The sequence below is a fragment of the Eretmochelys imbricata genome, chromosome 12 (assembly GCF_965152235.1).
Source record: "Eretmochelys imbricata isolate rEreImb1 chromosome 12, rEreImb1.hap1, whole genome shotgun sequence".
Taxonomy (NCBI): Eukaryota; Metazoa; Chordata; order Testudines; family Cheloniidae; genus Eretmochelys; species Eretmochelys imbricata.
The window spans coordinates 35,889,252-35,961,050 of NC_135583.1; the positions used below are offsets into that span (position 1 = coordinate 35,889,252).

General features: G+C 43.8%; 1 protein-coding gene across 3 annotated transcripts; it reads left to right on the plus strand.

The window, feature by feature from the left end:
* The first annotated feature begins 1,135 nt into the window (after nucleotides 1-1,135).
* Nucleotides 1,136-53,094, plus strand: LOC144272697 (uncharacterized). Of its 3 annotated transcripts, XR_013347636.1 has the most exons (16): nucleotides 1,136-1,320; nucleotides 2,749-3,126; nucleotides 6,324-6,458; nucleotides 9,403-9,527; nucleotides 11,389-11,457; nucleotides 13,054-13,167; nucleotides 14,490-14,605; nucleotides 15,806-15,861; nucleotides 19,421-19,473; nucleotides 21,305-21,432; nucleotides 22,716-22,872; nucleotides 25,462-25,630; nucleotides 36,698-36,750; nucleotides 37,949-38,084; nucleotides 41,896-41,972; nucleotides 46,916-53,094. XR_013347636.1 is itself a non-coding variant. In XM_077830972.1 (13 exons), exons 2-12 carry the CDS (start codon nucleotides 2,839-2,841, stop codon nucleotides 25,604-25,606), a joined length of 1,386 nt encoding a protein of 461 aa, XP_077687098.1. In that variant the 5' UTR covers nucleotides 1,136-1,320; nucleotides 2,749-2,838; the 3' UTR covers nucleotides 25,607-25,630; nucleotides 30,154-33,105. The 3 variants fall into 3 exon arrangements, 2 of the variants coding, with proteins under 2 accessions (XP_077687098.1, XP_077687099.1); XM_077830972.1 differs by lacking the exons at nucleotides 36,698-36,750; nucleotides 37,949-38,084; nucleotides 41,896-41,972; nucleotides 46,916-53,094 and adding an exon at nucleotides 30,154-33,105; XM_077830973.1 differs by lacking the exons at nucleotides 11,389-11,457; nucleotides 36,698-36,750; nucleotides 37,949-38,084; nucleotides 41,896-41,972; nucleotides 46,916-53,094 and adding an exon at nucleotides 30,154-33,105.
* Nucleotides 53,095-71,799: the final 18,705 nt, after the last annotated feature.

Genomic DNA, 71,799 nt, shown 5'->3' on the forward strand with positions numbered 1-71,799 from the left:
ACATTGGGAAATCATGCCTGAGGTCCAGGCAGCCAGAGAAGCCTGGAATTCCCCTTCTAAATTCCTGCATATGCATGCATATTCTTTCTGGGAAGTGCACTGAGATCTGCAAGAATTCCCTCTGGAAAAATAGTTCTAACACTGACATCAAGCATCTGGGAACAAATAAAATAGCTAAACAGCCCCATAAGGGAGATGAGTAAAATAAACCACGAAATACCATTATTTCAACTCAGTACTGCCAGCCATGAGTCTGTCCCAAACCCTTGTGAGGGGCCTGAGCATCCACTAGGGGGTTTCCCTCCAGCTTCTCCTGCCCAATTCGCCCCACACCCAGGGCCCAACATAGCTGGTAACTCATTCACCTGCAGCAGGTGATGCCCTGCAAGGGCAGCTAATCGCTCTTGTCTCAGACCTTCGCTGTATTTTTCACTCCATGCATCAGATGAAGTCAGTTTTAGCCCACGAAAGCTTATGCTCAAATAAATGTGCTAGTCTCTAAGGTGCCACAAGGACTCCTCGTTGTCTTTGCTGATACAGACTAACACGGCTACTACTCTGAAACGTGAACTCTGTGCATCTGTTAGGTGCCCGCAAGGTGGAGCTAGAGTTCAGGAAAAGCTGCTGACCATGAATGGACTAGTGTTAGGATTGGGGCTGGTTGGTAGCCCCAGGCTAGGGTCTGGGGTGGATGATGGCCCCAACCTAAGGTTAGGCTTAGGGCCAGTTGGTGATATCAGGCTAGGGATGGAACCTATTAGTGGCCACAAGTTAGGTTTATGTGTGGGGCTGGTGGGTAGCCCTGGACTACAGTTCAGGCTGGATGGTGGCCCCAGGTTAGGGCTAAGGTTGGGGCCAGCTGGTAGTCCCAGGCTATGGCTGGAGACCAATGGTTATCCTAGGCTAGGGTTAATGTTGAGAGTAGACCCCCCCCAGTTCATACCAGCTCCTGCGAATTTGGAAGGGGAGAGAAGGGGGCATGAAGGAGAGAGAGAGTAGCTTTTCAAGCATTAAGGAAAGTAAAAAAGAAAGAGAAACCAGCAGGGAATTCAATCCAAATCCAAAAGCTGCCAAGAGTGGGCAGGGCTGGGTTTCAGGACTCCTTGGTGGTGGTGAGTAGCTGCAGAGGGACGTTGTGAGCTAGGATTTAGTATCGAGGGGTTGGAGGACTCTGCACAAGGAAAAGGGACAGGAGACTATAGTTGGGACCAAGTGTGTAACAAGAGGGTGAAGTGTAGCCAGTGGCTGAGGCCACTGCGAGTGTAGCCATGTGCATGCAGTGGTACTAGGGAATATCCAGGGGCTGGATCCTGCAGTGAAGTAAGTGTGTGTGTGTGTAGCCAGGGGCTGGATCGCGCAGCAGGGAGTGTGTGTGTGTGTGTAGCCAGGGGCTGGATCATGCAGCGGGCAGTGCATGTGTGTGTGTAGCCAGGGGCTGGATCATGCAGTGAAGTGTTGTGTGTTGGTGTGTGTAGCTGGATCATGCAGCGGGAAGTGTGTGTATAGCTAGGGGCTGGATCCTGCAGTGAGGCGGGTGTGTGTGTGTGTAGCTGGATCGTACAGCGAGGAGTGTGTGTGTGTAGCCAGGGGCTGGATCGTGCAGCGGGGAGTGTATGTGTGTGTATAGCCAAAGGCTGGATCCTAAAGTGAAGTGTGTGCCTGGGCGGGGGGGGGGGCGTGTAGCTGGATCGTGCAGCGAGGAGTGTGTGTGTGTAGCCAGGGACTGGACCCTGTGGTAAAGTGTGTGTGTGTGTGTGTTTGTGTAGCTGGATCGCGCAGCGGGGAGTGTGTGTGTGTAGCCAGGGGTTGGACCCTGCAGTAAAGTGTGTGTGTGTGTGTTTGTGTAGCTGGATCGTGCAGCGGGGAGTGTGTGTGTGTAGCCAGGGGCTGGACCCTGTGGTAAAGTGGTGTGTGTGTGTGTTTGTGTAGCTGGATCGCGCAGCGGGGAGTGTGTGTGTGTAGCCAGGGGTTGGACCCTGCAGTAAAGTGTGTGTGTGTGTTTGTGTAGCTGGATCGCGCAGCAGGGAGTGTGTGTGTGTAGCCAGGGGCTGGACCCTGTGGTAAAGTGTGTGTGTGTGTGTGTGTGTAGCTGATCGCGCAGCGGGGAGTGTGTGTGTGTAGCCAGGGGCTGGACCCTGTGGTAAAGTGGTGTGTGTGTGTGTTTGTGTAGCTGGATCGCGCAGCGGGGAGTGTGTGTGTGTAGCCAGGGGTTGGACCCTGCAGTAAAGTGTGTGTGTGTGTTTGTGTAGCTGGATCGTGCAGCGGGGAGTGTGTGTGTGTAGCCAGGGGCTGGACCCTGTGGTAAAGTGTGTGTGTGTGTGTGTGTGTGTAGCTGGATCGCGCAGCGGGGAGTGTGTGTGTGTAGCCAGGGGCTGGACCCTGTGGTAAAGTGGTGTGTGTGTGTGTGTGTGTGTAGCTGGATCGCGCAGCGGGGAGTGTGTGTGTGTAGCCAGGGGCTGGACCCTGTGGTAAAGTGGTGTGTGTGTGTGTTTGTGTAGCTGGATTGCGCAGCGGGGAGTGTGTGTGTGTAGCCAGGGGTTGGACCCTGCGGTAAAGTGTGTGTGTGTGTGTGTGTGTGTGTAGCTGGATCGCGCAGCGGGGAGTGTGTGTGTGTAGCCAGGGGCTGGACCCTGTGGTAAAGTGTGTGTGTGTGTGTGTGTGTGTAGCTGGATCGCGCAGCGGGGAGTGTGTGTGTGTAGCCAGGGGCTGGACCCTGTGGTAAAGTGGTGTGTGTGTGTGTGTGTGTAGCTGGATCGCGCAGCGGGGAGTGTGTGACACACACTCACAGGCTCAGAGGCTGCCCTCGGAGGAGGGACCCAGCGCTGGATCCCCGGGACAATGCCCGGTCTCCTCAGCCTGCTGCCGGCCGCGCTGTGCCTTTTCCTGGCCGGGTGGCTGCTGCGGCTCCAGCGCGGTCCCGCGGCCGGGCCGGGCGGCAGCCGCCGCCGCTACTCGGGGCCCGGGCGCGGCTTCCACCTGAAGAAATGGGCCATGTCGGGGATTCTCTTCCTCGCCTTCCGCCGGCGCCGGAGAGAGCGCGGCGGCGCCGCCCGGCGGGAGCCGATGGGCTCCGGAGCCGGCCAGGAGGCGCTGGAGCGGCTGCAGGGACTGGTCTGCCATGCCCATGTGAGTGCGACCCCGATATCCCCGCCTGCGAGGGGGTCCCCAGGCGGCTGGAGCTCGGCACCTCCCTGGGGATCGGGGGAGATGCGCAGGCCTGGGACCAGCGCCTCCTCCCGGCAGATTTGTGGCGATCTTAAGGGCAGATTCTTAGCTGGTGTGAGGCCCCATAGCTGCATTTATACACCTGGGATCCCCACTAGACGCTGGCCCGGTTCGGGCAAAGACGTTAACCATCCAGCTTTGGGTGTAGCCATTTTAGGCAAAACCATGTTGGTCATTACCTGAGTCCTGCTCCTCTGCTTCCCTCTGATTGTGTCACCCTCTTGTCCGCCCTGGGGTTGCAAGTTCCCCCTGGCAGGGATGCTTCTGTGTGTCTCTGCAGTGGGCAGCTGATCTCAGCTGGGGCTCCCCGGCGCTTCTGTAATACAGATAATAAATGTTATGAAACCACTGTTGCAGGAACTCGAACCAGAATAACATTGCAGGGCCAAGAAGCTAGAGGTGAGAAAGTGCAGGCAAGCAGGCAAGGCGGAAGATGCAAAATAGCTAAAGATATAGGGCCACATCTTCATCTGGTGTAAATGGGCATCGCTTCATTGAAGTCAAGATGATTTACACCAGCTGAGGAGTTGGCCACTGTCATTTTTTGGAGAAACTTCTACCAATTTGCGACATTTTCTAAAGGTTTTGAGGAATCCAGAATTTCCTCTCTTTTTTCAAGCTGATTATCATCACATTGGCATTGTGTGTGGTTTTGATGGGCAGGGATGGTGTCCCTAGCCTCTGTTTGCCAGAAGCTGGGAATGGGCGATTGGATGGATCACTTGATCCACCTGTTCTGTTCATTCCCTCTGGGGCACCTGGCATTGGCCACTGCTAGAAGACAGCATACTGAGCTAGATGGACCTCTGGTCTGACCCAGTATGGCAGTTCTTATGTTTTGTTTTATTTTATTTTTTAAATAAAAGGATATTTTTAAAGCTGGTGTTTGAGGCCCCGGGACACAAAGCAAGTCATAAAAATTGTAATAAGTGATATTGGATATGCGTCTTAAGGTAGGGCTGGAAGAACCCTTTGTGTTTTTTCCCATTCCAGTTCTGTGAAAGCCCTTTCTGTGGCAAGGACAGAGATCGCCTTCCAAAACTGTAGTCACTCTAACACTCCTACACCAGAGTGGTCCGAAAAGTGGTTCAAACTGTAAGCTTCACCTGTCACCCAGCTTTGCCCTTTTCCTCTCGGACTGAGAGCAATGGAACACCTCTTCTAGAATGCTTCCAGAAAATCCCAACAATGGTCCCGAAACTCTCTCTGCAAATATCTATTTTGACAGTCCAATGCACTCTGCTTTGCTCAATATAGGACCCAATTATCAAATTTGGCTACCTCAAGTCAGGCACATACATGCATATTTAGGTGCTTAGATGGGCATTTAGTCACCTGAAGTAAGTATTTTTGGGCATTAGTCTGAGTACATTTTTCAGAGGCAGGAGTTTATCCACACCCAAAATGCACACAGAAGTCAGGTTATGCATGTGCAAACCTGATTTTTGAAACTGCATCTGGTGAGGGGTTGCACAATTTGTGCATTTATACAGCTGAATTTGAAAATTTGGGTCTAAGCACATAATAGAAGCATTAACATTGATCATTTGGACCCTTAACTAGCTGATTGGATTTTACTGAAATTAAATTCTAGCTTCCCTGTAAAACTGAATATTTTGCATACAGTTTTGAGCTACTGTCTCAACTTGACTCTGGGATAACAAGTAAAGCACCTGGGTTTGGAACCACTTCACACTGGGGTTACTAGCAGTGCTATTTGCCAGCTGGGCCGATGTAAAGTTAGTCTGGGTTGTGACTCCAAATGCCTGGAGACATCAGGCATGCTAAAACACAGGAAGCACAAGAAGGCTTATGACGAGGCCTCCTTCGTGCTACAATAACACATATAATAAATAACCATTTGGACTTGAAATGTGTCAAAAATCATCAAAACAAAAAGTTTTGATGTTTCTAAAACAAAATTTCCCCAGCATTTTGGGCTGGATAAAAATTCTGAAAACTTGTCTTTTTTTGGTCTCAGTTTGGAACAAAGCAAAATGCCAAAATGTCAGTTTTTTTGGCGAGTCATAAATTCCATCTTCTGGCCAGCTCCAGGTGACCACTCCCCACTCACCAGGCTACATCAGAGGAAAGGCACAAATGCCAAGTTGCTAAGAAAAGGAGTACTTGTGGCACCTTAGAGACTAACAAATTTATTAGTCCTCCTTTTCTTTTTACGGATACAGACTAACACGGCTGCTACTCTGAAAAGTTGCTAAGAGGGAGGCTTGGTGTCCCAGATTGTGATATGGAAGTGATCAATGTTAAAAGGAATGCAAATGTGGTTGCCGATGCTCTGTACAGGAAATATGTCAATGGTCAAGCACCCTAGTTACACCCATTTCTTTTAGGGGGAGATCTGACAGTATTCATTGCAAAACTAGCAATCTGGTTGATTTAGGACAATATCAGGCTTGTTCCAACAGACCACAACGCCAGGGTTTTCAGTCATGTTTTCCTTCTCCTACAGTTTCCTCTCATTGTTTCTCAACTCCCAAGTCAGCAAAAAGGAAAAAAAATAATGATCAAGGTCTAATGAGCAAATAAATGGAACCATTGCACAATCAGTTGTTAAAGTAATTGCTGTGGAATGCAGAGATTATTTTTTGTCCATTTCTTAAAGAGACGTGTGGCCATACAAATATTAAAAGAGGAAGAAGTATTGACAGCTGATTAAAAATAGTGGACTGGGAGTGCACCCACTGACCAAGTATGACCTTTTGAAAATCTATTAACCTCTTGGCAGCCCTGTATAAATAGAAATGAGAATAGTTACTTATTTGCCTGAAGTATTGAGAGGCTTAATATAATACATTGCTATTTTTAAAACACTTTGAGATGCTTGGTTGGAAGGGACTTGGGGGCGGGGATTGCAGGTGTTGACTAAAAGCAGTCTCTGGATCAAGTCCACTAGTGTCATTCTACAAAGGACTCACATTAGGAAAAAAGAATATCCTACATCCTTTGAGTAGAGGGGAAACTTAGCTGGGCTGATGATTTTTGACATGCATAATCACTCTTCCCCACATACCCGCTTCCCGTTTTTTCTCGTTCTTTCTCTCAATGCTAAAGCATTTTTTCCCATTACCTTTCTGTAGGCCCTGGATTCGGTTTACTTCACTGGGTTTACAGAAACCGACAAGACTTTTGTGATCACTCGTCTTGGAAGACGTCCAAATGGGCTCTGTGAAATGTGGCTCTTCCTCCGAGTGGATGGAATTGGAGAGTTTGAAGTAAGTGGAGGGTGAGAGCAAAGTAAGAGGCTGGAGTTTTGGGGTAACATTCAAGGGTGATGTTCATTACCCATCTGGAATTTAATACTGAGGTATGACCCCAAGATTATTATTCTATTATCAGTGGTAATGCCTAATGACCAACCCAGAATGGGGTTCCATTGTACCAGGCACTGGACAAATGGAGAGTTGACAGTCCTTGCCCCCAAAAGTTGGCAATTTAAATAGACAAGACAGACAGGGTGAAAGGTGGGGTGTAACGTACATGCAGAGTGAATAATGTGATGGTCGATGTAGTGGCCACTGTGGATCCCTGAGAGACTGCTCAAAGAATGGACAAAAAGTAACTGAAGCAGAGGGGCTAAAGTTTTCTGCCTCTTCATAAACATCAACATCCGGAATTCTGTGCAAGACAGCAATGCTATGACTAAGGTCAATTACAGGTACCGTGTCTGTCCCTTTCTTCCCCCTCACCCTGTTCCAGTCTCTTTCCCCATCCTCTTTTTTCTCCATCATCCTTCAGCAGCAAAGGAGGTCTTACTAGCTCAGTTATGCCTCTACTCCACAGTAGCTTTTTTTCCAGTGGTTCTGGGAATAGCAGCGTGAAGCAAAATACAATCATGATCCTAGTTCATCCATTACTGGGTCATAAATGATTCACTCAGCTGTAGGGCACTACGGAGGAGGTCAAGGAAAATGCACTCTTTCCATGTTCCTGCATTGAATGTAGCTGTTGCCATGCCCCTGAAGTAGTGTGTGATTGTGGATTAGTGAGAGAGGTTTGAACTAATGTCTTTGGTGGAGTTGACCTTTTTACTGTTCACAAATTTCCCACAAACTGCTTGTGAATTTTAAAATTGTGCTTGTAAGATTCCTAGGAACATATTTGTGCAATGAGCTGCATGCTCCTATTTAATCTGAGAGGTTGCTGACCTAAGTCACATGGTAAGGTTACCGTTCTGTCATTGGGCAATTTGCATTTTATAAACAAGTGCTTGAAATACGTGAGGTGTTGAATATTTCAGCTAAATGACAAGGAACATTTTAGGGAGTCACATGTAGGGCTACTTATTTCTTGCTAAAAACCATTAAATCTATTCCTAGGTGTGTGTTTGGGTTGGTTTTTGGTTTTGTAAATGACTGGATTCTTTCCTGACTGTGGAATAGAGAAAAATATAACAGATTTTTTGACTGTCTAGTAGACTACATATTTTAGTTTCTTTTGAGTATTTCTGGAACAAATGCCTTTATGCATTCCACATAAAGAATTATATGCACATGAATAAAAGTTCTTCTCTAAACATTAACGGGACTAAAAAGCAACAGTCCAAATGTTTGCAGAAAACCAAACAAGTTAGGAGCTAAATACACTTACTATTTTCATTATAGTAACACTGAGAACCACCAAGAGCTAGAAGAGCTTACAGTCTAAATAGATGAGATGGACACAGGGTTAGAGCAAGGAAGTATTATCATCCCCATTTTGCAAACTTGGAACTGAGGCAGAGGGAGATTAAGTAGTTGAATTGAATTGAATCACAAGTGAGATTTAGCAAACAAGCCAATACATTTTCCCACTGTTTGCCGAGCTGCAGTTAGGGAGATGTATGTATAACCTGGACTCACTGCTCTGAGTTTAGCAGTTGCTAGGCCGTTAGGTTTCATTATCTGTTACCTGGCTAGTATTACCTGCAGTAAATACCTGGTGATTTGAACAGGATGGTATTTCAGATTCCGTTATGGGAGATGAAACTGAAGTCTTAAAACAGTGATTGAAAACTGCTGAGTGTTAGAATGAGTAGGTGCAATTGACTCGTGGCTGGGACCATGTGTGTGCAATTGACAGAAACCCCAGTCTTTTGTAAAGCCAAAATATTGCATATAAAGCTATTTTTACGTGAGAGAGTGACAAGGGGAGGGACTCACAACAGATACAAATCCCATTGACACCAAGAGGTGTTACTTATGTGCGGTAACTGCAGAATCAGGTCCCTGGGTTGGTAAGGATTCTCCTTGATGTGTTCTGCAGGAGTAACTTCAAATAATAACAATTTCTTTACCAGCTGCATGGTCCTCTACAGCTCCTGCCATCTGCAACATTCCCCTTCCTTTACCACTGCCGCAACATCACCTCTTTCCAAATTTCATGATAAAACTATTTTTTCTCCCTTTCCCATGCTATTTAATTTTTCTGTACCCCTCTATTATCAACTCCCATGAGTGCATGCCTTAGAGTGGATTCACCATCTATTGCTTTTTTACAGCACTACTCCCTCTAACTTATATGATATATGCTGTCATATATTTAACCCTGTAAAACCTTTCATAATGCAGTTTACCTTTAAAAAGTTCTGCAGAATAACTGCATAGGGTGAAATCATCTCTCCATTGACATCAATAGGAGGTTTTTGTAACATTCTTTGAGATCTAGTGGTGAAAAGCACTATACAAAAGTTAGGTATTATTATTTCACCATTGACTTCAATGGGGCCAGGATTTCCTCCATTAAGTTTACAACTGTGAGCAGTCCCATTGAAGTCTACATAGGGAAATTGACTGGCAGAATGATAGGAATAATGATGGATGGATGAGGGAATAAAAGTGGTTTTATCCTGGTATAATCACGCCGGTCAATTTTCCCATGTAGACAAACCCTAAGAGCAATGTGGTAGTAATGGTTACTGTTGACAGTGTTTGCATCATGAGGTCCTAGAATAGTAATTTACGATTTCATTCCATTTACCACTTGTGCTGTCTGCAGTAATTACTTGATATTCATCAACTCAGGTGTTTTGCATGCAGTTTTCTCCTCTGTGAAATATGTGGAATCAAAAAGCTATCGCTGTCAATGTTCCTCCCACAACAGATGAATAAATTATGACCCCCACCTCTGCTTTATCCCCACATTTTAATTCAATGAATGTTTTATTGAATTGTCTCTTAGCACCCAGTACATCCGGACATGATGGTGCGCGATGAATCTGAAAAATGCTGGCGTGGCGGAGGGCTGATGATTGAGTGCTTAGAGCCACACAGACGCTGGAAAATAACATTCAATGGACGACTCAGGTATTATCATGTCACCTCTGGGGGGAGATGATTGCTAAGATACTGGATTCTGACTCAGGAAAACTGGGTCCGTTCTCACATCTGCCAGGGACTTTGCTGTGTCACTTGGAAAAGTCATTTAATCTCTTTCTGCTTCAGTTCCCATCTGTTAAATGGAGATGATGATAATGCATCTCTTTTACCACCTTTTATCTGTATTATCTATTTAGGTAAGTTACTTATGTGGTCAGAGAGTGCCCTTCACAATAGGACCTGGCTCTGTTCAGTTAGAATGGTTACATGGGATAAATCGTACAACTACAAAAGAGATTTCAGGACAAGTTGTGTACAGGTACTTACAATAGCCTTTTCCCTGAGCCTCAGCTAAACTCTGCGGAAGCACAGGCTAGAGTGCTGTCTGGTCAGGATAATTTAGAAAGCATAGCACAGAGTTCGAAACAGTGAATTCCATTTCTGATTATCACCTTCAAGTCCTATTCAAAGACAGCACCATACCACCCAATAGCTTACTGTACAAATGTTTACATTTAATACAAACAGCTCAAGCATTTTACCCAGTACTTGAAAATATATTTAAATAATTTTCTATTAGGTAATAATCCTAGCAGTGTATTCTTCTGATATCAACTTTAACAAACTCTGCTGTTGATATCATGCAAGTAGAGTTTGTAACATCTGCATCACAATGAAGGGTTTCAGCCTAACATTTACATTTTACTTTAGCACACATGCACTCATTCTTTCCCCTCTGATCTTCTTCAGAGACAACTTCTGGTGTGATCTAAAAAGTATAGTGTCAATGATAAAAATTTCAGGCAACAGCAAGAACTGAAGTGTCTCTTATCTTGTCCATATCCAAACACTTCTGCCTAGCCAGGAAACAGGAAAAAATGTGGTCTGGGGGAGAGCCTTCTGCTAGCGTACTCAGTCCTTTGGTGACAGATGACTTGCTCTCTTGAGATTGTGTTTCAGATGGGAAATCTGTACCTAAAATATGACAGGTTTTGAGGCTATGGTTGAAATGTTCAAAAGCGTGTAAGTGACTTAGGAGCCTAACTCTCATTTTTGACAGAGATTTAGGCTCTTGGAGCCAGATTTTCACCGGTGTTTAGGTGCCTCAAGGTGGAGATAGGCCCCAACTGGAATTCACAAAAGCACTTGAGCATGTTAGTTGCCTATTTGCATCTTTAGGCCCCCAAATAGCTGTGAGGATCTGGGCCTAGGTGTCTGACTTTCATGGACTACATGCGTAAGTCACTTTTGAAAATGGAGCTAAGGCTCCTAAGTCACTTGGGGGTTCTTGAAAATTTTACTCCAAGCCACAACACCAGACACATATTTTGGCTTTGCATTATCATTTAGCCAAGTCCCTGGAGAACATCTTGTAGCAATTATATAGAATAATTCTCCATCCTCCACAAGATCAGATTGGCTCAACTCTCACAATGAGGATATGACTTGCAGAAGTGCCAGCCTATAAAAGTTGGCTACCTATGTTGGCTTCACAAAAGCTGTCAAGCATGCTTAGTACCTATAACACTTCTCTTTAGATTTTTCTGGTTTGCCTGCCCTGCCCAGATACAGAAACAGGTGATTTTAACAAAGCCCTTCCTCCCTCTCCATTGCTACTTTCCCATTCGTTGGACTTAAACTAATTAAATGTTGCGATATAAAAGCATATGGGTTACACAACAGCTCAGTAAATGAAAAGGGAGAAGTGGAGGAGGTCAGACTAGATGATCATAATGGACCCTTCTGACCTAAATATCTATGAATCTATGAAAAAAAATGTAAGGAATGTTGGTAAATGATGCTGCTGATATAGAAACAAGGCAAGATAACAACACATTTCATCTTCCAGAAAGGGACCATATCGGCATCAGTGGAATGAAGAGGAGGGCGAACTTGTCCACATTAAATTCTCTTTCCAGTAAGAGCATGGCAGTTTGATGGATCCATTTATTTTGTCAGAGTATAAATAAGAAGTTGTGGGCCAGATCTTGACCCGTTATAATTCTGCTTAAGTTGGGCGTGGACCTTGTTTTGTCCTTCAACTCAGGGTGAATTTCTTCCTGTACATATAAAAAAATTTCCAGTTAAATTACTAAAATCATTTATTGAGGATTGGCCTGATAAATACAAATCTATTACCTAATCATTGCCCGAGTGTTCTGTTAAGTGATTTGTCATTTTATTAACTCACTACAGCAAAAACTTTACTTATATTTTGGAAATTTTAATTTAAAGGAAAGCTGCTATATGCTTAATTGTCAAAGTTAGGCCTTCTTTAAAAAGTTTTATAGTCCCATAGGGCATCTAGGTGCCACTATTTATATATTTTCTGTATTTGTGCAGAAGAGGTGGGTAAAAAAAAAAAGAGTAATGAACAACCATAGTTTATAGTAAGGCTGCTGTGGCTATAACCATCTAGTTAGGAAAGAGAATACAAGCTAACTAAAATGGAGCCACAGTCTGCTTTTGCCTATCTATGGACTTGGAATTTTGCATGCATATCCAAGGACGGGATTTGACGCATAGCGTCAATGATAGAAATATATACACAAGGCATTAAACTGAGCAGCTCCGTGATGGATTGTGTAAGAAACAGATCCAATGTCTGCATCATAGCAAGGGTCAAAACTGGAGGGGAAAGGAATGTTTTAGTCTAGAGTTAGAAGCACATTTTTATAGGTCCCTTAAACCCCCCCACAACTTTCCATCTCCCTTAAGCAATCTGTAAACTGGGAAGAATCAAGCTTATTAAAGATGATCTTGAGTAATATTCAGAATATTTTTTAGTTTATTAAGATTATATTTTCAGAACTATTTTTTTCTAAGGGCTGTAGTCTCCAGAGTACTTTGATTATACACACAGAGCCAACTCTTCATGTAACGGCCTGCAGCTTTGATATGCTGTTGTCACTTCCCAGCAGCATAGAAACTATAGGCAGATATAACTGTGTCTTCACTGTGGACTTTTGCCAGCACATACATGTCAGTCAGGGATAGTATGTCTTCATACCCCAGACCGTCATGGCTTTTTTGTAGTGTAGAGTTGGCCTGTGTTTGATTTGTGGTTCCCTATTCCTCCTGATCTATAGGGAGTGGCTACTCACTTTCCATCCAAATTAATAGTCTGCTGACAAAAGTACATGGCATTTGTGCTACAACATGGGCCATGTAAGTTACAATAGATCACGAGAGAAAACGAGGCAGCAGTATCGCAGATTAGAATCTTTTGCTATCCCCACTGCCAAGCCAACTTGATGAGTAATTAGCTGACATGTCCTGCGCTGCTACACAATAATTGCACCTTTGCATCATGGTTTCTCCACTGTTCCCTTGTTCATTTTCCTAGAGAACAGAAATATCTAGAAATATTGTAAAAATCAGAAGATTCCAAGCATGAGAAATACGAAGGCACAAATCCTGCCGATAAACTGAAGCTTTGTCTGAGTCATGATTGCAGGGTTTGACTCAATACAAACTGAAAACTGATGAGATTTTCCTTTCTCTTCTTTTGTAGCTGGACTTCCTTTTCAGATATATTTGACTTTAACCTTGACAGCCACCCTAAAGTGTTTGCACATGCCATTGCTTTGGAAAAGTGGAGTGCAGAATTCTTCCGAAGAGTCAAAAAGTGAGAGACAGTTTTAACTCTTCTGGGGTTGATGGTAACTTTTGCTTTCCTAGCCCAGCTAATATTACCAGCTAGTTTTGCTGCAGACCAATTCATAATAAAACTGATCAGATACAGTCAACTTCTGTGTAAGTTTCTGCCTTTGTTCTGAAGGTTGTGTGTATTTTTTATTATTTTATAAGAAAATAATTTCTTTTAAATCTGTATGTTAAAGAACTTTGCTCCTCACAGCTACCTCCAGGCCTAGATGAATACATAAGGTACATTTTTATTGTAATATGCGGTCGTCACCCGTAAGGAGTCAGCATTTGCCAACAGTTGCTACGCACATAATTTAGAGCCCGATCCTGGTATGCATTTTGTGCAGGTACCGGTACTCACATGGGATCCCATTGACTTTAGTGGGGCTTCATGTGAGTGCAGGGATCTGCCCTTTGTAAGAACAGGGCCTTAGGTGGCAAGTTCATTGGGGCAAGGACCATTTCATCCTTGGTGCTTTTTTGCAACATCTAGCACAGTGGGATTCTGATCCTGATTTGACCCTTTTTCTCCACTGCCTGGCATCTGGTGTAGGCAACTGTGTGTCTGTGAAATGAGTAAAAAATGCTACCGTCTCTTCCCACTTTGTGCAGGTGTAAATTACTACACAATTACACTGAGGCAATGTCTAGGGTGTGTGATTCGCCTGCTCATGGGCGCAAACACTCGCCCCAGCTCCCCAGAGTATAGATAGCAATGTAGCCGTGGGAACAGCAGTGGAGGCTTGGCTGAGCCCGGCCAAGTACAGACTTGCCTGCAATGGGTGCTCAGCTCAGCCGTGCCGCTGCGGTCCATGCTACTGTCCATTTATACTCAGGCGCGTACATGAGCAGGGGAATCACAACCCTCGCTCGCACCGTAGACACAGCTGATAAGGCAGAGAAGAACAGGCCTAAGAACATTGTCTCCCTGGTTCTAAAGACAGGGAAAAACAGTGAGATCGTTGTTGACGGATGCTGACTTTTAAGTGACAACTACTGGACTGTCGCTTTTGTAGGGAAAAAAGAGGGCACTTATTTTAGGAGGGGAAGAACTTCTTCTCGCCTCAGGGTCTTTTCGTGTGACCTATTTATAGGCTGAATGGTTCTTAGCAATATTGTTAAAACTCAAAAATATGTCTGACAACTTGCAGCTGGGATCCAGATGTTCTGAAATCTGTGTGTCTTTCATAACAGAATCAACCCTTTTCTGACTGGGGTTCGGGGAGTGTGTTTGAATAAGAAGCTTTGTTTCTTAGCTGCAGGATCTTTATCACCCTCCTCCTCCCCTTTTTTTTTTTCCAGAGATGGGGAACAACATTCTCGTTATGAACAATGGGGCCAGTCTATAGGAGAAATTGAAATTGAAGGTCATGAGAAGAAAGAGGTTTCTATGAGAGGTGTTCGGAGCCACTCTTATGGTAACAATATCCTGAACGATTCAATTATGTGGCAGCCTAGAGGTTATCGCTTTGGCTATTAAGTATTGCAGCATGACCCCTCTTAAGTGTGACTTGTAAAATGACCTGTTTCATGATTAGATCTAAAATTGTTTAACAAAAAACGTTTTGCAGCTGAATTTATGATATGCAATGATCAGAATCTTCCCACTGCAAGCTCATTCATGATTTCTCACTTTAAATACCAAACAAAGCTCGTGCTGGAAGAACACTCTGTCTTGTGACCTCCCAGCTGCATTCCTTTAGCAAAGGGTGTGCCTAAAACTTCATCCCTCTCCATGGCCCATATGACTGAGAGACAATCTGAGAGGCTGAAGACTCCTTCTTTGTCCAACCCCACAGTCGGAGCCAGCTGACAGCTCTGAAATGGTGCTAATGTCTGGCTAAGGGGCCCACTAGGGTCGAAGATTCCTTCCAGCCTTGCATGTAAGCAGTGTGTGCTCATGGGATGGAGGGGCCATGAGTGGGGTACATAAGGCCCTACAACCTCCCCCCACACAGGTGTTGTTTGTGGAGAACTCACTCTGAGCCTCCCTGATTCACAGGCCTCCCTACCTCCCTCCACTTCAGCAAGGGCGTCTGCTTCCTCTAGGCAGCATTAGCCCCTGTGGTTCCTGCACAATGGGGAAAGGGGTTTAGGATTCATGGAAACCCTTACCATAGCTGCAGGCCTGTCCCCAGGATTGGTTAGGTCAGTACAGAGTAAGGGGGCTACACTGGCCTATTGATACTAACACAGTTAAGTATTTGACTTAGTTCTAAAGAGCTTTCCTAGTTACAGCAAAGAAGAGTCTATCCTGTGGGGGTCATGCCACTACCTAGGGTTCTATCCTCTGAGCTGCACTGGGCAGGTAGATACCTACAGCCATATAGCCCTGCTTGCTAGCTTGGGGCCGTGAACAAGTTAAAGGGGAATGTTTGGCCACTAGTTATTATTGTAGCTAATTAACATTAGTCAGGTCTAAAATTAAATCCTTAATAGGAACAGTTTCATTGATATTTCTCCCTATAGGCATTTTTATAACCTTAGTACGTGATTGCCTGGTAGAGCATTTCTCTGGCTCAAGATAAGGAAGCCAGATACCTTTATATAAATGCTTGTACTTAAAGTGCTCAAGAAAGGTAAACTTTCAAGCACATATTCTCAATTTTTTCCCCCAGGCATCCGAAACTGGGCTGAGATTTACCGATATGTCATGATTTTGATGCATTGTGAGGTAGGTCTTATCGTGCCTTTCAGCGCTCTAGAGATCAAATGCAAACTTCACTCGACTTGTAGGATATGTCTGAACATCCAGAAGCAATATCCTAGGAGGAAGTCAAATACCATAACAGCCACATCTTTAGACCCTGCCTTTTAGCAAGTTGGCTCGTTGCCAAACCTATCATTAACACTCACTGAACTAGTTCTCAGTAGCACATGCTTCCTGGACTCTGACCTCATTAAGCATTTCTGAGATATTTGTTTATACAATGAACACACAAGAAGATTAATGGTAAATGATCAACTTGAGATAGTGACATTGTGCAATTTGCTAGGTGCAGGGGTGGGCAGTTGCCATCCTCTGAGACATCAGATAATGGTTCAGATCCTCTGGTCTGTCTGAGTTGTGCTTGGCACAGAACGCCTTCCACCCCCCATCCCGCCCTCCCACTTCAAGCCATTTTTAAGTTCCTTACATTTGGTCTGACCAGTCCCATGCCTTGGTACAAATTTGAGCACTGCTCTAATTTATGCTTGGCTGTCACAACCCCAAGGGACTGCTCCTGCAGCTGGGGATTGCCAGGTATAGGGATGCCCCAGCCACACACCCTTTCCTCTGGGATTGCCAACTCCTCCTCCTTCCCTGCCCCTTCCACCTCGATTTGAGGGTGTGGCACAAAGTTACTGTGCAGGATTCCCACCTGGGGATTCCCATTGCAGAAGGGAAATCTACAGGGGATTGGAGCTGCACGCTTTACAATAACTTTGGAGCTTCCGAGTGTGCTACTGAGATGAGTTCTCAGAGTGTCGTTGGTGGGTCCTACAGCATTAGTTGCTTTCTCTAGAAAAGTTCATGCTTGAGGACTCTAAGGAAGTGGCTGTTAATCCTTTTTGAAGGTTATATTTCATTTCCTCAAAGGGTGTGCGTCTGGGTGAAAAAAACCACTCTTGCCATTTTCCATGCCTAGGGAAACTGCTTCTAAAACATCTGTTTGTTTCCTCTCATGTTTCACTCAAAACTTTATACATCTTTATACATCCGATTCTGATTTGCAACTTCTATGTTATCAGGAGCTTCACCACAGTCCCACCCCTGAAATAGCAGGAGGGAGGTTTTATAAAATGTCCTTGTATATGGAATCCCCCCAGAGTGCACTTAAATTTATTTCCCTAGCTTCTCAATTTCTCGTTCCTCCTTTGCCAGACATCTTGTTTTGATCTGGCTGTGGGTCCCTGCAACACACTGCCCATCTCTGCGGGTGACTTCTGGGGACAGATCCTCAGCTCCTGTAAATTGGCACGGCTCCTTTGATGTCAATGAACTTGGAGTTACCCTGATTTAGGCCAGCTGAGGGTTTGCAATGTTCTAAGTCAGCTCCAAAATAAAAGTCTCTGCAAATATTTCCATACTGTTTGCTCAGCTCTCTTTCCCAGGCTACATTTGTTGTGGCTATGCTGAGGGAATGTGCGGAAACAGCCTGGTATGAGCAGCTGGCCTGGTGGAATTATTAGAATCCAAGCTTGGGCATCTTGCCAGGCAAAGGCTTCTCAGAAGGCATCTCCTGTGTTGATACAGGTGTAGGGAATTCCAAAATGTCAGCATTTCAAGAGATAAACTCCCAAGCAAACAAACAGAATGAGAGGGCTCAATCCTACCTGGCCAACATCACTGCATGCCTTGTAAAATCTTGTATGCATGAATGAGCGTCTGCCTTGAGTAAACATGCAGCATTGTGCAGATGTGTCATAGGGTAGGACCAAAGAACCGGATTATAGGTTCTTATCACCAGGTGATACCCCCACAGCAATTTGTTTACAGTTACGCTGAACACCTCCCCATCCTCCCTGCAGTGAGTCTCAGAGCCTGGATCAACTGACTCATTCTACGAGGCTTAAAAATAGCGGTGTAGACATTCCTACTCTGGCTGGAGTTCACATGCTGAAACCAAGCGAGGGTCCAGGCTCCAGCCCCATAGCGTGAGCCCAAGGCAGTTGAGCTGGACTCTGAGACTTGCTGTGGGTCTGTTTTTTGCAGTGTATACATACCCTCAGAAGTTAAAATTATTTCCACCACATCCTTTTGATTAGAAGCCGCCCATGTGTTTGCTCTGATAGGAAGGAGTAAGTGTTTGACTGGAAGAGTGTTGGCATACCCTTCCTTTGTGTGTATATGCAACTCATGATGGGCTGAAATCTACACGATAATTGCAGGAAAGGAATGTACTCTAGAGCAGGGGCGGGCAAACTTTTTGGCCCGAGGGCCACATCGGGGTTGCGAAACGATATGGAGGGCCGGGCAGGGAAGGCTGTGCCTCCGCAAACAGTCTGGCCCCCACCCCTTATCTGCCCCCTTCCACTTCCCTCCCCCTGACTGCCCCCCTCAGAATCCCCGATCCATCCAACCCCACCTGCTCCTTGTCTCCTGACCGCCCCGACCCCTATCCACACCCCCATCCCCTGACAGGCCTCCTGGGACCCTCGACCCATCCAACCCCCCCCCCCACACACACACACTCCTTCTCCCCTGACCACCCCCTCCCGGGACCCCCGCCCCTAACTGCCCCCCCCCAGGATCCCACCCCCTATCCAATCCCCCCGCTCCCTGCCCCCCCCCTCCCTGGACCCCCAAGGATCCCGCTCCCTATCCAACCCCCCTGCTCCCTGTCTCCTGACTGCCTCCCCTCCCCGAACCTCTACTCCATCCAACCACCCCTGTCCCCTGACTGCCCCCCTGGGACCTCCTGCCCCTTATCCAACCCCTGCACCCTTACCATGCCAGCGGCAGGACTGGCTTATTGGAAATCCTAGGAGGTGAGTGGGCGCAAGCCGCAGCGGCGTCACTGCAGGGGAGAGGGGACAGCGAGGGAGGGGCTGGGGGCTAGCCTCCCCGGCTGGGAGCTCAGGGGCCAGGCAGGACGGTCCCGTGGGCCGGATGTGGCCCGCAGGCCGTAGTTTGCCCACCTCTGCTCTAGAGCCTTAGAATCAAGGTAGGGGCAGGTATGAAAAGAACAAAGGTGCATTTGCTTCTTTATTTAACATTTTCCCTATGTCTTCTCAGACACTTCTAGTCCTTACTTCTGTGTCAGCTTTCATTCCTTACTGCTGCTACTGCCTGTTCTCATCATCTTGCTCCTGCTGGCTGCGTGGTCCTTCTGTGATCCCTTTGGGTATCCTTCTCCATTCATCTCCAGGGCTTCTTCCATGCAATGCCCTTATGCTGGGCCAAAACACATAAAACCACATAAAAGCCATTAAACATCACAGCTGCATCAAGGTTAGTCCTTAATGTGTCTGGTTTGAAGTGTCTGCCTCACATTTACTGAATGCTCTTCATGGGAAATATAAAATGTCTAGTACTTAAGATGATATATCAAGAAAGTTTGGCGACATGCAATAGTAAAATGCTGCATACGCGTGGTCTTCCCTGGAATCTCTCATTTTAGGAGATCAGCGGCTTTCTGGAAGAAAAGTGGCAAATAGGAATTATGTTGATTGATAGCATCATAAACTCAGGGGTCTCATCTGCTCCAAGCAATGAGAATACTTTCCCAGCTCCGCTCTTTTTCTTGCAGGGTGGGACGTCAGCACACTTAACTGTTGTTTCCATACCAGCAACTACAACACAGTAAGTTCAAGCAGTCTGTGGAACTTATACCTGCCTTCTTCTGCACTGCTATGGCCAGGTTTTCTTCCAGACCACAGCCGGGCCTTGGGTTTTGCTCCCAAAGTTTTGTGGTTGCAAATAATCATGGGTCCAGCTTTTGCCTTCAGTTATTTGCAATCTCTGTTTAGATCATTCAGCTGTCTAAGTATATGATTTATGGGCAGTTGACCACTTCCAGACATCCAGGTTATTTTATGTGCACTTGCAAGTGAAAGATTGGAGGCAAGCATTCGAAATCTGGCCGTTTGTAGTCTGTGTGAGACTAATGCAGCTATTAAGAAGAAAGTACTTATATAGCATCTGAAATCTCAAAGCACTTTACTAACATTAATAAAATCTCACAGCAACTTCATGAATCAGGACACATTATAACCATTTTACTGATGGGCAAATTGAAGTGGAGTGGTTAAGTGAGTTGCCCAGAGGACATAAACAAATCAGGAGTCATTGTGGGGAAATAAATCCAGGGGTCTCAGTCTTTTTACACGGAGGAATCAGTTTACAGCTTAAAGGCAGGCGGTGTAAAGTTTCCGGTGAAATGGGCTAGAGAGTATGTTTTCAACAAGTATCCTCTTGCAATGCTTAGACTCAAACTTTAGAACCCCCCTTCCTGGATTTGATGACTTCTGGATTTTTAGCCTAACATCATCTTTTCTCAGGTTCTTCACAACCCTTTCTAGCCAGCCCCCCAGCTCTGAAGTAAAGTCCATAAAAATTCCCCTTCCCTGAGGTTCATAAGAACTGCCATACTGGGTCAGACTAGTGGGCCATCTAGCACAATATCCTGTCTTTGATAATGGCCAGTACCAGAGCCTCAGAGGCCATGTACAGAACAGGGCAATTTTGGAGAGATCCAGCCCTGTCTTTCCCTCTTGGCTTCTGGCAGTCAGAGCTTCAGGGTCTCCCTGATTATGGGGTTGCATCCCTGACCAACTTGGCTAACAGCCTTTGATGGACCTATTCTCCATGAACTTAGCTAGTTCTTTTTTGAACCCATTTATACTTTTGGCCTCCACAACATCCCCTGGCAATGAGTCCCACAGGTTATTTGTACATTGTGTGAAAAAGTATTTTGTCTTGTTTGCATTAAACCTGCTGCCTATTAATTACATTGTGTGACCCCTGGTTTTTGTGCTATATCTATTCATTTTTTCCACACCATTCATGAAATTATAGACCTCCATCATATCCCCTTAATCATTTCTTTTCTAAACTGAACAGCCCTAACTACTTTAATCTCTCCTCGTATGGAGTCATTCCATACCCTTGATCATCTTTGTTGCCTTTCTCCGAACTTTTTCCTGTTCTACGTTTTGAGATGGGGTGGCCAGGTCTGGACCGTATTCAAGGTGGGGGAACACCATGGATTTATATAGTGGCAATATGGTATTTTCTGTCTTATTTTCTATATCTTCTAATAGCTCGTAACGTTGTCAGCCTTTTTGACTACTGACCCTTCTATCCAACTGGCTCTTACGTCCCTTCACCGTCTTCCTCTCAAGAGCCTCACTGTAAGTCTTGCCTCTTGCCTACTCTTTGTTCAAGAGAGCAAAGAGATCTTTAATTTCCTTGCTCCCTTTCCCAGCATGCATTACCACCCATCTGCAGTTCCCAGGGTTCCTTTGGGAACCACACATCCTCAGTTCTGTGCTGAATCAGAATTAGGGTGGTACTGCCCTGTAGCCTCCATTAAAGAGCCAGCAGTCTGTTCCATGAAAGAGGTTGTTCATTTTAATTGAGCATCGGAAACAGTGGCCTGCACCAGGCGTGTTCTGTTTTTTCCTTCTCTCAGTCTCACTGTAGGTTATGTTATTTTCCCCGATGGGAAGAAGGCTGGCATTGACTGGTCCAATGCCTCACTGGCTGAAATGGCTGATGATGGTATTATCAGAGATTTATACCAAGTCAGTTTCACTGCAGGTAAGTTAAAGGAAGTCAGACCATCTTCAGTTTTTTCAGTACTAAACAAAATGCTTTAGAGTCTAGGATATAATTTCACTGAATTATAAGACAGGTACAAGCAAGGGGAATTTTGCAAGATGCACTATTCGATTGCTGTATTTTCCAGAAAGCTCATGTACAGAATACAAGGAGGGGGAGCCCAAAATCAAACTAACGAGCATGTCCCCACTCCAAACCAACCCAGTCAGCAGAGTTCCTAGTGCTTCTAAAATGTTCTAGGAGTTAGGGCCTTGAGTCAGAGCAAGTAAACGTATGGTTAGAAAAACAAAGTTTCTAGGGCCTAGGTAAGGCTTGTGATGTGGGGGGCCTGCAGTCAGCATGGCTTCTGGTCTCCTCTCTCACTAAGCTCCCTTTTCTTGTTTCTAGGGCCTAACCCCAAGGGTGGGGCAGGGTGCTCCATGATTGCACCCAGTCTGTACTGGCTGTAAGTTCCAGACTGTCTCTTCAAAAGGCAGAACACCCTGCTACAAGTCACTATTATAATTGTATTGATCCTATTTTGGTTTAATTGTGTGTGGTTACCTCTCAAAGGGTCCAGCTACCAGACTCTTTTTGATCTGCAAAGACGTACAGGGTATGTCTACACAGCAACTGGGCAACGCACTTGGGCTTGGGTTGCAGGGCTGTTTCATTGCTGTGTAGACTTCTGGGCTTGGGCTGGAGCCCAGGCTCTAGGACCCTGCAAGGTGGGAGGGTCCCAGAGCTCAGGCTGCAGCCTGAGCCCCATGAGCCTGAGTTGGCTGGCATGGGTCAGCCACGGGTGTCTAGTTGCTGCATAGACATACCCACACATGTGCCTTAACTTTAAGCATTGGAGTAGTCACATTGACTTCAGTGAGGCTATTGGAGTGCTTACGTATAAGCACATCTGAAATTCTTTGGTGGCCAGGAGCCTCAGGTAGCTGTACCAGACAGGATTTCAAATCCCCAATTGTGCTGAACATCCCTGTGTTGCTCAGGTTTAACTAGCTGGGAAATGAGTGTGGCAATTTCCAGTCTCCCTTGGTCAAAGCTCACATTTTGGCTTGGGAACCAGCTGCTCGAAAACACCTAGAATGGTGGAGGGCCAAAGAAGCTTTAGAAAAAATGTTCAAAATGTACACAAAATACTTAGAAATGTTTTTTTAAAAAAAGGTTTAGGGATGGGGGAACTGTATGAAATCAACATGAAGCTAATTTCATCTTTACTAAGTACTCTGTCATATGTTCAAGGAAACCTGCCTACATTTTTCCTTCCCAAGGTGGCCAGTTCTTTGAGGTTCGTGCTATACTTGACAAGCAGGCTCGCCCTGTGGTATATAATGGTTTAACCGGAGAAGGAGTATTCCATGAGTGCATTGCTGATTTCCAACTGAATCAAACAGTCCCAGGCTGGGGCTTGGTTGAATTTTATTACAGGTGAGATCCTGGAATACAGGAGTAGAGAAATTATTCTTATACTGAGAGCCGAGTGGAGACAGAAAACAAATATGCTTTCGAACAAAAGTCACACATGAATTGCCAACCTTGGTGTTCTCTGTTGTTTGCTTTCTGTGAATGTTTCCATAAGCACCGTTTGTTCCAAAGAACATTTTTGCAAAGCAAAACTGTCCTGAATACTTATGCATGTATTCTTGTGTCTATGTGTGCACCATGGGCTTGTGCAGCCATCTTTGAATCTCCTGCTGGCTTTGTGAGTTGGAAGGCCATCCGCTCAGGGAAAATGAAGGAGACTATGTCAAATTGGGTGGCCTCTCACATTATGTAAATAATGAATCACAAGCATTATCCATTCACAAACAGCACTTTAACCATCTCAAGGCTGAAATTTGTTCAGCCGAAAGATTTGTCAAACAACTGCAAGTAGCAGACAAAGTATGAATAAACTCATCGTTTGTTCATGGATAACTTTGGTCACAGCCCTGGTAAAGCTCCCCCTGCTGGCCATTCACCAGGCTGTTGCTTTGGGCCCACATGCCGTGTGGCTTGGGTCTTGAGCAGGGGTGAAAGTAAGTCAGGACACTTACCAGTATGGGGCCGGGGCGGCTCCGGCCCCTGGAAGGGGCGGGGCCTTGGGCGGAAGGGGCGGGGCTGGGGGATCAGCATTCCCCACCCAGTCCTTCCAGGCCGCCTGGCCTGCCCCGCCTGGGGCTCCCATGTTGATTTAAAGGGTCCGGGGCTCCGGCTGCCGCTGCTGGAGCCCCAGGCCCTTTTAAATCGCCGGCCCCAGGGCAGCTGCTCCCTTTGCCCCCCGCCCCTTGGTGGCAGGGATGGCAAAAGGGGCAGGGACGTTAAAGCGCTGCAGGGTGCCCGTTGGCGGCCCAGCTGGTACGGACCCTACCAGCAGGGCTGCCGCCAGGGGAGGCAAAAGGGGCAGGGACATTACAGTGCTGCCGCTGCAGTGCTTTGATGTGGGCTGGGTATGGGCCGGTGCGGATTCTTACCAGTACCCAGTACTGGCCTGTATTGGCTCACTTTCACCCCTGGTCCTGAGGCACACTCTGGCGGTGCAGCTCCTCCTTTTTGCACTGCCTTCTGAGAGCTGAGAGCCTAGGGTCCAAATGCCTAGACCCAGTGACTTAGGCCAGCTCCCCCAGAATCCCCAGTTGCTTAAGCACACCCTTTCTTACAGCTCCAGCCTTGGGGTCACTCTGGATGACAGTTTACTGCGCCAGGGGCACATCATAGATGAAGCACATAACACCCAGACTCTGCAAAAGGGATTTTAAAACAATTACTCTTTACTTGAGACAGCACAAGAAGTATATAGGTCTAAACTAAACAACACAACATCTCTATGCCATCCCTGCCTCAGTTTCCTTACCATTCTGGAGTGTTCTTCAGGATTTGGAGCAATGTCCTTTCAGGATCCCAAGTCCCTCTCTCCTGCACCTTTCTCATTATGGCTCCTCCTCTGGAACACGGAGTTCTCCCACTCTTCCAACCAGCTTCCTTTGGCTTGGCTGGTCCCATAGTCGAAGAAGACCCCCTCTGCTATGAAAGCATGTTCTTCTGTTCCTCTCCTGCCTAAGCATCCCTTTTCTCTGAGTCCCTCTGGGTTTTTAAATGTGAGCAGTAGCCCCTGGTTTTTGTGTTTTCCTGTTGGGGGATTTTCCGTTCTCCACTCCCCTGCAGATAAACTTGGTTGAATGGGTTTTTCAGCTCAGGCATCCCCCTTAGCATACCCACTGTTCAGCCAGAGCCCAGCTGTTATGGTTAATCCCTTCTTTTTGTTTACTCTGTGATATGTCAAGGACCCTATCTGCCCACGGTTGACTCACTACACAGTGAGGCCTTTGATGATACAGCAGTTGTATAAAATTAACCAGAATTCATAAACTGTGCATAGACATATTACTCAAATTGTCACAACTTGTGAACAGGAGAAAAGGATACAGTCACCAAATGCATCCTTCACTGCAAATTGTTCACTCAGCTGTGCTGAGAAGTATGATTATTTCTGATTCCCTGGATAATCCAGTAAAAGATTAAGCCCAAGTTTTTGCAAAATTAGTAATGATTCTTGGGACTCAATTTCAAACACCTTAAAGGGTCATGATGTTCAGAGGAATGGTGCTCAGCACTTTCTGAAAATTGGACTCCTTTAAGATATCTAAAACTGGACTCCAATGGAACATCAGTTACTTTTGAAAACTGTGGTCTAAGACTGTTGCCAGGTAACCAGATAGCTCATTAGACTCATAGACTTTGAGGCCAGAAGGGACCCACCATGGTCATCTAGACCAGCGGTTCTCCACCCGTGGCCCATGGGCCGCTTGTAGCCCAATCAGCACACAGCTGCGGCTCATGTGACATCCTCAGGGCCGTATAGGTAATATATAGTGTGCATGTGGCCCACAATGGTAAATAGGTTGAGATCCACTGATCTAGCCTAACCTGCGCTGAGTGACATATTTTTGAGAATGTAGTATTCATGACAGAAAGGCTGTCTTACTCCTTGTCTTCCCTACCACTGTGGCATAACATGCATCGTTTCTGTACTTCTAGAGATACACCTGGGCAGCTCATTCCTAATTCTGGCTCTAGGCGGAAGGAGCCGTCCGTTCCTGCCAGCTCCCAATTCTCTGAAGAGCACTCTCAATGCATCGGGGACGTGGCAGGCAAAGGAGCCCAGCTAGGTCAGCTCACATAGTTACAGAAGCAGCTCTGGAACAAGGTGAGTTTCCACAAGGAGCCAGCATCTTTCATAGAATCATAGAATATCAGGGTTGGAAGGGACCTCAGGAGGTCATCTAGTCCAACCCCCTGCTCAAAGCAGGACCAATCCCCAACTAAATCATCCCAGCCAGGGCTTTGTCAAGCCTGACCTTAAAAACTTCCAACGAAGGAGATTCCACCACCTCCCTAGGTAACACATTCCAGTGTTTCACCACCCTCCTAGTGAAAAAGTTTTTCCTAATATCCAACCTAAACCTCCCCCACTGCAACTTGAGACCATTACTCCTTGTTCTGTCATCCACTACCACTGAGAACAGTCTAGAGCCATCCTCTTTGGAACCCCCTTTCAGGTAGTTGAAAGCAGCTATCAAATCCCCCCTCATTCTTCTCTTCCGCAGACTAAACAATCCCAGTTCCCTCAGTCTCTCCTCATAAGTCATGTGTTCCAGTCCCCTAATCATTTTTGTTGCCCTCCGCTGGACGTTTTCCAATTTTTCCACATCCTTCTTGTAGTGTGGGGCCCAAAACTGGACACAGTACTCCAGATGAGACCTCACCAATGTCGAATAGAGTGGAACCTTCAGCTCTCCAGTTTCCAGGCTGTGGAGTTTTGCAGTGACATCTGTGTGTTGTTATAAATGCATGTATGTGACAGGTCTGTCTTAGAAACTTGAGCTATATCATAGAATCATGGGACTGGAAGAGACCTGGAGAAGTTTGATAATTGGGTCCTATATTGAGCAAAGCAGAGTGCATTGGACTGTCAAAACAGATGTTTGGAGAGAGAGTTTCATGGAATCATAGGACTGGAAGGGACCTTGAGAGGTCGTCTAGTCCAGTCCCCTGCACTCATGGCAGGACTAGGTATTATCTAGACCATTCCTGACAGGTGTTTGTCTAACCTGCTCTTAAAAATCTTCAATGATGGAGATTCCACAGCTTCCCTAGGAAATTTATTCCAGTGCATCCTGACAGTTAGGAAGTTTTTCCTAAAGTCCAACCTAAACCTCCCTTGCTGCAATTTAAGCCCATTGCTTCTTGTCCTATCCTCAGAGGTTAAGAAGAACAATTCTTCCTCCTCCTTGTAACAACCTTTTATGTACTTGAAAACTATTATCATGTCCCCTCTCAGTCTTCTCTTTTCCAGACTAAACAAACCCAATTGTTTTCAATCTTCCCTCATAAGTCATGTTTTCTAGACCTTTAATCATTTTTGTTGCTCTTCTCTGGACTTCCTCCTGTTTGTCCACATCTTTCCTGAAATGTGGCCCCCAGAACTGGACACAATACTCCAGTTGAGGCCTAATCAGCGTGGAGTAGAGCAGAAGAATTACTTCTCGTGTCTTGCTTACAACACTCCTGCTAATACATCCCAGAATGATGTTTGCTTTTTTTGCAACAGTGTTACGCTGTTGACTCATATTTAGCTTGTGGTCCACTATGACCCCCAGATCCCTTTCTGCAGTATTCCTTCCTAGGCAGTCATTTCCCATTTTGTATGTGTGCAACTGATTGTTTCTTCCTAAATGGAGTACTTTGCATTTGTCCTTATTGAATTTCATCCTATTTACTTGAGACCATTTCTCCAGTTTGTTCAGATCATTCTGAATTTTACCCTGTCCTCCAAAGCACTTTCAACCCCTTCCATCTTGGTATCATCCACAACCTTTATACTTTAAACTTATCACCTTATTTTCTTCTAGAAGTTTGCAAATTGATTGCTTCATTATTTGCTCCATGATCTTTCCGGATACAGAAGTTAAGCTGACTGGTCTGTAATTACTCAGGTTGTCCTTATTTCCCTTTTTATAGATTGGCACTATATTTGCCCTTTTCCAGTCTTCTGGAATCCCTTCCATATTCCATGACTTTTCAAAGATAATCGCTAATGGCTCAGATATCTCCTCAGTCAGCTCCTTGAGTATTCTAGGATGCATTTCGTCAGGCCCTGGTGACCTGAAGACATCTAATTTGTCTAAGTAATTTTTAACTTGTTCTTTTCCTATTTTAGCCTCTAATCCTACCTCATTTTCACTGGCATTCACTACGTTAGACGTCCAATCACCACCAACCTTCTTGGTGAAAACTGAAACAAAGAAGTCATTAAGCACCTCTGCCATTTCCAAATTTTCTGTTATTATTCCGCCCCCGCCCCCAATGAGTAATGGGCCTACCCTGTCCTTGGTTTTCCTCTTGCTTCTAATGTATTTGTAGAATGTTTTCTTGTTACCAGTGGTGAGCTGGAGCCGGTTCGCACCGGTTCGCTGGAACCGGTTATTAAATTTAGAAGCCCTTTTAGAACCGGTTGTCCTGCGATGGACAGTCGGTTCTAAAAGGGCTTCTAAATTTAACAACTGGCCAAAAGTGGCGCCTTAGGCGCCGACTCCGTGGGTGCTCTGGGGCTGGAGCAGCCATGGGGAAAATTTGGTGGGTGCAGAGCACCCACCGGCAGCTCCCTGCCGGCCCCAGCTCACCTCTGCTCCGCCTCCACCTCCTCCCCTGAACGCACCGCCCCTCTCTGCTTCTCCGCCCACCCCGCCCCGGTTTCCCGCGAATCAGCTGTTCGCGCAGGAAGCTGGGGAGGGCTGAGAAACAGGCCACGGCTTCACACTCAGGCTGAGGGTGGCAGAGGTGGAGCAGAGGGGAGCTGGGGCGGGGGAGTGGGGATGCAAGGAGGTCCGCCCGCCGCACAGCATGTAACCCGGGGGGGGGGCGGTGCAGGGGAACCGCTCCCCGCCCCAGCTCACCTCTGCCACCCTCAGCCTGAGAAGGAAGCCGCCGCCTGCTTCTCAGCCCTCCCAGGCTTCCCACGCGAACAGCTGATTTGCGGGAAGTGGGGGTCGGGGGAGGTAGAGAAGCAGAGCGGGGCGGCGCGTTCAGGGGCAGAGCTGGAGGCGGAAGCAGAGCAGAGGCAGAGCTCTGCACCCACCAAATTTTCCCCGTGGGTGCTCCAGCCCCGGAGCACCCACGGAGTCGGTGCGTAAGGTGCCACTTTCGATGTGATCAGTGGGGAGAGCGGCTGCTCCCCCTGCTCCCCGCCAGCTACGCTACCCCACCCCTAGGAGCCAGAGGGACCTGCCGGATGCTTCCTGGGAGCTGCCCGGCAGGTGCCTCTGGCTCTTAGGGGCAGGGCGGGGTGGGCACCCACTACGGTGGCCCACAAGATCCTCCTGCCCAGTTCTGGGGGCAGTCAGGGGACAGGGGAGGGAGGTGGATGGGGCTGGGGTCCAACGACCCCTCATGGGGTGAGGAGGGAACCGGTTGTTAAGATTTTGGCAGCTCATCACTGCTTGTTACCCCTTTCTGTCTCTAGCTAGTTTGATCTCGTGTTGTGCCTTGGCCTTTCTAATTTTGTCCCTGCATATTTGTGTTATTTGTTTATATTCATCCTTTGTAATTTGACCAAGATTCCACTTTTTGTAGGACTCTTTTTAGATCATTGAAGATCTCCTGGTTAAGCTAGGGTGGTCTCTTGCCATGCTTCCTATCTTTCCTACGCAGTGGGATCATTTGCTCCTGTACCCTTAATAATGTCTCTTTGAAAAACTGCCAACTGTCTTCAATTGTTTAGACTTATTTCCCATGGGATCTTACCTACTAACTCCCTGAGTTTGCTAAAGTCTGCCTTCTTGAAATCCACTGTCTTTATTTTGCTGGTCTCCCTCCTACCACTCCTTTGAATCATGAACTGCATCATTTCATGATAGCTTTCACCCAAGCTGCCTTTCACTTTCAAATTGTTAACCAGTTCCTCCCTCTTTGTCAAAATCAAATCTAGAACAGCCTCTCCACTGGTAGTTTTCTCCACCTTCTGAAATAAAAAATTGTCTCCAATGCACTCCGAGAACTTGTTGGATAAGCTGTGCCCTGCTGCGTTATTTTCCCAACAGATGTCTGGGTAGTTGAAGTCCCTCATCACCACCAAGTCCTGGGCTTTGGATGATTTTGTTAATTATTTTAAAAAAGCCTCATCCACCTCTCCTTCCTGATTAGGTGGTCTATTTAGTAGACCCCTACCATGACATCACCCCTGTTTTTTACCCCTTTTATCCTTACCCAGAAACTTCAGCAAGTCTGTCTCCTATTTCCATCTCAACCTCAGTCTAAGTATATACATTTTTAACCTCCTCTCCTTTTTCCCTGCCTGTCCTTCTATACCAATATTCCAATCATCCATATTATCCCACCAAGTCTCTGTGCTGCCAACTATGTCATTGTTGTGTTTATTTACTAGCATTTTGAGTTCTTCTTGGTTATTCCCCATACTTCTTGCATCAGTATACAGACATCTAAGATAGTGATTTGATTCCCCCCCCCCCCACTCCCAGTTCTGTCTTGTCTCTCCCTTATCCCTGCTGTAACAACCCAGGCTCCCCCCAGATTCTGACCTTTCTCCCAGGTCTCCATGTTTTTGACCTACCTGTGGGCTTTGGTCACCTGCCCCCTTCGAACCTAGTTTAAAGCCCTCCTCATGAGGTTAGCCAGTCCATATCCAAATATGCTCTTCCCCTTCCCCGATAGGTGGACCCCATCTCTGCTTAGCAGTCCTTCTTCCTGGAACAGCATCCCGGGGTCAAGGAAGCCGAAGCTCTCCTGATGACACCATCATCGCAGCCAGGAATTCATCTCCAGGATGTGTCTGTCTCTGCCGAGGCCCCTAACCTTGACCAGAAGGATCAACGAGAACACCACCTGTGCTCCCAATTCCTTCACCCTTACTCCCAGAGCCCTGTAGTCACTTCTGATCTGCTGAGGGTCATACCTCGCAGTATCATTAGTGCCCACATGGATGAGTTGCACGGGGTAGTAGTCGGAGGGCCAGATGATCCTTGACAATCCCTCCGACAATCTCCTTGATTTCTTTGTCCCTAGAAGTCATTACAAAATGGGCACAGAACATTTTGTGGTAAACTACCCAGATTTGTTAGTCTGTCTACAATTGTACCAGAAGCAGAACCAGAAAAAGTAAGAGACAATGACAGCACTTCTTTAAAAGGGATGTCCATCAGTGAACTCAAACCTACAACACCATGTGCAAATATTAAATAGTCCTACCAATACTTCTAATCGAAAGTTTGTGGTTTATATATAAGAATACAAAAATCTCTTAGAAATAATCTGCATTCTGCTCAGAGCACTGAATGGTTATAATGTACCATCAAACAGTAGAAATGCAGTGTTATTTATTAGTATCATTCTTGTGAAAGATCCTGGACTGCCAGCCCTATAAAGTGAAGTCCCATGTGTCTGCAGAACAGATACACGGTGCTGCTGCAGTTTAAGTCTTGTCAAAGTGCTTTAACCCCAGTTTAGGTGGGACTGCCACCTGTAGGGCTAAGACTGTAGTACAGTCTCTATGCGTATTCATTTTTAGTTTCTATGCTCAGACTGCCAGTTAGGAGACTATTAGTGCCAAAGATGATGGGGTTTTTTTTTCTGATATGGATACCTTTCCATTAGAAATTGAGTTGAGATCGCCGCACAGATAAGCAAATTCTTTTGAAGTAGGTCACCAACACTGCACCAGGTGGTAACTAGTCTGGCCCACACACTTTATGTCAATTGCTAAAAAGCTTTGTAGACCATCACCAATGTCTCAGATGATCTAGTTCCCCCCGGGAATAAAGTTCTCTTGTAATGTTTGTCTGTTTCATTAGAGGGGCTTAAGCGCCTGTGCAGATATCCATTTATAGTAATTTTGGCAACTTTTATATAAGGGAAATTTATTTTCCATTATGCTTGGCTAGTTGTAACAGTGTAGTTTAAAAAACAAACAAACCAGTATACGTCCATGTACTTTTAAGAATAGATTACTTAACAGTTAGTGAAGGTATTCAGCAGCCAAGGCAAAAGCATTATTTTAAAGCCTGAACTTAGTAGCAAATAGACAGTTGTTTAGTAAATGACTTGGGGGCGGGGGGGAGTACAATGCATTTGCCGCTGTGATACATTGTAAATTATTTAGGTATATGTTACTGTGCACTAGCTGCCTATCACATACTTAGAAATATGTTAGCTCTTTATAATTCATTGTTGGACAACTTTTAAAATCAGTTGCTTTTTAGAAGAACATAAACCACAGAAATTCTTTATTTATCAACCAAGACCTGGCTAAACAAAGACACAAACATGAATCAGGGTTTTGGGATTGGGTCACATTTAGAAATTGGAACCTTTCCAGCCTGATCTTGAATGAGTAATGTAATAATCATTGTAGTAAATGCTAGTTAGACAGGCTTTTTAGCCATTAAAAACAGAAAGATCACTAAGCATGAAAAACCATAATGCACAGTTTGCTCTTGTTTAAACATTTGCGTGGAACAAACATTCCTGGCGTCTGTCTGATGTCTTAGGTTTCACAGTGATATCTTAATTAATCATGCCAATACCTGTTTGGCAACAAAGTTAGATCTCCCCTTTCTTCCAATCATCGGCTTAACAATATACACCTAACATAGATTCTGATCCCTGAGTCTTAATGGCGTTTGTGTTCAAAATTCCTCACTCTCAGCCATTACGGGCTATTACGCCTGGGGGAATTCTGCGCACCCGCAGAGCACAGAATTAATCTGTCTCACATAATTTTATATTTTCCTGCATAAAAACCATTTTGCCTAAGAAGTGCTGCAGTTTCGCCATGTGCCCACCAGAGGCCGCTGTGGTGCCAGAACAGCCAGTTGCGCGTTCATGCCGACTGGTCTAGCGCCACAGCGCCCTCTGGTGGGCGAAAGGTGGACCTGCGGCACTCCCTAGGCCAAATGTATTTTGCTTGGGAAAATACAAAATTCTGTGCCCAGTGCTGCAGATTTCCCCCAGGAGGAGAGCTCATCACAGCACCCTGCCCGCGGAGCCAGGTTAGGACAGAGCGGGGCACACAGGGATGCTGGGGCGGGTCACAGACTGAGGTTCAGAATGGCTAGTGGGGGGACAGACTGGAGCACGGGCTCAGCAGCTAGTGGGGTGACAGCGTTAAGCCTGGGGACGGGAGAGGGAGGCTGCAGATGCCCATGGGGAGGAGGGGTGTGGGGACAGGAGCAGATGTGCCTGACTGAATGGGAGAGGTCTGGGGCAGCCAGGGTCTGCATGGGGGAGGCTTTCCAACACCCTAACAATTCCCCCGCCCCAAAGAAAAACCTCCCACCCACACCCAACACCTTCCAGGTTCACTCTAGACTCCTTCTCTCTCCCTCAGCTCCTCTATTACCCCGACTCCCCCAAGCCTTTGCACTGCTTCTGACAGGTGCAGGAAATACAGTTCTGTATTGTAATTTAAATGAATTGCACAAAGTTCTGTATTAATATGCCTAGTAAGGAATCTATTTGTCAAAAAAAATTACCAGAATATTTCTTTTTGGTCTGTATTGTTACAGACATACTTGCTGACAGATATTTTGAAAGATACTACCAAAATAATTGTAAGTGGCATGATTATATTGTGTAATATCGACAACTAAAATATGCAGAATTTTCAAATATTGTGTACAGAATTTTTAATTTTTTGCCGCAGAATCCCCCCAGGAATAAGCTATGTAACCAAACAACTGAATCTGACATGAGCATGGCCTCAGGAGACCTGGTTTCTTTTCAAGGCTCTGCCACTGGCCCCACTGGGGGACCTTTGGGCATGTCACTGCATCACTCTGTGCCTCAGTTTGCCCGTCTGTAAAATGGGAGCAATGATATGTCCCTCTGTTGGAAAGCCCTTTGAGATCTGATTGAAAGTACTGTATAAGACTACGGTATTATTATTAGAGCTGTATATTCTGTGTCTAGCTTTCTTCTCATGGGGCCCAGAAAGAGAAGTCCTGCAGCTTAGAGCTATCGGTGTTTTAGAAGTCAGAGTGAACTGGCCTTTCTTTTGCATTGGAAAATATTGTGTGGCATCCAGTCCTAATGACAGCCGTGCTAGACTGATCACGGTTTGACATCACACTGAAGTAAGCTGCTTTAAAATCTCATGGGTGAAATCCTGGCCCTACTGAAGCTGATGGGAGTTCACCCTGTGAATGATATTCTGGCTTCATTGAAATCAGTGGCAAAACTCCATTTGACTGTAAATAGGATCAGGATTTCATGCTGAAGCTACCTTCATACTCTGAGATCACTTACAGCCTTTAACTCTTCTACATACAACCATGTGGTTACTGATAGTTCCCAGATAACAAAAGTAACATTGGGAAACACTGATTTTGTGATAGTTCAGAGAAAGTGCTTTTGGGTCACTGTCTCATGGTATAGGACTGTATCATGCCTTAGTTTTCTAAGTAGAACTCTTCATTGAACTGTGTAAGGAAACATGCCTTAAATGACTTTACATTTGATCTGAGACAAGAAATTCTATTCAACAGTCTGCTTTCAGTTCTCTTACACAGAACCGTATAAAGCAGAGGTTCTCAAAGTGGGGTTGTGACCCCTCAGGGAGTTGTGAGGTTATTACATGGGGGGTTGTGAGCTGTCAGCCTCCTCCCAAACCCCACTTTGTCTCCAGCATTTATAATGGTGTTAAATATATAAAAAAGTGGTTTTAATTTATAAGGGGGGTCGCACTCAGAGGCTCGCTATGTGAAAGGGGTCACCAGTACAAAAGTTTGAGAACCACTGATATAAAGTATATGGCATCAGCTGAGGAAAAAAGTTATAAAATATACTATAGCTAAAGTCATTTTCCCTTAAACTCAGGTCTGCATTTTCAGAAATGTGTACATGCAAAATGTGCTCACAGTTGTGTGTCTAATGTGTAAGTGCAGTTGCCACAATTGTGAGAGCAATGCCGCACACAAATGATTAGGAAGCCATCACTTGCATGCAGAATTACTGAGATTGCTTATGCAATGGTGGTTATTATATATGCAAATTGAGCATGCATTTTTGCACACACTTTTCTCATTAGCCAGGCCTGAATATTTGGCTGATCTATAGTAGTGGATTTTGTATTTAATGGGACCTCCCACTGCACTTCCCAGTTCATCGTCCCTGAAGGTTAGCACTGGAACATCAGATGAAAGACAACCGTGTTCTACAGGAAGCTGTGAAGGAGCACACTCAAGTGGCCTGGATTGCCGGTTCTTTGTGTAACAGTATTCTGGGATCAGAGCAATGCTTCCTCCCGCTTTGTTCCAGAGCGGGGTCTGGATTTTTAGAATTTCCTGTGCTCTCTGAAAAGAAATAGAGTGCAACTTAAATTAAAAAAAAAATATCCAACATTTTTCTCCTACGAATGACTTTCTTAAAGTTAGTATTGGCTGACACATTTCAAGATCCTGTTTGCCTGGGCCAAATCATTGGCACAGTGTAAATAGAGAGAAGATTATTTCAATCAGTCAAGTTACAACTAGTAATAAATTTGCCACAGTACTGTCCTCTCTCCTATAGGGCTCTAACCTGATTATGGGAAACAGCATGGGGAATATTATAGGCATCTGCCCTGGTTCTGGGATAGTCAGGTCACCATGTGTAAAAGGCATTAAGTTATTCTGCGTAACATTAGGCCCCTTCCAGCTGTTTAGCGGGCCTTTTTACTTGCAGCCTGGAACTCTTAGCTCTGTACGTTGAAACAGTGCACCTGGCCTTTATGGTTCTCTTTTCTAAGGCAACCTTTGACTGAAAGCTTTGGCGATTAGTCTGATATCTCCAGTAAATAGCACTGCTTTTGTTACAAGGAGATTATTTAAGAAACAAATTCTTTGGGTCTCTGGGAATCTGCACTAGAGTCCCATCGAAGCCCATCGACAAACTCCCAATAACTTCAAAGAGACAAAGATTTGGTCATTGGGGGACAAAAAATACATCTGTAAATATGGGGTTAAATTCTGGCCCCACTGAAATCAATGGGAGTTCTGCCATTGACTTCAGTAGAGCCAGGATTTCACCTATGGCTTTTTATGATTATGTATATTTCGGTCAGAATACCAGCCCACCTGTTGCTTGAAGGACTGCTAGTTAAGAGTGAATCGTAGAGCCAATGGCTGGAATTATAGTTATTGGAGCGGTGTGAATACTACAAAACAATATTCACCAATTTTAGGATGTTCTAAAAATCTTTGTACATCTTGGAAAACAGACAATGTAATATTGTCTGAAACAAGTAGCATTTAATACCATTAATATAATGACACTGGAAACACAAACAAACTATTTCCCCATGTTTATTTCCCCCCACACCCGCTACTTCTCTTCAGACGTTCTTGTTAACTGCTGGCAATGGCCCACCTTGATTATCACTACAAAAAGTTTTCTCCTCACCACCCCCCACTGGTAATAGCTCATCTTAAGTGATCACTCTCCTTACAGTGTGTATGATAACATCCATTTTTTCATGTTCTGTGTGTATATAAATCTCCCCACTGTATTTTCCACTGAATGCATCTGATGAAGTGAGCTGTAGCTCACGAAAGCTTATGCTCAAATAAATTGGTTAGTCTCTAAGGTGCCACAAGTCCTCCTTTTCTTTTTGTGAATACAGACTAACATGGCTACTACTCTGAAACATATTATGAATCAGTTTCTATTTAGAAGAAGTTTATCAAAGAGGTAATTTTAGAAAGTGGATGCAAGTATCATACTGTTACACATCACATTTTGTTCCTATATTTAACTATAAAGTGAGTATTCATTATAATTTCAGGAACATCTGTTCCTGTGAGGTTGTTTTTATCATCACATCTGTTTATTGTGTCTGTCTTGTACCTTTTCTAATCTTTCTCCTATAGGATATAAACAATTTTTTTTAAAAGAAAGAGAAATGGGAACACGATCAAGCATCACTGAAAAGATGAAATGTTTGCAGTGGCTATTTTTGGTTCATAATTATAGCCATTGATATGGGAGCGTTATTTTACCTTGACGTCCATATTATTATTTTCCCCTCAGTAAAATAAAACCAGGAAACCTTCAGGAGCTTTGCAAAAGATAAAAACAGACAACAGACTCATCAAACCTTTATCCCCTCCTCCTTCCTCTTTTGTTCTTGAAACTGATGTGCAGCATGGTTGGGAACCATCTGATGGGACGCTGGGGAACTATCAGCTACAAAATGTTAGTGCTCAATTCTGTATTCCCTTTGCAGACTTGGAAGGCCAGGTGGGCAGTGGGACCTGCATGGTTCCCCTGTGCAAGAAGGTAAGATTTAGGGGGTCCGTGCCCCTTGCATTCCAGGCAGCACAGTCCAATGGGGGGCCCCTGTGTCCTCAATGCTGACAGTGAATTTGGGGGTTGGAATAGAAAATCCATGCTTCTGTGCCTGGGAGTTCACATAGATCCATGACTTTGCAGGTTCACATGGATCCATGATTTAGTACTTTTGAGTAGCAGGCCCATGGAGAGACTCAGGTGCTCAGCACCTCTCAAGCTGGGCCCGTAGATGGGGGATGTTATGAATTACTAGTACATTTTCTTAACTAAGAAGACAAGGATAAAGGAGGAACGTTCAGGGAGGCACAGTGGGACTCGGGCCAGCCCCCACAGGGGATGGGGAGGGAGCACCACCCAGCCCTGCTCCGTTCCGGCCCCGCTCCCAGCCCTGGCTCAGTGGGGGGTAAAACGGGAACACAGGCAGGGGTGAGGGGGGTGCAACCCTGAAAAATTCGGGGACCACTGATTTAATGCTTTTTGAAGGTGCTGGAGAATGACCTCTTGGGATCAAGAGTTCAAAATCCATTCAGTCATTCAAGCTTGGCAGCTAGAGTAGCAGTATGATTGACTTCTCTGGGATCTACTCACTTGCTGATAATTAACTTTCAGTGCTCAAGGTGGGGTGAAAGTAGGAGTGATGGGATTAAATTTAGCAGATGGAAATCTAGGATGAATTCAGGAAAAAAACATAATCCTAACTAGGACACCTGTTAGTCAAAGGGAAGGGGAAAAAATAATGGATTTTTTTCAGTTTGGCCACCGTACCAGAAAAATCAACTATTCAGCCAGCTCTAGGGGGAATCTCCATCGCCTGAGTTATTTAAATCTAGATTGGGTAGGTCTTGGGGATACACTGTTGTGGAAAATGCTGCACGGTGGGGAAGTCTGATCCTTGTGAATAGGTCTGATCCTTGTGATTAGGTCTGATCCTTGTGATTCTGCAAAACAGCTGAGGCTGAAGACAGTTATTGGTTGATAATCCCGACCTGAGCTCTCTAGCTAGGAAAACATATGGGTCCCATTTGCTTGCAGAGGGCCTCAGATAAATGGAAACTAGCAGCTATGCATGAATGCTTACTGATGCTCTAATACTTATGTGGTGTTTTACTCACAAACTCCCTAGGCCCAATCCGGTGTGTTGCTCAGCTCCTGGTCTGTGTGATGGTCTCGTTTACTTTTCCCCCAGGTGTGTGAGGGGATACAGAACTGCCGGGCCTCACTCTACTCATTTGCGGCCGTACGGTATCACTGGCAATGAGGCCAACTGATCCCGGCGCACATGGGAGTCGTCATCCAGTGAATGGTGCCAGCCGATGCAGCAGGTCAGCTACTCGTGTGTCCTCTGGAGCCCCTTCCTCAGGTCTTTTACTCCCTGCTGGGCTTTATGTACTGTTGCAGTAGCCTCTGAGGTCTCTTTGCACCCCATGGAGGTGCTTGGCTGGTGGCTCTGCACAGCCACACATCCGCTGGCCTTGCCTTGCTCTCCCCACAAGCCACCATCCCAGACCAACACCCATGAAGCTCAGGGTCACAGCATGCAGCTGGTGTGGATCCCACCTTTTGTGCTCCTCCTTCCCACTCTGCAGGTGAACTGACCTGATTTCCCTGCTTTTCATGCTGTTCTCACGCCCCAGAGCTGGAAGTATGTGGGGGAAAGACTCTGAGGACCAGGACTTGGGTGCATTTGTGTCTAGTACAGGCGGAGCTGGTAGCATTGTCTGTTATTAAGGTTGCCTGCCACATCCCATTAGAAGATCCTGTTTTTAGCTGCTTATCACTTTTTGCCAAAATGGAACCATTTGGGCTGAAATTATCCATGCTGGGTATCTGCCTCAGGCTGACATTATTTGTTTATTTATCTATTTATTTTTAAGGGTCAGCCAGAAAGGTGCATCTGTTTCTGAGAACGAGGTCAGGGAAAAATAGATTGCTTTGCCTATTTTATAGAAATTCTGGTGACTTTTTCTTTGAAAAGCCGTTGTGCCCCTGTGCTTTGAAGAAGGGACTTGACATCTGCTTTGGAGAAGGCCTGGTCTTTGTCTCAGGGATGTGCCTTTAGCCACCTCTGTGAAAATCTGCCAGGTTATAAGCCTTTGAAAACTCAGTGAAGCCTTGCTAGAGCTTCATAGCTAGATTCCCTGAAGTGTCCATCCATTCTGAGCTTGCTCCAGCCTGGGACTGAGCAGGACTTTCCCTGCAATTGCTGCTGTGGGCTGATCCAGGCCGAAGTTGGGCACCAGAACTAAAAGCAGGGAGCCTGTCGCCCATGTGCTCTCAGTGACCCCTCTGCAGGGCCCAAGCAATATGGAGGAGGAAGCTGCCTGATTTGAATGCAAAGGAGACAAGAGCGAGACCTGGAGTGTGGGTTAGGGGAGTAGATTTGGACGAGGAGCTGTGGGGGGAGACTGTGGTTGGAAGCTGGTGGGGGGTGGGGTGAAGAGGGATACAGGGACTGGGAGTTGGGTGATGGAGAAGGAAATGGGACTGTGACCCATTGGGGAGGAGACTGGAACTGGATGAAGAGCTGGGGGAGACGGGTTGGCTGGGCAAGGAGCTGAGGGGTGAGGAAGAGAAGTGAGAAGAGAAGCATGAACTTCACCATTCCTCTGCTGTCAACAGATATCTGTGTCTCCCACTGGCAAAGTGTCTCATCCCTCTACTCCACAAAGAGGATGACAAACCGACTACTGCTATCAGTTACGCTGTTAACTCATGTGGCAGAGATCTGTGTAGTGAAGCTGACAGTTCCAACCTGCTGATGATCTATGAGGTGTTAATAGGATTCCACATAATGGAACTTCTATTTCTCCAGTTTGAGTTCTTTGAACACATTGGAAACTGCATGCAAAAAACCTACATTAAAACAACGTTATTCAGGTTGCAAAATCAAGCACTCAGAAGTTAGGAAATGCTAGAATTAAGTTGCTGTTACAGCTTCAGTTTGGCCCTTGGGTGTGTCTACGTTATGATACAGCCTTTAATTACATCAGGGGTTCTCAAACTGGGGGTCGGGACCCCTTGAGGGGGTCGCGAGGTCATTACACGGGGGGTCATGAGCTGTCAACTTCCACCTCAAACCCCGCTTGCCTCCAGCATTTATAATGGTGTTAAATATATTAAAAAGTGTGTTTAATTTATTAGGGGGGTCGCACTCAGAGGCTGTTTATGTGAAAGTGGTCACCAGTAAAAAAGTTTGAGTCCCACTGAATTACATGATCACATTTTCCACAGGACCCCGCCTCATTCAGTGCCTAGGATGGAGCTACCGTGAGGCTCCATCAGGTCTGTGCAGTGAATGAGGCTGTTGTCTGTAGGGACCCCTTCTTCATTTGTTACTGAAATTGGAATGTGTGCAATGAACAAGGCAAGGCACTGCAGGAAGAGGAAGGATAGCCACCTGGTCAAAGCTGCCCTAGAAAATTGGATTCTATCCCTGCCTGTGCCACAGAGTTCCTGAGGGATTCTATTGAAGTCACTGACACCAAACTTTTCAGAGGTGGTCATTAACTGAGTCAAGTATCACGGGGTAGCCGTGTTAGTCTGTATCCACAAACACAACAAGGAGTCCGACGGCACCATACAGACTAACAGATTTATTGGAGCATAAGCTTTCGTGGGTAAAAATCTGAAGAAGTGAGGTTTTTACCCATGAAAGCTTATTAACTGAGTGTTTCTCATTTTCTGGGTGCCTGCCTTGAGTGATCCGATTTGAAGAAGTGTTGAGTACTCACAACTGCCACTGAAATCACTGGGAGCTGTGCATTGAACCAATTAAGTCCTCTATAATGCTAAGTACTCTGCAGTATCAGGTCCTTGGCATCTCTGATCGGGCACCCCAAATTAGTGCATACTTTTGAACTTAATTTCTCTGTGCCTCAGCTCATCATCTATACCCCCTCCTCTCACTGGGGTGTTGGGAAAGTAAATTAATGTATGTTTGAGAAGCACTCAGGTGAGCATCATAGGAAAGCCCACGAGGAATTAAGTAATTCTGTATTCAGAGTAGGGTTTGAATAGCGTGCAGTCAATAAAGCATGGGACCACATCTTGAACAATGAGGATAAAACAAAATACTGAAGAGCTGCTCATTAAGTGTACATTGTGCATAAATCAGGGTTCTTTTTCTTGTGGAAAAAATACTATGTGATCATGTAATTAAGAATGTATCATGATACATACAGAGAAGGAAGCCAAATTGAGGTTTCACAGGCAACTTAATTCTGGTATTTCCTAACTTCTGAGTGCTAGACTTTGCAAACTTTAATGTTCTTTTAACATAATTTTTTGTGGACGATATATATATTACAGCTGGGCAAAATTTTTCAACCCAAACTTTCTGCAAAAAATACAGATGCAGTGACACTGATACGTTTCATGAATTCAAGTTAATAAAACCAAAATGTTTGTTTCAGGAAAAAAAGTACTGAAAAATCAAAATGTTTCATTTTGACAATTTTGAAATGAAACATTTTGATTTTTCTATTTGAGACAACTTTTCATTTTGAAATTCCCTTTAAATTTATTTTAAAAAATGTTTAAATTCACTTAAAAATCAAAACATTTCATTCAACCTGAAATATTTTTTTTTACTCTTCATTTAGTTGAAAATTTTGAAATTTTTTGTTTTCAGTTAGACCCCCCAAAATCCATTATTCATCCATCTTTCTCTCTCTCTCTCTCTCTCTCTCTCTCTCAAACACCATCAGAGAGAAGGTAAAGGATAATTTTCAGTGAAGTGAGTGAATAATTCACAGACGATATTTTTCTGATGGTTTTTAATTTATTTTCCTTCTCTCAGAACATCCACAAGCAAATTAGTTTCCTCAGATTTATTCAGTAGTCAAAGTCATTCAACACCCTTTTTTTGCTCTGTGGCTCGATAGATAAACAATTTACTGTGACTATTCAATACTTGAGATCTGAGTTGTGTTGCTTAGAAGTCACATGATACTGTTTCTGGAGTGGATAACATACAACTTGGAAATGTGCCAACCAAGGATCATTTGTCCCAGTAAAACTCTATCTTTCCAATGTGAGAGGAGAGTGAACATAAATTGACAGTCACAGAAAATGTTATTTTCAATCAGTATTTGGCAGTCACTTATTTTGTCCCACATAAAATGTCCTTTCCAGGAGTGCTGTTCACTTGCGACCCAGTTCCTGGACATCCCAGGAAGATGGTTATCAGTGCAAGCTGTGGACTTGGGGAGGTTAGTGAGAATCTTTGATGTATTAAAAATCACTTTAGAGTAAGTGTGAGAAGAAAGGAGAAAGAGGAAATAAGATATTTAGATTGTAAATTGTACCTCTGCCCTTTGCACATGGGGTTGGTTTGGTTGGTCTGCTTCATAGCCATTCAGCACTTTGAATATTAGCACCTGCCTGTGTTGACCTCCTTTCTAATTCATGTTGGTTATTCCTTGAGAACTGATAAATATGTTTGTTATGTACAACCACAGTAGGGACACAGGACTGGAAGGGATCTCCTGGGTCATCGAGTCATCAGTGCTCTGCTATGGCAGGCAACCCCGTCCTATAATCGTGTTCATAAACTTAACAAGCTCTACCTTAAAACTAGTTATGGTTTTTCCCCCCACTACTCCAATTGCAAGGGTTGTGCCAGAACCTCACTTCTCTGATGGTTAGAAACCTTCTTCTAATTTCCAGTGTGGATTTATTCAGGGCCAGTTTATAACCATTTGCTTTTGTTGCTAATGTTGTCTTTAAGTTTAAATAGCTATTCTCCCTGTGTGGTGTTTATCTCCCGATGTATCAATAGAGACGAATTGTATCCCCTCTCAGTCTCTCTTTTGGTAGGCTAATGCAGCTTGTTCATTCCAAATATGGGTTCTTTCTTCTAATCCACTTTGAGGGGAAGCTTTCTGAGCCAAATCCCCCCTCCCAGGGAAACATACTCCATAGCCTTGGTGAGTTTGAAGTCTCCAAGTTGCTGAGTTTTATTCCACTTGAGGAGGAGTTTTGGGTTGTATGGAGAGGATAGGGGATGTGTCCAGGAACTCATGAGGAACCTGAAGATCTGGAGTTCAGTCTGGTTTCTTCACCTTGTATCTGAAGATTTCCCAGCTTTGCCCCTCCCAGCAGCCCTACACTATCCCCTAAACCCAGATTGCTTCTGCAGGGTGCTGTTCAAGGGGCTGGTGTACGTTTCTGCTGGTGAAGTGGAAGAGGGTAATATGCAATGTAGGTTCCACTCCAATCCATCAGCTTTTGGGACCTATAATCCTGCTCTCTTGCCATGCTGGGGAGATGAGAACGGAAACCTCTTTTGAGTTAAATTTTTAAAATAGTAATAAGGGGTCAGAAAACTGTAATTAAGTTCAAAACATAGTGTTTTGTTTGCCAGGTGCTGAAGCACACGAAGCAGGCTTTTGCTTGAGTTTAAGAGCAAAGAATTCACATCTCCAGGGTTGTTCCATAATCTACAAATTACTTTACAACGATCTGTGTGTCCAGAACACATGGCAGAACTGTGTTATGTTTAAAATAAATCACCTACCAAAACCTTCATTTAAACCATTCAAAGTTGTCCCTTTTCATTGCTCCTTTCTCAGTGGAAAATTAATCTTAGGAAGTGATACTGCTGCCCAATAAAACAGAAATTCCAAAAGCATGAAGGTTCTCATGCTGAACATTCAGGATTTTCACAGGAAGCAATAAAACGGAGGAAACTCACGGCTAGAAGTGAAATGTACCATACAGCCTGCACAAGTCTAGCACAGAGGGATACAGCCAGAGTCTGGACATTGAGGGTATGTCTACACTGCAGCTGAGATTGAGCCTTCCAGCCCAGGTAGACAGACCCGTGCTAGCTCTGCTGGAGCTAGTGAGCTAAAAATAGCAATGTGGACATTGCGTCATGCGTGGCGGCTCAGGCTAGCTACCCACGTCCAAGCCCACCCAACCCCCGGATCAGAACTTGAGTGGCTACCTTGAGCTGCTGTCCATGCCACAACTTCCACACTAATAGTTTTAGTGCAGTAGCTTTGAGCAGACCTGGCCTGTGTTGTCTACCCAGGCTAAGAGGCAGGCTCCCAGCTGCAGTGGAGACATACCCTGGGGGACCTGGAGAGATGCAGTCAATGGGCCAACTCCTGGCAGTGTCAAATATTTGCAACTCCCACTGGAGCAGTACGTGGGCTGCCTAGATTTGCTAAATTTAAAGACACAGACACTTTTAAAGATGGACCAGGATGGGACTGGAATTCTAAGCATTTCCAGTCAATCACTCCCTAGCTAGTTACCTGATTTGGAAAATGGTTTCACTGTGTTATACATCTAGACCTTTATTTCCCTTTAACTTTTCTGCTGGTGTCAGCCATTACTTATTACCTGCATTTAGGTGATTGTCTTTTGTATATCTGCAGTAGATATAGTCTTACTAGGAATGCCCTACGTGTATTTCCATTGCAAGGTGGAAAGCTGTAGCAAACTCTTTTGCTGCATTTAGGTTTTAGCCTCAACAGTTCCTAAAGCCAAATAACCGACTTAGTGAATCCCAGAGACCTCCACAGGGAGGAATAAGTTATCACAAACTGTACTGCATGACTGAATTTTCTCCAGAAAAAAAGAGGAATTATTCAGGAAATAGATTATTCTCAATAAAACTGTCTAAAAGCTGAGTTCTCTGTCCAACAATGAAATTAATCAAAAACAGTCCAAATGAGTAAAAAATACCAATTTATCAGAATCCAGATGTCTCTGGAGTCCCTCACATTTCCCATTAAAAATTCAGTTAATTCTTTCTTGATCTGAAGTTGCTCCTCACAGAACCATATAGATCTATGTTTAAGCTAAAGCATTAAAACACAAATAGAATTCTAGAATTCAGAGCATGAATCACTCTCTCTGAAAGATCTGTTTTGGAGGCTTCATGAATTTACCCGTGCAGATGCCTTATCCTGTCACAGTTGGGATGTTGGTTTTTGCATTGTCTTTAGCACTTATGCAAGAGACACGAGAGAAATATTGCAGTGCAATATTTCAGTGCAAGTGCAGTTCATTCTCATCTGGCTATAAAATTTAATATAGATCATAAAACCAAAGGGAGGAGGAGAAGCCAAACCTGTGGAGCAGCTAAAGAGCACTGAAGCTTTCTCACTAGAATTAAATCCCTTTTGGAGCAATTTACCTAACAAGCTTTTTAATCCAGTTATAAATAACACCACAGTCTGAGACAAAGAACTGCAAAGGGGTCTGCTCAGTTTACAAGGCATTTGTGTTATAGACTTACAGAAAGCAGCAGTGAATGTGCTCTCTCTAATCCAAGGGGGAGGTGAAATTCTGAAAGTAGCTGGGCAAACTTATCTCAAATATTTATCTTGTTTTCCAGTAATAATAGAGCTTTGTGCTCCTACTCTCCTCACCTCAGCCTTGTTCTCCTAAAGTGCTCAGTAGCTCTGCAAATCAGGACACGTTTAATTCAGGTGCCTAAATATGGAGCTAGATGCCTAACCTCAACCACCCAAGTTAGAACATACAGTCGGTGTCTTTATAGAAGCACACAGGAGGCAGTTAAAAAATGAGTCTGTTTTATGAATGTGGAGATGGAAATATATGGGGACTAGAACTGCCTTCTGCAGGGTTTCTTGCACCTTCCTCTGAAGCAGCTGGACTGGTCTCCATCAGAGACAGGATACTGGGCTAGATAGACCACAGGGCTGATCCAGTCTGCCAATGTCTGTACTTCCATGGGCGTTACGAGTATAACTACCATAAACTCAGAGTACAGAGAGTTCTGCTCAGAATGAATTTTCAGATGTGTGTACCTTGCAAATCTTTATTGGATTGTGCTGGTTTGTGATTGGTGCAGTGATCAGTGAAAGTTACTAGTACATACCTCTGTAAATTGTCATCGGCAATCTCTTCATATGGAAGTTGGCAGTGATACCACAAGGTGGTGCTGTTCAGAGTTTTTTCTTTTGTAAAGGAATGAAGGGATTGGGATGACAGAATGACTCATCAGCTCTACTCTTTTCTTTGTTGTTCTCTCTCCTTTTCCTTCTCCCTTCTTTGTTTGCCTTACTCTTCCCCTGGCCTGGTTGGCATTTCTCCCTTTCTACCCGTGTAGGAACACCACCTCCCCGAATGACTTTAGCTACAAATAATCGAAGAATTCTTCTGTTGACATAGCTGCGTCTACACTGGGGGTTTTGTTGGCATAGTGATGTCGCCGGAGGGTGTTTTTTCACACCCCTGATCAACATAGCTATTCTGGTATAAATTTTAAATATAAACCAGGCCTACCATGGCAACACCCCAACTACTTATAATGTTTGTGGTTTGAATCAAACTTTTAGTAGAGCTTTGGTTAGACCCTGTTTCTGTGTGGAATATCTTCCACAGCTTCATTAGTCGGGCAACTGAGCACATATATTACTGGGCTTCACTCAGTGTTGCTTTTGGCTTTGCCTTTAAAAATAAAAAAAAAAATCAATCAGAAAACGCTTTAATGCAATGTTATGATTAAGACTTTAATTGCACCAAGTCTGGAAATTCGAGGTCATGATTTTCATAACAACAACTTAGCTAAGTTGTACATAAAGGAGCCTCAGTCCAAGCTTCTAATTTTGCACCTGCGATTTTGTGCCTGCAGTGAATTGTGGGTGCAAATAATAGCATTTAGATGTCTGGCTACCTGATCTGGAGGCATAATCAAGCAGTTAGATGTCTAAATGCTATCAGCTGTTCCTGAAATGCATTGCGGACAAAGGAAATGTGGGTACAAAATTAGATGCCATATTAAAAATATTTGGCTGATACTGTATTTTAAAGCATATACAGTCATAATAAATCTATGCAAAGAAGCTGAGTTAGGGGATGTTGTGGAAATTATAATTGTGTGTTTCCTAACTTTAACGTTAGTAAAATCTCAGTCATAATGTTGCATGAATGTAGATCTTTCATTTGTATATTGGTTTCTACATTGGTTTTATAGGTAAGACTACAAGGAGTAGGCCCTTAAGAGAATACTTTTAGCCTTATTTCAGTAATCATGATAACAAAAGCTAAATGTTAAAAGCTAAATGTTTGTTTAGATAAGGAAATGCTCACAAGATTTTTTAATTCCCACAGTAAAAGAATCGATAGCTTTTAATGACATGCTTCTTTCAGTTCTTCTTTTCGATATCTCTAGGGGCTGCTGGTTGTTCTGCATCCATTATGGCATCAAAACAAATGTTACTGCAAGGAAATCTGTCCCAAGCCTTGAAAAACAAAGTTAAAGAACAAAATATGAAGAAGCCAGAGGCTAAATTTGTCTAGGTGGGGTGATGTTTACCGTTGCTGAGATGCGGGAACCCAAAGCAACTTTGCATAGTCTTTATTAATGAATGTCTGTAATATTTTCAGTGTACCTCGCTGCAAAAAATGTAGGGACAACTGGTTTACTAATAACCCAGGCCTAAATGATGTATTGCATTACATGACAGGACAGCAGGTCACAATGTGGATATAAGAGACTCTAGAGACCTCTTGTGGACAACACAGATTTCTTTCTTCTTACACTATATGTCTGTGTATTAATGAAATGCTGCATCTCATTTATAAGATCCTGTCTGATTTTTTTTTTTACCTGTGTTCCATATGAATTTGTGGGTCTCTGCTTTCCCATGCTTTATTTTTCCCTTTCATGGCATATCGTTCATCTTCTGAATTGTCATTGGCTGTGATAATTATTTTAATTTCTGGGCAAGTTATGACTGTTTTATTTCCCTTTTAACAAAAGATGGCATTTAAAGCAGAACTCCTTGGGTGCAGCTTTTTGTTCTGTCTTTATATGGCCCCTTGCACAATGGGGTCATGGTCCATGACTAGGCCTCCAAGGCACTGGAATGATACACATAATTAATAAGAATCTCTCTCTCTCTGGTGTTCCAAGTGCTGTAATTGCAAGGGAGCATGGGCTGCCCTGTATTATGAAATGTAAGGGTACAACCTCCTTTTTTAAATCAGGTTGGTTTCCAAATTCCTTCATTTATACTTTTTCTTCTTTATACTATTCCTTCATTTATACTTTTTCTTGTTAGACAATAGCAGCTTTACTGCCTCTGAAGAAGTGGTGTTTCCCATTGTCGCGGGGTAGGTCCATCCCATCAGGCGGTGTCGGGTTGTGGGGGAATTAAAATAGAGCTAGGGTGGCCAATGTGGCCTAATTTCCCTAGTTGCCATAGCAGCCCTGGCTCCTAAGGCAGCGTTTCAAAATGATCAGGGTCAGTGCAGCAGCCCTTCAGTGATGGACAGCACGGACAGATGGCCCGAGTCAGTAGGACACCCATCTAGGTAAGGCGGTGTGGCCTAGCAGTCAGAGTCAATAGAGCGACCCTCTGCGGCAGGGCAGTGTGGCCCGGTGGCCGGAGTCAATAGAACCACCCTTTGAGGCAGGGCAGTGTGACTTAGTGGCCAGAGGGTGGTAGGCTGCCATCCAGGGGTGGGCAGTGGCTGGGGTAGGAGGATCCGGACCCTCCCTACTCCACCAGGTCTCAGCCCAGGGTCTTATCTGTGGTGGGGTTGTCCGCCACTGACTCAGTGGGGAGTTGCTACAAGTACACTCAGTGCATGTATGCCCGTGACAATGGACCAGCTGAGTGAATGGCGGGACTTTCCATTCTCCCCTCGGCCAAAAAAAGACACTCCCTCTCTAAGACTCCATTTTATACATCAATACAGACAAGTTACGTACTGCCCCTCTGATGTAGTTAGTTGACACCCTCTGACGTAGCCGGTTACCACCCATCACCTTATACATCTCTATTCATCACACTGTCATCCTGACCTTATCTTTAGGCTGGGTCAGCGTGTTCCTGTTCTCTTTAGGGAATGTGCTGGTATCGAGGTGTTCTAGTACCACACTTCTGGAATGTGTTTGTGTGAGTGCTCTGTGCCTAGCACCTCTTAGGAATGTGTGGTTTTGCAATATCAGCCCTGTTCTTGCCAGATTCTGTGAACAGGGCCTGCCTCTAGCTCCCAGCCTGATTTTTCTTTATAACAGCAAAGTTTTGACCGCCACTTTAGCCGAGGCCTCAGGCCGCTGATACAAGGGCTTATATTTTAGGCCCTCTTCCTACCCGTCCTCCCACAGCTAGTAGTCTTGGGGATTCCGCACTCTCGCCTTTGTCTGTGGTGTCAGGCATCTGGGGGTTGGCTGGCCTACATCCTGGAGCACTGGCAGTCTCTTTGCAGGAGCCTGCAACACACTTCCGTTCCCCTTGCAGTCAGCCCAGACTGAGATGAGCTGCTCCCTTTTATATCCTGGTTCTAGCTGAAGCATGCTCAGCAGGGAGGGGGGGACATGACCTCCTTGGCCCACAGAGAGTGCTTAAGCCTTGCTGAATCAGTGCAGGGTAGGTACACTCTGTCACACCCATGTTACACTAACTCTGTTCCTCTTCACAACAGTGGAACAGAGCTACAAAGAAATGGTGTTTTTTTCCCTCCCATAGAAAATTTGATGAAAATATAAACAATGCTTTTTGTTTTGTTGACATTTTTCTATAATTTTTTTGGATTTACTTCAAAGAAACAAAAATCTGGAAATTATTATTTTAATTTATTTATTTACATATTAATTTGGAAACTGGGAATTGAAAAAAATCAGCCAACCCAGGCAAAACTTGTAGGTTTTACTGAAAATTTTCATTTGACCAGCTGAAAGTTTTCATTTGCTGAGAACCAAAATACTTTCAAAAAGGTTTAGTTACTGAGTATTTGTGGTGACTTTCGATGAAAAACCCTAAAAATATCATTGAAAAGGAACCTCTGAAATATTTTTCACAGAAAATTGCTTTTTTGTCAAAACACAAATTTCTAAGAATTTCCACCAACTCTACCATTCAATAAAAGCCATGGTCTCAAGAAGGTTAGCTTGAGTATGTGGAGTGAATGCTTCCTAGATATCTTTGTATAGTCTATGGCTAGATTCATGGCCACTCTGTTTTTGGTGCAAAATTATTGTTAACCTTGATTGTTAGCCTAGATCTGGGGAAACAGGAAGTGGACATATAACTAACTTCCTCACACTAACCCAGCCCTGTGCACTGCTTGGCCAGACTGGAGAATCTGGACCTATGTCACTAAATATTGTTTGCATATCATCTTTGTAGATGTATGCTGACAGACAGATCTGCATATGCATATATACAGACACCATTTTTACCAAGGTAGGTGTAGCTGATATGTGAATTTCAAGATTTACTACACCGCATCTATATAGGTTCAACAAAAGAAAATAAATATATCTTTTAAAGTGCATTCTTTCCTTTGGGCAGGCAGGCTTGTCCATCTGATCCTACTTGCACTGGTTATTTCTGCAGGATAAGTTATACCTTTATATGGGAGGGAAAGGATCAACTTGCTGCTCGGGACAGTTTCCTCCTGTTTTCCCATGTGTGTCTCCCCATTTGGTCACCCTCCCTTGGCCTGTCTTCCATGGGTCATAGTTAATATTGACATTTCCATCTGGGAGAATGGTGAGACAGGAAATTAAGTGAAGGAGAAAAAGTCTTTTCCCCCTAGCTTTGCAGTAAAATCCTATTTTGTGTGCTACAGAGAAAGCCCATTGCTTTATTCCAAGCAGGTATAACTGAGGTTGATGTGCTGTTCCCAGTCCTCACCCCAGGGCATTCTCCTGGAGACTGAAAGCAGAACATGGTCCTTTGTATTTAATCAAAGTTGGCTGGCTTTTTTAAAAATAGTGGGTTAATTCTAGGTCTTGTCAAAACTTTTCTGTCAACCCAAAAACTTTGCAATTTTGAACCATAAATTTTCTGGTTTTGGCAACCAAAAACCCACAAAAGTCAGGGGTTGGTTTATTGATGAAAGTGATTTTGTGGTTTTAGTCAAAATTTTCTGGAGAGAATCCTGCCCCATCTCCCCACATTTTCAGACCAACTCTGATCAACTCAAGGCTTTGTTTTATGGGAGACAAAGTGATACTGGATGGATTCAAAGGAATGGTGCAGAAAATCAAGGCGTAAGACTGGTCACAGAAAGAAAAAGCCTACCCATAGAAAATACTAGTGGCAATTTGCAACGGTGTCTGGTCTTTTGGGAAAATGGTATCATTTGCGCAGTAAATTTATTGATCACTTATGAATGTTAGTGGACAAGTTACAATTCTTCCTGTTGAGCTAAAGATTAGGTTATCCAGCTAGGGAACATAAAAATATATAGTGACCATTCACATGACAGGAATACCAAATAAAAAACAATGGATTCTCCTAGTGATCATTTTGTGAACAATGGATAATATTTTTTCTCCCAAACTATTCACTAAAGATTTATGAACAAAGAACACATTAACAAAAACAATCCCCACTTCACAAGTAATTTGAGTAAATTGTTAGCTTAAAATAGTTCACCCATTGAGAGCTAAAGCAAAGAACAATGAGTGAAACTGAAATACTTTCCCACATAGCCTATGGAACTCAATGCCACAAGATGTCATTGTGGCCAAGACGTCAGCAGGATTCAGAAAAGGATTGGACATTTATAAACATAACAAGACTATCTAGAGTCACAATAGTAAGGATTTTAAAAATAACTAACAGCCTTGGAAGGGATAGAAACACTTCTGGCTTCAGGGTAGAGTCCAGACTCTAACTACTGGAGTTGGGAAGGGAACTTTCCCTGGGGAAGCTATTCCATAATTACCTACTGCAGAGTTCTTTGTTCCTTCCTCTGAAGCAGCTGGTGTTCTGGATTAGGTGCACCCTGGTCTGATCTAGTCTGGACTTTCCTTCTAGGCGTTTGTATGCAAGTTTTATTAAGTCAGTGGAAGCCTGTCACTCCCATTCAAGAGCAGAACTTTGCCTAGCATGAATGTAGCTATTCAATCCCCATATATCCTGCCATATTTTTCCTAGGAAGGACTTGTGAGCACTTTAAATATTTGTCTTCGAAACTGGATGTCTTTCTGGGAGATATGCCTTTGTCAAACAAAACATGCACTCAATTTAGGAGTAATGAGATGATTTTCTCTGGCCATTATTATACCAGAGATCAGAATAGATGATCTAACGGTCCCATCTGGCCTTAATCTATAAATCTATATGATTTGATCCAGTTTGTGAATTAAGAATAAAAATAAATTTATATGTACCATGTAACACAACGTATCCCAGGGCACGATATGTCCTTGTGTGGGGACTTCTCCACCACCACTGAGTCAGCATTAACCAACCTGAACAAGCTATTATATAATTACCAGATTTTACAGCCGTCAAAGTTCTGTCCTTTGTACAGCAGCATCCAGGAGACTAAGATTAGGGAAACCTGAGTCCACTGAAACAGTTATTTTTTGTTCTGTGCTGAATATTATGTGAAGGTTAGAGAAACCTGCTTTCTCTCTCTCTCTCTCTCTCCTCAGATGGTTGCTCTGTCAACTTGTCCATCAGGGTACTTTTAACATTGTGCTGTTGGGTTTTTAAAAAATTCTTTAGCCTGTACGGTCTGTGAACTGTTGAGGAACCCCACAATAAAGTCAGAGGATGCTGGGTATTTTTAAGACAGCTCAGACACAGTCCCTAGCGATATATTTTTTCCCCCAGTACAGTCTTGGATTCTGGCCATAGTCAAAGCCAAATATGGACCTGGAATCTGAAGTCCTGTCCTACTTTTGCTCTGTCTTTTTTTCCAAAGCTTTCTCATTTCACTTTGACAAATCACCAAGAAATATGACTCTGAATATTATTTTTAGTGGTACAGCTTATCGGCCAATTAGGATTTTAATTTAAAAATACAAGAGCCTATCTCTCCGTTCACAGTTATTCTGTCCGATAAAAAACAATTGTTTGGTTACAGACTACATGAATCTATGTTATCAGGACTCATGAACTATCTTATTTGCTTTGTGATATGAATGTTTAAACATATTTTTAAATTTTTGGGGGTCTCTTACTTTTATGTGCCATGAAAACCTTCATGATCTCAGCAGGCTATTTTCCTGTTGTTAAGCCCTGAACCCTAATCTGAAGGAAACAAGCCCAGCTCCTCTTATTTTCAAACAGATAAGATTTGTGAGGTTATTAATCACAGGTTCAAATGCTACAGTGGGAATAGAAAGTGATATACAGTTTTATATAAAACTTGTCAACATTCATTACAGAGTTGGACCATCAGTCCAGTGGGAGCTTTAGACAGTCATTATGTGTCTGGTGTATGATAAAGAGCGATTTAACTGCATAAACAACCATGACATCATGCTGAACTTACATGTGCTTTCATCTGCCTCCTAACAATACAATATCTTTTTAGTGCATTGCATTATGCTTTGATTCTCGGATGGGGGAGTTGTCTCTTCTCCTGTGTATCCTTTTATCTACCCACCCTTTTGATAATAGAATAAAATACTATTTTTCTCTAAAATCTTTTTGTCATTTTGTTCAAGTTTATAGGGATAGACATTCAGCTGCTATAAATTAGCATAGTTCCAGTGAAGTCAGGTTAGAACAGTTGAGGGCCTGGCCTGTCAAGTGGTCTCTTGGCCCGTCCATATGCTGAAAAACATCCACCTCTCCCACTGCTAGTAAAACGGAAATTGTCCCAGCAACGACAACATAGAACATCTATCTCCATATAGCAGTAATTCTGGATAGTGTCCAACCTACTGAAAGAAAACATATTTGTATTTTCAGTGCACATTGTTATTATTATTTCTTAGGGATCTAGTCATGGGCCATGCCCCATTGTCCTAGGTGCTGGACAAATACAGAGCCAAAAGACAGTCCCTGCCCCAAAGAATTTACAATCTTAGTATTACCTGATTCAACCCTTCTGCTCAGACGGGGTCTCAGATTCACCTGTTTCATGGGTGAACTAAATTTAAAGTTAATGAAGCCATTGGATCACTTGACAATTGCTGGCACAGTACAATTTATAACGGGACAGATTTCTTCTTTTGGCGTCACAATAAGCGTGAACAGCCTTCGGCTAAAGGTGCTGTCATCAGTCAGTATAACACTGCTATTATGGTGATGACGTAGTTTAAAACATTCATATATAACCTGTCAAAGTCTTTTCAATGGCCATTTATTCTGAGGCCCCGTTCTCAGATGAGTTAGTAACAGTGCTCTAAGACTTTTAGTATTACTTATTTAGGACTGGCTCGCAGCATCTAAGAGTGTGCGAGGTGCCTTGCAGGAGCACAGAGTATATGAGCTTTCACATGTGCACTAATTTCTACAACACAGCTTCCGTTTGAACCATTTCTGGGACCGACCCCCTCCTTTGAAGCACTGTGGGATCAGGGTAAAGGGTTCTGGGCTTGTAGTTGATGGACAGCTGTTCTGAGTAGCTGAGGAAAAAAATCACAGTGTGAACAAAAACCTGAGAAGCCTTGTTCTAAGGGGTAAAAGACGTGAAGTCATTTAGTAAGCCGCAGGCAGGCCCTTGGCTGCACTTAGGTAGGATTAGCTCTGGCCTCTGGAAAAAAAATAGCCTCTGAACCAGACGGAAATGTGCAGCGGGTAGAGAGATTACACAGTGTGGATGATAAATACAGCTTCGTTCACGCATCAGCACTGCAGCCTCAATAAACAACAAACTGATGCTACTACAATGTGAACCCAGAGGAGAAAAAAAAGTCTGTCCCCTCCCATAACAAAACCTTGGCCAATGCCAGAAAACAGAGGAGCGACCCCAGAAGAGGTCCTCTCAAAAGAATGGCAATCAGCTTTCAAAGACTTTCCCTTTATCCTATCCAACCTCCCCACGCCACACAGGGGAGAGTGCTGAACAATGGCATCTCCAACAGAGGCAGTTGTGCATTTACAGATACAAAAAGGTTCCTATTTCACAGAAGAGGAAGGATGGTCAAGTGGCCTGCCTCCCTGCTGCCTGGGACTCAGGAGATGAGAGTTCTTGGTCTTGGTCTACCACAGACTTTCTTGTGAATCTTGGCCTCTCTGTGCCTTGTTGTCCCTCCTGTACAATGGGGATGACAGCACTGCTCAACCACACAGGGCTGTTGTGTAGCTAATCACATTAAAAAGACGATGAGGCTCTCAGATACTATGGTAATGAGAGAGCCAGATAAGTAGCATAGACAGGATCCCAGCCCTCATCTAGAGATAGACAGCTATCAGTGGGAACAATAATACACTTTGGATCTTGTTAACATACTGCTGTAGCTCATTTCCACTGACTACACCACCATTCATGGTTTACCTTCATAACCACTGTACCCAAGGCAGAGCTGCCTGGAACACTCTACAGGGCTCTTCTGCTTTACGGGTTCTGAGAGTGATGTTTCTTTGCTCCTCCTTGTGGTTGATACTCTTTGCTGCACCAAGCCAAGCTCAGAGATGGGCCTGTGATTGCTGCTTTCAGGTTGGCTGGGTTGACAGAACCAATGTGAAGACTCTTGGCCAGCACGTTGGGTTTTGCCTTGGCAGCTGCTCCTAGTGCTTAGTAGCGTGGTTGAGCTTTTATCCTTGCTGTGTGCTGGAGGGAGAATTGGGGTGGGATAGGGTGGGGTTGGAGTAGTGGGGGTCTCCACAGCAGGCTGAACATACTGTGCTTCTGAACTCAGTAGGGGAAACGGTACTGGGCTGCATACAAGCGAGAAGAATCCTACCTGATGTGATTCAGTGACTTCACTCTACCGCAGGAGTGACCCATCCACCTGCCAAGATGGAAACAAATACATCCGAGTTTTAAATTCCTGGAAGGGAGAAATGTATTTGCTTATTATTTTACCAACCGGCTCAAGAATGCTTATTTTTTTACTCTCTTAACACAAACAGAGCTCGGAAAGCAGAGCTGGGAGTGGAGCCGAATTCATTTTGAATGCTGATGACTGGAGCCCCAGGGATCATGTGAAACAGGCAGTGCTATTCCCAAGTTCCTGAATGCTACAAAGTGGCTGTGATGGAACCAATAATAATAGAAAATAAAATGTGGGCGTTTGGCAATGTTTGGGATTACAAAAGGGAAGCCCAAAAGAAAGTTATACTCTGTTGTGAATTTAGGCTGAGATGTTTAAAGGGGCCCAAGTTAATTTACAGGACAATTAAAGAGTCCCTGACATGTCGTGGGGGTTGCAGCATGCCATTGAATCGATGTACGTTGATACTGTATCATGATCTGATAACACAATGCCCTTACGCATATATGTAACCATTTGACGAAGATGAGTTAGTTGTCATTTTGGAGCCACTCCAAGATTGATCTCAATGAAGTCAGATACAATTCTCTCTCTTTCCCGCCTCCTCCACCCCTTTGTGTTCCACTGTCATGGACTTTTTCATTTACTGAATCAGAATGGATACAGAAGTGCTGCGATATGGTGAGAGGGGATTTCCCCAGTACTGTTAGTTCCATCAGAGCCTAGATGCAACGGAAATCTCATGAAATACCCTTTCCCCACTATTTTCTCAGATCTATTCTGCAGACCCAAGAGGTGTAAGTAGCTGAGATGGCCATCCATACTGAACATCTATACCTTTTGAGTTTCTGCCATCCCTGGCATATTCTCAAGTAAGCCTGCTGTGGGAACATGGCTAGATATCTGTGCAAATATCTCATATCATACTAGGCGCCTGCCTTTTTCCCAGTTCTCCAGCTGGGTTGACTAAGATACAAAGAGGTCATTGATTCAGTGACTAATTGATTTGGGCTGAATTAGAAGCACCCACAATGATCTGAATGTTCTACGGTGAAATCCTGGCCCCACTGATGTTGGTGGGAATGGGCATCAAGATTTCATCCCCAGGTTTTTGCTGTCATGATACAAACACTCAGGAGTGGGTCCAGGAAAGAAACAGATGTAGAGAGACTCCACAAAAAGTCAGTTCCACTCTTTGTGCCTTTTTAAAGTTTCTCATGCTCTGAAACAGATTTATATAAGGGAAGCATGAGAGCGCTACGGCTAATTCCATAGCTGGTTATTAGTATGTATCTGTATTTTTAATGTTGCCTTAGGGATTTATTCTGCATATGGAATCAGGAAGGGCGGAATAGGTCCTTTATTTCTTGGGCTAAAAACGTTCTGGTTTCCTAAGTCCCAAGAAATGAACTGAGTTTCTTTCCCTTATTAATAGCACATTGCCAGACTGTGTCCAGCTATTCCAGGAGCACGTCAGGGAGCCAGGACCCCACCCTCTTTGTGCTCCAGTGTAACCTCTAGGTGTAATTGCAGCCCTTGTAGTCTCCGGAGTGCAGGTATTGCTCCCTCTATCCACCCCACCCTCCCAGGTGCAAGACACCCCAAAGTAGGTGAGGAGGCAGGGGACGGAGGTGGGGCTGTGGCTTGGCTCCGGCCTTTGCACTGGTCAGAGGTGGCCTGGTAAGCAAGTGAGCAGGGGAAATATGTGCCTCTCTATGAAGGGTTGTAGCGGTCCCAAGAGTGTCAGAAATCCTCTCAGAGGCCCCAGTGGGGAAGTGTAACCCCCACCCCCAGTCAGGTGTGCTATGCAGCCCCCCTCTGTGCTCAGTGGGAGTCTGTTACCACCATAGCTGCTTAGCTCCAGCTGTAGATAATTATGCTTTTAGCTTTGGAGGTCACAGGTTCAATCCCCAGTGTGCAAGCTGGCACAGAAGTCCAGCACAAAGGTGGGGTTGTATGATAGAACCCACACATAATACCTCCAGCCTTTACTTCATAATTAAAGAATACCATCAAAATACATGAACCAACCGAAAGGAAACACACCATCTTATTGGAAATGCAATTGCCCCCGGGATCAATTTGGCCCATTCTATTTCCACTCCAAGGGTTTAGGGCCCAGTCCTGCAAACCACATGACAAAGCCTTAGTGAGACACCCTGGTGAGTAAGGGTGACTTGCATGAGTAAGGGGTTTGCAGATCTGGCCTCTTAAAGATCCATCTATGTTATTTAATTTGAAAAGCATGTGAGTGGGAGGGAAATTTTTACTGAAGTCTTTTGCTCTCAGTGTTTTGATCTTTACATAGATATTTTGCCTAAAATGTACATTTAGTTTTACATTTCAAGGTTTCTTTTTCATGTAAGAGAGGATTTGATTATGGCTAAAGACTGAAGCTGTAAAATGCTCCAGTCTTTAGTCAGAAAACGGCTCAGTGTTTATGCAATCCCCAATTCTTCCTTTTAAAATAAAATTTACAACCTTCTGAAATGGTTTGTACAGACCTCCCAAGCTTTGATTTCTTGCAGAGTTTTTGAAATGCATATTAGCCCTGAGACTGCTAACAGACTGAAATAATTACCCTCAAAGGTAGGTGTTAATGCCTTCGACATTTGCCTGCCAGTTGTCTTTATGCTTTTGAGAAATTTATGTACCAACTGCCTAAGATTTTACTGCCATATTGTATTCTTTCCATTTCTCTTAAGAGTTAACCTCCATGCTATGGGTTTGCTCATTCATTTATAACAGCAATCCTTTAAAAAAGTCTGTTTGTTAAAAAGGACATATGTGTGTCACTATATAATGTTACTCATTTGCAGAATGTGGGCCAGATTTTCAGCTAAAAGTAGATATACAAATACACACACAATTTGCATGCAATTGCATCTCCAATTTGCCTGTCAGTTACTACAGTGGTGTAGGAAAATCAGGCAATTGCACATTTAGCTGGTATACTGGGTGCATTGGTTTATGCAATTATGTGAGTTGTGTGCATAGTTGCACCCATTGCATGCTCAGGTGAAGTGTACATTGATGCATCTACATTTGTCTGAAAAGCAGGTCCAAGTTACATTGGAACTGTCCCAGCTGTGTTCTTAAATCAACTTTATAGAGGAGAAGAACAGAGCTATTTTTGGCTAGAATTTTTTAATGACCCAAGGGATTTAGATACCCAGCACCCACTGAATGAGAATTTTTGCCTAATGCTCCTTAGATCAATCTAATATTAATGTTTGTAGTATACACAAATCACGTGAGACACATTTCTCAATCAGTGGATGGGGTCTTAAAATGAGATCTGCCAATTAATACATTTAGGAAGGAGTTAAAGAAAAGGGTTTGACAGCCTTTTGTCTTTCTCTTTTTTCTCATTCCTATGGTGCATTACTGTATTTGGGCAATTAAGCTCCCAGGAAGATGGGCAATATTGTGTAAGCATCTCCCATAATAAAGCTGTCAGTGCACCTGAATCCTGATCTGCAGCACTCTCTACTAGTCCTTCACTCAGTGGTTGTTAACTCAGATACCATGGTGATGGGCACATTAAAAATAGGTTAGACATTGACTTGCTAGAGCTGAAGAAATAATTATTTGATTCATTTCAGCCTTTAGTTCTGTGAATGGCTGGAGACATTTCAAATATATTTATTATTTGCATTCATTATTCAACGCTGATTTGCAAGTTTCAAGTCCTCTCAGGAGAATAATAATTGGTCTGTGGCTCTTTTGTTGATCTACTGCTGTGAAGATTTGTACTATGAAATCCTCCCTGTGGTGGTTAGCGTATGTCAGATCCTTGTCACATAGTGCCAGAAACAAACTGAAGGCCAAGTCCTCAGGTAGTGGGCACAGCTTCACCTGGCTCAGAGTCGTTCATGAAAGTGGATCAAATAAGGTCTCCTGAATCCCTTGGGCTGGAAGGGAACCTGGCAGAGGAGGTGGAGACAGCGCTTTCAGATTTTCCTGGAAGCACAAGGCCTTGCAGTGAAAGCGAAGGGGGTGGAAGCCTCCGCACACACAGCAGTGTTGTTTCGGGTCCTTGACTGGGATGACTCATTTCTAGCTAATCAACCCAGTGAGAATGGTGAAATTTACAACTGAAGATAGAATTCAAATGTCGATGTTGCCAACTTTTCAAAGGCTGGAGCCTCAAACTTGTTTGTGTGAGGTCCTCTGAGGCCTTCAGACAGCGACATAGAAAGGTCACAGTGAGGGATGGGGGGAAATTGAATGGAAACTTCTTTTGAAGTAGGCCACAGGCGTGCTTCCCAGCTCTGCTGCCAATTTAGTTGTAGCTTTGTGAGGATGAAACATGAACTGGTGTTTACTAGGGTATAGGCTGAGGCCATCAAACTCATTTCATTTGTGACTTAAGCCAGGCATTAAACATAGATTCCCTAGAGGTGACAGGCCGATCCATGATGCCACCATTGCCCCATATGTATATCTGAAAGCAGGATGGGTTTTCAAACGCAGTACCTAAAAGCTTTAAAGCAGGGTGGGGCCACACTCCCACTCTGATGCCTGGGGACTGGGCAAAAAACATGAACTAAAAACTGTATAGAACTTCACCACCCATAAGTCAGAGGCAGCTTTTGTCTCCTGGTGTACGACTTACAGCAAGTAATACAGCAGGATATTTCCATATCTAGTACACTCAACATACAAATGCTATGTGATTTTAATTCTCGTTTCCTCATGAGTTCTCTTCTGAAAAGCAGAGCGACGACTGCTCAACAGCCATTTCCATTTTAATAATCTAAGGTGGCGTTCGCCCTGTCAAATGAAGAAATATGTTCATTTACAACCAATGGCTTTAAAGAAAAGTCCTTGGGCATGTAAACTAGTGTGACTCCAATTAAAATTAATGGCGTTGCACTAGTTTACAAGCAGGGCTAAATTTTGCATCTCTCACCCTAAAACACTCCTTCTCTCAAACAGGACCCAACTCTGCAATCCTGCTTACATTGAGTAAACTGGGTTTTCTCTCAGGTTAAAACACAGCTAGGTGACACAGCTCCAAATTTGTTAGCCTGCCTCTTGATGGCTCTTTTCAGCTGTGTTAAGCTACTTCAACTGAGCTAAAACAATTGAAAAACATACCCCTTGTAGCCCATCAAAACAAACACCTATGGATGGCATAAGAATGTAAGAACCATGAGAATGGCCATACTGGGTCAGACTAATGGTCCATCTAGCCCAGTATCCTGTTTTCCGACAGTGGCCAATGCCAGGTGCCCCAGAGGGAATGAACAGAACAGGTAATCATCAAGTGATCCATCCCCTATTGCCCATTCCCAGCTTCTGGCAATCAGAGGCAAGGGACACCCAGAGCATGGGGTTGTATCCCTGACCATCTTGGCTAATAGCTATTGGTGGACCTATCTTCCATGAATTTATCTAATTCCCTTTTGACCCCTGTTATAGTTTTGGCCTTCACAACATCCCTGGCAACGATTTCCATAAGTTGACTGTGTGCTATATGAAGAAATACTTCCTTTTGTTTGTTTAAAACCTGCTGCCTATTAATTTCACTGGATGGCCCCTGGTTCTTGTGTTATGTGAAGGAATAAATAACACTTCCTTATTCACTTTCTTCACACCATTCATGATTTTATAGACCTCTATTATATCCCCTCTTGGTCATCTCTTTTCCAGTCTGAAAAGTCCCAGTCTTTCTAATCTCTGTTCACATGGAAGCTGTTCCATATCCTTATTTTGTTGCCCTTTTCTGTACCTTTTCCAATTCTAATATATCTTTTTTTGAGATGGGGTGACCAGAACTGCACAAAGTATTCCAAGGTGTATCATGAATTTATACAGTGGCATTATATTTGCTCTCTTATCTATCTGGGCAGAATCAGGCCCAGACTAAATGGCATCTATAACCTAATTTAATAGTTAGAAGCCAAAGCCCCATATAACGTCTGGTTCATAGCTCTGGAGTGAAAGTTGATTTGTGCTTGGCAAATTCTGTTGGGGCTTTATTTTTTCAGGTGGCTAGGTGTTGGAATTAATTGGGTTGGTTTGTATGCTGCTCTGACAATTGCTGCAATTTTCATATCAGGGTCTGACATGTTAAATTCTTGAGGGGGGTGGTGGTGGGGCAAACGTTAGAGGTTTTCAGCTTCTGAACAATTATAATTATCTGCAATCAGCATGCCCTTCTGTAGATACCAATGCTCAGAGAGAACGTGCCGAGTGAGATCTGACTTACTAAGAGCATTCAGGGAAAAATTCATGGCTGTAGAGAAGGAGCAGGGACATTTAAAAACAGTTTCTGTTTACAGGAAAGTGTTTTCTGTTTGTGTTTTTATCCTGTATTCCAACATCTGAAACACACATGTACAGTTTTTTAAGATTTTGCCTATCTGCTTATATCTTGAGGATGGGTGCTGCAGCAGACATCTTGGCTTTAAGGTGAATGTGTGCAGTATACACAAGCTAGCTGGTAAATAAACATGCCATGAGATGCCATGCTCACTGGTCACTAATGTTTTAATAACTACCATCCTCCTAAAGGACATCTCATTACCTGATCCTTAGTCTAAAGAGTCACTGGGGCCTCATGGGCCACACTGAGAAAACATTCACTTTGGCCATCCTTCTGCTCGCTGAATGTCTTTTCTAAAGTCATTTGTTTCTCTTCAACTTGGGGCTTATGGACCAGCTGTGGCACAGAGGAGTTCATCTGCTCATTTTCCCCTTGAAATCCAGACCCTCTTCAACATCATAATCATCTCTTCAGCCATGCCAGAAACACAAGGTGGTGACATCTTGTGGGGAATGAGCTTGAAGAATCGGTGGCCTCCTAAGGGCATTGGAGGTGGCATACTCTAGTATAGTGGTTCTCAAACGTTAGTAACCCAAGGACCCCCATTTTGATTTAAAATTTTGACATGGACCCCCAAGACCCTCGCTCAGCCTCAGGCCCCATCCTCACTCCACCCCTTTCCTCAAGGCCCCACCCCACCTCTTTCCACCCCTCCCCCTCCTCTTTCCCGCCTCTTTCCGCCCCCTCCCCCGAGCTTTCCCAATCCCCCCTCCTCCCCCTCCCTCCCAGCACCTCCTGCATGCTGGGGAACAGCTCCCAGCATGCAGGAGGCACTGGGAGGGAGGGGAAGGAGTTGAGGGAGAGACGGGGAGGAGTTGATCAACAGGGCCTGCGGACCCTCTGGAGTACCCTCATCCGCAGAGCCCAGTTTGAGAAACGTTGTTCTAGTAGCCTGTCTCCAACGGTGGCCAGATAGGAACCCTCTAGGTCATCAAATTCAGTCCCCTATCCTATAATCATATCATATAATCAAATCCAGGCATCCCTATCATCTAATACCATTCTTGAACTTATCAAACACCATCTCAAATCTAACTAGGCTGTGTGCCTACTGGAAGGCTGTTACAAAACCACACTCCTCTGATGATTAAAAACTTTCTTTTAATTTCCAGCCTACATTTATTCATGGCTAGTTTATGTTAATTTCTTCCTTCTTCAGAGGAAGATACAAGAAACCCCATAATGGACAATTAAAACATTAAGATACTGTTTTAATGAGAGATCAGAGAATCAAAATTTAGATAAAACTAGAAGTTATGAAGATAGCCATTAAGTTTAGCTCCAGAGCCAAACTTTTGCAAAGTTCGTGGATGTTCTGACCTGGGGATTTGTTCAAGCCCATCTTTCATAAACTCAAATGTGGACTATTAAGTTCAAGAAAGTTTCATAAGCTTTTTCATGGTTGTGAAAGGAAGAATTTCCTCATATTTCCAGCTAGATTTCAACAACTAAAGAGGTTTGGCTAATTAGGGAAACATCCAAACCTTTGAATTCTCACATAAAACTCCAGATCTTTGCGCTGCCTCCTCATTGGCTTGGGTGCAAAAGTCTCTTATAAAGAGAGGAAAGCAAAGCAGAAGAAATATTTAATGTATGAGAATAATTACTCCCAAATAGATTGCTTTTCAGTGTTTCCTATGAGTCCTCAGCTGTTCTCTAAGAAGCTGCAAGTTAGCTGGATTATAGAGAGAGTCAAGGGTCACATCACAATCTTATTTTCATCTTCATTAGCCACTTAAATTTGGGGATAAATTCTATGAGCCAGATGGGCCCTCTGCTTAGACAAGTGGAGAGGACCCAGCTCATGTGAAAATTCCTTGAGGGTTGGAGAAAGTCCTGAAACCCATGGGACTTTGATGATGGAATGGCTTTGACCTGGGAACTTTCCTGGGGCCCCAAGGAATCCTGTCCATGACTGTGAGGCTGGGATGTGGTTCCTTTGAGGCTTGGGTGAGGACTGAGCTGTAGAGATGTAGCCTAGCAAAGCAGCTTTTGTTCCAGCTTCTGGAATCTTGGGAGCAAGCAGAGCAGTGGGGTGGGGCCCGTCCTGTCTGCATCTGTGTATTCCGTTTACAGTGGATCCCTAGGGATGGGAGGTGGCACTCCTGGGGTTTAATCTGAAATGTCAGCTATCGGCTATTGTGGGAGGTAAGATAACAGACTCACTGGAGCAATGGTCTGAGCCAGTACTGCAGACCCTGCTTTCCTCTTCCAAACAGAAATCAAATTATGAGCTCAGCAAAGAAATAAATCATGCCCAAGGGATTGTTGCAAAGATGAATTGAGGGCCTTGCTTTCCTAGAGGGTGAACACATGGAACAGCAATCAGTCTGCTCTCCATGTGTAGGCCTCGCTCTCCCCCCAAATGGCTAGTTATTAAGATATTTACGGTTAATATGAATTTCCCCTACCATAAATCATCCTCCTTTCTACCTGCAGGGAAGTCATAGCAATCAGTGACCCAGCTCAATCAGTTAACATGGCAACCATCATGTTCTTGTAAAATGAAGATTGTAACAATTTAACATCATCATAAAAACAACAAGAGGAGGAAAAATCCCTGTGCTAGTATCTGATAACTTGCTGTAATCAAGTGCTTGCATATCCTTTTCTTAGAAGGCTGGTAATTGGAAAGTTACATGGTTTCATTTGTCACTGAGCAATTTATGAACTGTTGGCCAAATTCTGATCCTGATTATATGGTCTGGGTGTTAATGGGCATAATACAACTGACTGCATGGACTGCTGTGGATTAACCGGCATTCTGTTCAGCCAAGCCAAGCACATATCTTTGGGGGAATTGCTTCCTAGCAAGATGGGTGTACATGATCCAGGGAGTGTAACTGCAGAAAAAAGCAAGTTACCTGAATTTCTTGCTTAAAAAACACACACACATATTGATGCTCTTTGAATCTTCCTTAGGAAAGTGTCACTTGTATCATCCTGTGGGACATGATGTCTCAGACCCTGGTACAACAAAATCAATATGGCATTCAAGGGGTTGGGAATAAATTAGTGTAATTTAAAGAGACATTTTTCAAGACAAATTTAGCCACAAGTCTAGGTCTAGCTGTAAGATGCACAGAAATTTTGCTAGACATTTTAATTCCTATGAAAACAGCGGTGAGGCTGTTCTTTTTTTTTTAAACAAACATTCCTCTGAACGGTTTGCTACTCAAACACTGCAGCATTTGGCTAATGCATGAGAATCTGAAAGAGAAATCGACCAGAAAAGATGGGCACCCTAACCATACATAGATAGGGCCCATAAACTAAAGATGAAACTGACTGGCATCTTTTCGTTTGGTAACAGATCAGAATCTGACCCAATGACTGTGATCAGACACTAATTCAGACCCGTACCTATTCAGTTCACCTATTCAGTTCACACAGTGTTCAGATCCGTAATGGTACAGGTAGGCAGTAGCTGGCCACTACTAACTGGTGCCTGTGATTTGGAGAAATGGGAATTTGTTCCCTTCATCTCCTTTTAAAAACCTGGGGAATTAATATATGTAAAAATGCAAATTATTTTAAAAAACGTAAGTGCTGAAGTTACTTAGACAAGCTCATAGGAAATGCAGAGGTGAAAGCTGAATGTATATAATTCCATAAGAGATCTCATTTCCTTTCCATAGCCAGCAGTCAAGCTGTCAATCACCAGTTTCTCCCATGAGTGGCAAGCCAATTATCCTGTTACTGATAGCCTCAAATAGCTCAGTCACTTCCAGTGCAGAGGAGATGTAGTAGCTTGGAACAACTCAGTTCTTTTTTTTCCCCCTCTGTCACCTCTACAAATAGGATGGAGCATCTTCTCTTAGCCTGGCACATTTCCACCAGCCACCCATGGAAAGGAAAAGCAAGAGCAGCCGTGTTGCCAACTGTGGCCATTTCACTGTGACCCTCCTGATATTTAGTATGTTTCTTAAAGACCCAGCTTCTGGAGTCCAGTTATTCTGGAGTAATCTTAGGGTTTTTTTAAACCAAGATGTTAGCCCTTCTGATTGGACAGAAAAGATTGATAATGTAGCCTGAGTGCCCCCTCAGAGATCCAGAAGACAAATAAAGAGAATTCAAAATGTATAATTTAAAAAAAAAAACTCAAGAATTTTAAGCCAATCTCATAATTACTGGATTCAGAGTGGTAGCCGTGTTAGTCTGTATCAGCAAAAATAAATGTGTTCGTCTCTAAGGTACCACAAGTGCTCCTTGTTTTTTTTCATAATTACTGGACTCATGAACTTTGAATATTTGCCACCATTCATGATATCAGGTATCACAAGACTCAAGATGTTTTTCTTAAAGCCTGAGCTCCTGGAGTCAGGTGATAAAATGAGAATTTCAGCTTTCATTTAAAAAAAATAAAAGAAGTAAGTTCCTAGCCTTCACAGTTGCAGAGAAAAGTTTGAAACCATTGTCCAAAATGCTCAAAACCCAGAAACAAATAAAAGGATCCCAAGATTATTTTTTAAAAATCTCATGGTTTTTAAGCCATCAGCGTGATTATTAGGAGACAGACATGATTTTCTGAATCAGGATTTTACTTGGGATTTGCAATACTGCAAGAGGTTTGCATCCTCCCCTGCCTCTTAAAATAAGCGTATTTAGCAGAAAAACGCAGATTTGGGGCTCTAATTATTGTTCTTATTACTTTATTGCTAATATTTACAATAGCTGCTAGAAGCCCAGCAAGATGGAATACTGAGAACCAGACCCTGTCCTCCAGAGGTTACAACGCCAGGAGAATGAGACCTCCCATTATTCAGAAATGAGGCACAGAGGGTACATCTACATTGCAAATCCCCCCCCTCCCCGTCCCTCCCAAAAAATCCTGTGACAGAGCCCAGGCCAGCTGACTTCATTGTGTATGACAAGACTAAAAATAGCTGGATAGATGGTCCCCCTTGGGCAGGATCCCAGTTTCTGAGATCTACCCCTGTTGCCAGATTTCAGAGCCTCAGTGGGAATGTCTACACTGCTATTTTCAGCCACTTAGCCCCAGCCCCAGCCCCACTCAGCTGGCTCCAGCACTGAGACTTGCTGCCTTTGGGTTTATTTTTGCAATATAGATGCCCAGAGAGACTGAGTGACTTGCCCCAGGTCACACACGAAGTCTGTGGCAGAGGTGGGGGACAAAACCCAGATGGCCTGAGTCTCACTGCAGTACCTTCACCACAAGTTCATTCTTCCTCTCTATCCTCATCTTCCTTCCTCTGTTCCCTCCTCGTGTTTGTTCCCTCTTGTCTTAAATTAGATTATTAGCCTGTTGGGGTAGGACCTACATATAGCACACTAGAGCCCTGATTCTGAATGGAGCTTTTGGACACTTGTGCAAGGCAAACACTAAATCATCATCATCTACATTTCCATTCCCATTTTTAATTTTTTTTGCTTCCCCCCTCTATACTGTGCTGGGCAAATCCAGCCCTCAGTAATGGCTGTGCCAGCCCGTTAAGTCCCCTGGGTTTGCATCAGTGTCAGTGAAGGTAGAATGGGACCTTATATGTTCACTGTCTTGCAGAACCAAAGCTAGTATCAATATGCGTCACGGCACGATCATCTTACTGCTTCGGTGGTCTGTCATATTGTCTGAGAAATGCACTTGAATGAAGGACTTAGCACTAAGATGAATGGGGGAGGGGAGGAAACCACACTCCGTTCAGCACCGTCATTTTCTGACTGTCCTTTCAATTATTTTCTCTCCTAATTAGTAAAGGCTCTAAACAGCTACACGAGCTCAGGAACTGGTTCACCCAGTACAGCAATGCCTGGATTGTGTCATTAGATGGAGCTGTTATATACTTTATGAGGCCACTGTACAGGTAAGGAGTGTGACCAGCACAACATTCCTCTTTCTGGCTAAATGCAAAAATGCTTCATTGAGCTGAGTGTGAAAGTGATGAGGTTTTGCTCTGAGTGGCTTCTTATTCTCTTTTATATTGTACAAACCTTTCACTGTGGCTGAGGTTTAAGGACAGATCATTTTGAACTCTGGAGTTTAGTTTATCATTAACATTTTAATTCAAAGAAGCAAAATATAAGATTTCAGATTAAACACCTATAGCTGGCTCTGCTTGGTAAATATTTGGATTGACACACACTGCTGCTATGCCAGAGATACTATTCGGAAAGACTGGTCCCAGGCAGGTGGGAAATCCTACAATACAAACTGGTGAGGAGAGATTCACTCCTAGATATTTTGCATTAAAACTACACTGATGTGATTAATAAACAAATAAATAAATACAAATCTATTGTAGGCTGTCTGATTTTTAAGCTGTACAGAGTAAAAGCCCATGTTGGTTTTACAAATTGGCACAGATTCTGCTGCGCTTTGCACTCCATGGAAATCTCCTTGAAGCCAAGTTACGGTGGGGTACAGGTCAGGGCAAAATTTCACTGAGTGTATTCATTTTAGAGCATTTGATAGACCAAATCCTGCTCTTACACCCACTGGTGTAAATCCAGAGGCATTCTGTCAAGATCTATGGGGTTGCTCCAGATTAATGCCAATGCAACTGGGCAGAATTTGGCCCTCCAACATCTCTGTTCGGAAACTGTTGTCACTGAAGACGTAATGAAGGCTGTTGTGGTGTAAGAATGGAGTTACCCCAAGGACTTATTTTGCTGTTTGCTTCCATTTTATCTGAGTCAGCTGGGGTTTATTTTGGAGGCTTTGTAAAGGTCAGAGAGTTCAGAGTTCAACAATGCTTAACAGACTTAAATCGTATTTTGCCTTTTAAGTTTTAAAAAAAGAAAGGAATTTGTCCTTCACTCTTTAAGTCCCCTACATTCTGAATTCCTGCTGTCATCTACTCATGGTTGTCACTTTAAACATTTTGTTTCGTTTACAAACTGATCTTTCCCCATGCACTCCCCTGGTTTGCTCTTTCTATGCGTTACCTTGCAGTTTATGCAGGTTCCCGGAGCGCCTTCACCGTTTCATTGGCAAGTATCTTCACTCCTGTATTTATTACATTTTCTGACTCTTTGCTAAACCAAAAACAAATAAAAGAAATGCCTAAACTCAGGTAAAAATTACTAGTGGGCCTTTCTAAATAGAGGCCTCTAGGAAGTCAAATGCATGGCCAGTTAACAATCAGACATTTTTTCCCCACTACACTACTGATGCAGTATGACATTTGTAAAAGGCCTGACTCAAGATGTTTTATCTTGAAGAACATCTAAATCACTTAGAAGTCTGTTGGCTGAACTCAGTAAATAAATAGGAGAAAGCTCACTAGTAGCAATGAGTTATGGCTTTTCTGTCACTACTTTGTGGGACTGTATATATTAGCTGTGCTAACAGTGTTCTCTGTATTATGTATATGTGTTTTTAATCCAGCTCTGAAGAACTAAACGTGTGTCCCCCCCCACGCTCGGGAGCATGGTGCTTTATATACTAGGCACACTGTAAACTCAGCCTTGAATATTAGGATTATGTTTTACCATCAGTAATAGCCGCAAGCATTTATATGCAGCAACGTCCTCTGATGTACAAAGGCAATGTCCCAAAGAGAAACTTACTCCCAAGCGTGATTTGCTCATGGATCAGAAATCCTCACCCATTGATCATGCTATGAGCCAGATTCTATTCCCAGTTCCCACTGAACTCAGTTGGGGTTTCACTGATGTGGCTGAGAATAGAATTTGATCTCTTGGATTTAAACATGTAAAAATATGAAAAATCCCCAAAACAAATGCACTGCATACAAAGTGCAATTTCTATACATCTGTATTGCACATGAAAGGGTCTGAAAGGCCATGTATATATACCGATTTTATTCCCCTCCCCCATCATCTTTATTAAAAATAAATAAATAAAATCACCTTAAAGGTTTCAATGCAAACCATATCTGTTTTCTAAATACTGATCGTAAAAAGCAGTGTCAGCTTTCAAATACATATATTTTGAACGACCTGCATTTGCCACCTTATGCCTGAACAATAATGCTTTTTAGTCCTCTTGATTTCTTTTTAGTCAGCATTTCACTGATCCGGATATTTATGCTCCGTTACAAAATGTACATTTTTTTATAAAGACAGAAGAATGTCTTTGTCAGTTGTGTTCTAGTCTCTCTGATAAAAACAGAATGAGGTTGTTTTTATTATAACCTCTTATATTCATTGGTGATATTTTATTGTATTTTTAGCCTAAAACACTGAACTCTGATGTAAATAAAAATGCTTTTTCTTTGCCTGGCATCTCCTTGCCTGTTCAAACCGATGTCAAAGCTCCCCTTTATTTCACTGATGCAGGTTGAGAGGTAAGAACTGAATCATGTAAGGTTCTGCAAGTCCTATTGACTTTGCTGCCTAAGAAAGCACGTCTACTTGTCATCTACTTGATCCACTACCCACCTACTTTAAGGAGCAGATAGTATTTGTTAAAAGTGTAGGAGAAGACTCTGTTCCCTCCAGCAATTAAATGCTCAAGCACAATCTGAATAACTCCTTGTTTGACCCCATCTTCTTTAGATTGGAGATGATTGCTTGTTCCATTGACCTTTTTCCCAGCTTGATTGTTAGTAGAACTCGTTGAATGTTTTCATTCAAAATTTTCATGTAAACGTTTTGATTCTCTTGAAATCTTCCTTTTTTTTTTTTTTTGAAAACTGGACAATTATCATTTGTTTGCTTGTTGATGGGGGTGGTAATTGCTTTTGTCAGTTTTCCTTTGCCATTTTTGGTTTTTATTTTTCATTCTCTCTTTCATTTTTGTTTTCAGTTTCTTCCCCCCATTGTCAATTTTGATTGTTCAGCTTAGTCACTGGGTGTGATGCTTCTAAACCAAAAAATGTGTTCAAGTGACAATATTCAGTTTCAAATTTTGGAAAATTACAGTTTTGGAAAGAGAAAAAATCCATGGAAATTTAAAATAAACAATAAATAATAACAATGTATTAATAATAATAATAATAAATTAATTAATTAAATAATTCCACAGAACCAACCTTCAATAACGTTGAAATGTTCATGAAAATTGTTTTTGATTTTTCAACCAGCTCTATTTGCAATCATTAATGAGGGAAATCCTTCCCTCTTCAGATCCAGCAGCATACTGTGCATGGTGCACAGCAGAAATATCATTTCAATCTGAGTCAGATTCTGCACCATTGAAATCAGTGGGATCTTTGTCGTTGATTTCCATGGGCACAGGATCAGAACCTACGTACTCACTTCACAGTTGCCCCTGCTGATATTTTTCTCCTGGGCCAGGCTCTGAGAGAGGATTCCTTCCAGTAATTTCCTTCCCCTTTCGTTTGAGCTGATACTGCTGCATTGCCTGAATGCTGGGAAGCTTGAAACAATCCCAGGTTCATAGAGAGTTCAGTGCATGTAGCATCATGTAGCACCCTCAGACACATCATTGGTATCATGTCCAAAATGTTTCAAAGTTCCCCAGTGAATTAATTCCTTTGAGCAATTTAATAATTGAGGATTAAAATAGTGTATCTGTGTCTTTGAGATTAATTTGTAGCTAGACCAGCTCTTAAATTCCCTTTGATGCATTTGTCACATACTATGCATCAGGCAGCTCTAAACAGACAGCAGAATTCATTGCCAATTTGGAAAGACTTAAAATAAATATATTTTAAGATATTAGAATTTAGGGAGAAATTTAGGGCTGAGAAAACTATAGCCACTGGGATGGAGGATTAAGGTTATGACTGAGATAACCACTCCGACACATACTTAATTCCATCCCCATTCAGCAAAACCATAAACACATGTTTAGCTTAATCATGTGCTTAAGTCCCTTTGACCATGTAAATCACTTTGTTAAATAGGGATCAAACTAAGAACGTTCTTACGTGCTTTGCTGGTCGGGACCTGTGAAAATTGGGCTGAATTGAAGGAAGTTTCAGATCCCAATGATTAGAAAGAGGCACACCTTTAATTTTTAATATAAAAGTTATTTTAGGGTGGCTATAGCTTAGTGTCAAGTTAGGCTGGAGGCCTTCCAAGATACTGGGGGCCAATCTTTGTTCACCAAACACACACCTTTAGCTTCCGTTGCCTTCAATGGGGAGGGGTGGAGTGTGTGTGTGTGGAGCATTCTTAACTCTTCACAGGAGATATA

What these genes read in the sequence shown, in the direction of transcription:
- LOC144272697 (XM_077830972.1), top strand. Translation starts at nt 2,839, where the DNA reads ATGCCCGGTCTCCTCAGCCTGCTGCCGGCCGCGCTGTGCCTTTTCCTG. An exon ending in ATGGAATTGGAGAGTTTGAA is followed by an intron (nt 6,459 to 9,402) that starts GTAAGTGGAGGG and finishes ATTGTCTCTTAG; the next exon opens with CACCCAGTACATCCGGACAT. An exon ending in TGATTTTGATGCATTGTGAG is followed by an intron (nt 15,862 to 19,420) that starts GTAGGTCTTATC and finishes TTTTTCTTGCAG; the next exon opens with GGTGGGACGTCAGCACACTT.